This window comes from Capricornis sumatraensis, chromosome 3 (genome assembly GCF_032405125.1).
Source record: "Capricornis sumatraensis isolate serow.1 chromosome 3, serow.2, whole genome shotgun sequence".
NCBI classification, from domain to species: Eukaryota; Metazoa; Chordata; class Mammalia; order Artiodactyla; family Bovidae; genus Capricornis; species Capricornis sumatraensis.
In genome coordinates, this window is record NC_091071.1 from 176,832,231 (window position 1) to 176,903,364 (window position 71,134).

At 47.6% G+C, this 71,134-nt stretch overlaps 3 protein-coding genes across 3 annotated transcripts in view; 2 read left to right on the top strand and 1 right to left on the bottom strand.

The window, feature by feature from the left end:
- Positions 1–2,602: 2,602 nt before the first annotated feature.
- PLA2G2F (phospholipase A2 group IIF) lies at positions 2,603–11,456 on the bottom strand. Its single transcript, XM_068969401.1, has 5 exons — positions 11,347–11,456; positions 10,637–10,689; positions 7,326–7,470; positions 5,806–5,915; positions 2,603–2,775 (listed from the first exon to the last, which is right to left on the bottom strand). Exons 1-5 carry the CDS (start codon positions 11,454–11,456, stop codon positions 2,603–2,605), a joined length of 591 nt encoding a protein of 196 aa, XP_068825502.1.
- Positions 11,457–39,525: 28,069 nt separating this feature from the next.
- On the top strand, positions 39,526–46,805 carry LOC138076385 (group IID secretory phospholipase A2-like). The gene is made up of 4 exons (XM_068968522.1): positions 39,526–39,570; positions 42,942–43,086; positions 44,836–44,942; positions 46,657–46,805. Exons 1-4 carry the CDS (start codon positions 39,531–39,533, stop codon positions 46,803–46,805), a joined length of 441 nt encoding a protein of 146 aa, XP_068824623.1. The 5' UTR covers positions 39,526–39,530.
- Positions 46,806–68,541: 21,736 nt separating this feature from the next.
- Positions 68,542–71,134, top strand: part of LOC138076423 (group IID secretory phospholipase A2-like) — a 10,590-nt gene continuing 7,997 nt past the window's right edge. Inside the window, exon 1 of the mRNA XM_068968578.1 lies at positions 68,542–68,581. Within this exon, the coding sequence (XP_068824679.1) occupies positions 68,542–68,581 (40 nt within the window). The remainder of the gene's footprint in view (positions 68,582–71,134) is intronic.

Below are 71,134 nucleotides of genomic sequence, written 5' to 3' on the forward strand. Positions count from 1 at the left end.
CCAGGACCTGGCACCCTGCTGGGCTCTTAGTCACTTGTCCCACTGGCCCCAGCAGCCCGAGTCCTCATTAAGAAGGTGCAAGGAGGTGACATGAAAAGTCAGAGGCTGAGATTCAGAGCCCAGCACCATCACTAATGGCCTGGGTGACTTTGGGCAAGTTCCCTGCCCTCTCTGGGCCTCGGTTCTCCAACAGAAAAAAAGATGGGATGGACGGGGAGCATCGTGTAGTGGACGCCGGGCAAGCTCTCAGCCCACTGGTTGCTTGCGTTGTCTGATTGCTGGACTGCAGCCCTACTTTCCAACCCTCCCAACACTTGCACCTCTGCTGGAGGGCAGCTGCTCCTGTCAGGCCAGGGGCAGGGAGGGGGCAGGCCATGCTCGCCGCTAGGCACCAGGGAACCCATTTTCCCCAGAGCTGGAGACCCGAGAGGGAACCACTGTGCTTTCCCCCGGTGCCTAGCCAGTGGGTGCCGTGCCAGGGAGGATCCAGCAGCGAGGAGTTGAGGAAGGAGGCCTTTAATAAGTTTGAGGAGGTGATGTTGAGTCCTGGGAACGTCTCTTGGGGTTGCAGCACCTGGGAGAGTCTGGGGTGAGGTGGGGGGCAGGCAGGACCCCTTAGCAGCAGAATTGCCTCCCAACACCCAGACTTTCAGGAGGGTGAGAGTGTGTTTGTGTGTCGGGGGCACAGCCAGGGCTTCCATGGGCAAGGGACACAGGCCTCTGTGGTCCCCACCTCTGGGGGGCGACCCATCCTGACTCCATCCCTGCCTGGGTTGGGGGGGCGGCAGGGGTGGAGATTCAGCTCAGAGAAGTCGGGGGTCAGACTGGGACGGCGAGGAAAAAGTGGGCTTCTGGGAGGATCTTGGCCAATGGGCAGGTGGGGTCAGGGCACACAGGGGACCACAGCCATCAACCCCTGTGGCCAGTAGGACAGCAGGGGGTGAGCGGTGGTCCCACACTGGGTGAGTGCTGACCCCAGCCCCCAGGGCAGGCGTCCTAGAAGCTGCAGCTTGGCGGGGCTCCGTCCAGTCCTGTCGTGGTCTTCTATAGACATTCTCGCCACTCCCACAGCCCTCCCCTGGGGACTGTAAGTCCCCAGGGGCCCCCGGAAGGGCTGAGATTCCTGGTGGATGTTCTGAGCATCCCTGGGGTCACACCGCTGCACCACTGGGCCCTTGGGGTTGATGCCAGACAAAGACAGAAGGCAGGATGCGGTGGGGTGCCCTGGGCACCCGGAGGCCACTGACGCCTGAGGTCAGCAGGGCAGGAAAGGAAGGCGATCCTGGGAAGACATCAGTGCTGGTGCCTGTCGGGGGTTGGCCTGGGCCCCCCCCCGCCGGCCGGCAGCCCCCTGGGCCTGAGGGGCCCCGTCCCCAAGACTCCTCCACCCCCTTCTCCTGCCAAGACCGCTCTGGTCTGGAGTCTGCCCACCCCGTGTCTCCCCGCTCCCCCTCCCTCCCCTGTCCTCATCCAGTCCCCTGTCTACGCCTTCTTGAATCTTCCCCATAGCCCCCTGCCTGGCCCTGGTCCCTCCTGCCTCTGTCTCCTCTTCCCCCTCTTCCCCAAGCTGGGTTCCAGCTCTCCGCGCCCTCCTCATGCAGCGGAATTCTGAGTTGAGGCTGCAGCCTTGTCCCTCCTTGTCCAGGAAGAGAGGCTTCTGGCCCATTCCACCCCCTGGCCTGGCTGCTGCATGGGGGGAGGCGTGGGGGAGGGCCTGGCTGTCTAGGCCGTGACCCTCTGGCCTGTGTGTTTGTCACAGACCAGGGACGCTGGGGTTGGGGCCCCCTCAGAGCTGCTCAGGGCTGCAGAGCCATGGCCAGGCTGTTCCTCTGACCTGAGTGGGTCAGTGGGAGAGGCAGGAAGGCCTGCCCGGGGGAGGGGGGGCACATTTGTGTGTGACCCCATCTTGGTCCCTGTGGACCTGGAGTGGGGGGGATGCACGTGGGTTCTGTCAGGGCCCAGGAGCCTGCTTGGAAGCTCTTTGGGTCACTGAGGCTGGACTTTGGGGCTGGGATGCAAGCCCTGTGACCATCTGATCTGGGCCGGGACTCGTGTGCCAATGATGAAGGCCAGGATGGGGCCACCTGCTCTTTAATGGGGCTCTGGAGGCCTCCAAAACGTGGATCACCCTGACTCTTCCTGGGGGAGCAGCCGAGGGGCCCCAGAACCCAGACCTGCGACCAGCACTCCGTCTGCCTGGGAGCCTGCTCCTAGGACATCCCAAGCTCTGGGCCTGTGCTGGCTGCTGCAGGCCTGGGTCTTGAAGACCCTGGGATCCACCCTTTCATGCCTGGCTCAGTCAGCGAGAGGCCCCTCTCAGAGGCCCCCGATCTCCTCCACACTTGGGGGAGACCCCAACAAGGCACACACCACCCCCTTGCTGCATCCAGGATGAAGCCACACCCAGGGCTGGGCTGGAGGAGCCTGGTGGCCAGGGCCAGGGCCCAGACCTTTCCGAGTCCTCTGGACTACCAGAGGGTTCCCAGGGGAGGCGGCCAGATGCACCGGGGGCTCCCAACCCACCCCCACCTCCGCCTGCTCCATCCGCCTGGCCCCCAGAGCCAGAGCCTCCTCCCAGCCCCTCCGCCAGCCCCCAGGTCACCTAGGGAGGCGCGGGGGGCGGCTCGTAGATGCTGCAGCGGGGCGTGGGGCCCTGGCAGTAGATGTTGAGATAGTTGCGGTGCTCCTCCCTGTACGTCTGCTGCTGGAAGCACAGAGCCACGCTCCTGTCACACTCGCACGTTTGCTTGTCACACTCGGTCTGGTTGAGCTCGCCTGTGGAGAGTGGAGCGCGTGGACCCTGAGGTCACAGGGGGCCTCCGAGAGTGGCCCTGGGCCGGCCGCACCATCATCCGGGGGGCCCACCCTGGGCCTGCAGGCGCAGGAGGTCAGGGCCGGGGCCCAGCCTCTTGCATTCCCAGCCCTCCAGGCGCCCCTGAAGTGTGGGAAGCACACAACCACCAAAGCCCAACAGGACAGTGTTGAGCCAGGGAAACTGAGGCTCAGGATGGGGTGCGGTTTGCCTAAGTCACCCAGCTAACCTGGGGCTGAGCTGGGGTAGAAACTCAGGTGTCGGGAACTAACCTCCTTCTCCACCCCGCCCCCTCCCCACTTTCTACCATCACAGGCTTCCTCTCTTCACGCCCAGAATCCCAGCACCCCCACTCTGGAGGGCGCTGTGGTGAGGATGGAGGGAGCAAAATGCTCGTGAAGAGCTTAGCTCAGTGCCTCCCACGGAACAAATGTTGTTGTTACTACTGGCCTTCAGAAATCATCTTCCCCTAAGTTCTCAGTCTCAGGTGAGCTTTAGGATCAGCTGCTTGTCTTTGGTCTGCCGCTAAGTTGTGTCTGACTCTGTGACCCCACGGACGGCAGCATGCCAGGCTTCCTTGCCTTTCACTATCTCCAGGAGTCTGCTCAAATTCACGTCTGTTGAGTCAGTGATGCCAGTCAGCCATCTCATCCTCTGTCACCCTCTTCTCTTGCCCTTAATCTTTCCCAGCATCAGGGTTTTTCTAATGAGTCAGCTCTTCACATCAGGTGGCCAAAGTATTGGAGCTTCAGGCATGGCATCAGTCCTTCCAATGTATATTCAAGGTTGATTTCCTCTGGGATTGACTGGTTTGATCTCCTTGCAGTACCAGGGACTCTCAAGAGTCTTTTCTAGCACCTCAGTTAGAGAGCATAAATTCTTTGGTGCTCGGCCTTCTTGATGGTCCAATTTTCACATCCATACTGGATGTGACTACTGGAAAAACCATAGCTTTGACTATATGGACCTTCTGTCAACAAAGTGATGTCTCTGCTTTTTAATATGCTGTCTAGGTTTATCATAGCTTTCCTTCCAAAGAGCAAGTGTCTTTTAATTTCATGGCTGCAGTCACCATCTGCAATGATTTTGGAGCCCAAGAAAAAGAAATCTGTTTGGAGGGCTCTTGAAAACAAAGGCTGCCCCACCCCACTCCTAGAGATTCAGATTCAGTGAGTCTGGGGTGGGGGCCTGATAACTGCATTTCTAACAAGCGATGCTGATGCTGAGGTTCAGGGAATCCCTTTCGAGAACCACCCACTAGCCCAATAGTTTGCAAACTTGCAAACTTTCCAACAGCAGAATCCTTTCTCTGACGTGAAACTCTTTACCAAAGATGAATATCTCAAGCAGCTGAAAGAGAAGCCACTTGAGCTACAAAATATATCACAGAGCCAGCTGGACCACTCAGGGATACCTCCCCATCACTGCTCACAGCAGCTGACCTGCTGGTCCCAGAAATCCCCAGAACCCAGTGTGAAAACCACAGCTCAGGTTGGTCCACAGTCTTAGGGGTTGAGGAGGGAGATTTGACCTGCTTACTGGGCTCCTGCTCAAGCAGCACCTCCACTCTACATCTGAACGGTGGCATCTGAGGACCACTCAGCCCTGGGCTGCCAAGGGGCGCCAGAAGTGCTCGGGCCCCCACCAGACTCTTTCCCAGAGAGCAGGAGTCTTGAGCTGGTTTTTTTTTGGGAAACTGACATTGCTCATGAGTTCTTAGTGAGGCATGACGCATAGCCTGGTTAATATAAGCGGACACCTGCCCAGGGGACACCTGCTGGCCCAGGCAGGACTGCTAAGGGGAGGCGCCACAGGCGGGACTCCTGGGCTGACAGCTTGGATGCTGTGCCCCTCAGGTGGGGAATGACTGTGGAGAGTCTATGGCAAAGTGAGGGAACCTTCCAGGCCTGGCTCTAGCATCTCAAATCCCTAGAAACACTGGGTGTCCTAGCATGGGGCCACCTCATCTACTGGGGTCCCAGTGAGAGAACTAGAAGGGGTCTGCTCAGATCCAAACCCCTCAGTGTACCCATGAAGCGAGGTGGGGAAGGACCCTGCCCAGGGCCACATGGGAAGGAGATGCTGGCCAAACCTGGGTGTCAACACAAGGCTCCCGACTCCCTGGCCAGCCTGCTACAAAGTCTCAGAATCACCTGAAGATCTGGTTAAAAACAGAGAGAACTGGGAGCCTCTAAACTTAACCCACTGAATCAAGATCGCTGTCTAAGTTCTCCAAAGCTGAAGTGGGGACTGAAGAATCAGGGTGCCCATTCAGGTGGGGGCCTCAGAGTGCTTCAAGGGGATATGCCAGAGCCTATTAGATTCAGCAAGCAAGCAAACAAAAGCAAGGTGCCCAGTGAAATCTGAATTTCAGACAAAAGTGTTTTAGTATAAGTATATCCCAAATATTATGTGGGATATACTTATATTACTTCTTTATTTTATACTAATACTAATTAATTTTCTGCTAAGGTTTAGTATAAGTATGTTCCATGCACTATTTGGGCTTCCCAGGAGAACCCGCCTGCAATGCAGGAGACATAAGAGATGCAGTTTCCGTCCCTGGCTCAAGAAGACCCCCTGGATGGAGGAGGGCATGGTAACCCACTCCAGTATTCTTGCCTGGAGAGTCCCATGGACAGAGGCTATAGTCCATCAAGCCAAATAGAGTTGGACACTAGTGAAGCAACTTAGCGTGCACACACACACACGCGCACACAATATTTAGGATATTTGTTGTTGTCTGACTCTTTGTGACCCCGTGGACTGCAGCACGCCAGGCTTCCTGTCCTCCACTATCTCCTGGCGTTTACTCAAACTCATATCCATTGAGTCAGTGTAAACTTATATGCAAACACTTTTCATTGTTTATCTGGAATTCAGAGTTATTGGGACATCCTGCATTTCACTGGCAGCCCTGCCCACTGGCACAGGCTCGGGGGTGGCTGGTGGTTCACGCTTTTCCTGGGGAAGGGGTGACTGGGGGCACTCACTGCAGATGATGCTAGTGCTGTTCTCAATGGTGTAGTCATAGTGGTCCACATAGGTGCGGCAGCCCAGGTCAAAGAGCTTCTGGTAGCAGCAGTCGTGGGCATGGCAGCACCTAGGGCCCGGGAGGGGAGAGTAGGACGACGTGGCCAGGCTTGGCCCCTCTCCCGCTGGCAGTGAGCCCTGCCATGATCATCTGTTCCCATCCCTCAGGAGTAAGACCTTCAGACGGTGGCCCAGAGAGGGCAGTTACTTGCCTGAAGTCACACAGCCAGAAGGAGTCAGGCCAGTGCCCCAGAATCTTGTCCATGACCCTCTCTCTCTGTCCTCTCCCCAGAGCTCCAGCTCTCCCTACCCTTGAGCCCTGGCTGCAGCTGTAGGAGAGGCAGGGTGGGAGGGAGGGAGGGGCAGGTGGGAGGGAGGGAGGGGCAGGGCGGGAGGGAGGGGCCTGGATGAGGTCCACAGGGGAGGAGACCAGCCAGATGCAGGGGCTACTCCTGGCTGTGCAGGATGGCCAGGGAGGGACCAAGGTCTGGAGGGGTAAGTGGGGCTCGAGGGTGGGGGACAGAGGGCCACTGCTGATGTGGCTGTCCCATGCCATCTGGTGAGAGGCAGGCAGTTAGTCAACATGCATTTACGAAGCTCTCAGGGATGCCAGACTCATGCCGGCTGCTTTGGGTGGGGGAAAGGAGCAGAGGGCAAGCCGCGGCTTCCAGGAACCCCCAGCTGATGGAGGCGGCGCAGTCCTGCTCTCCAGGGCCTCCTGTCTGAGCAGGCAGGGGTCTCAGCCCTTGCTTTGTCCAGCGCAACAGTGTGACTGTTGCGCTCATGTGTGTTTGAAAGAAAGTGAAAAGAAAAGTGAAAGTGAAGTCACTCAGTTGTATCCGACTCTTTGCAACCCCATGGTCTGTAGCCCACCCAGCTCCTCTGTCCATGGAACGTTCCAGGCAAGGGTACTGGAGTGGGTTGCCATTTCCTTCTCCAGGGGATCTTCCTGACCCAGGGATCAAACCCAGGTCTCCAGCATTGCAGGCAGACGCTTTTCCATCTGAGCCACCAGGGAAGCCCATGTGTGTTTGGGGACAGGTCAAAGGTTCCGCTGAGAATGGAAATTCTAGACCCTGATGCTGGGAAAGATTGAAGGCAGGAGGAGAAGGGGACGACAGAGGATGAGATGGTTGGATGGCATCACCGACTCAATGGACATGGGTTTGGGTGAACTCCGCGAGTTGGTCATGGACAGGGAGGCCTGGCGTGCTGTGGTTCAAGGGGTTGCAAAGAGTCGGACACGACTGAGCGACTGAACTGAACGCCTCCAAGCCCAAGACCTTGGAAGCAGACAATAGGAAGTGTCCCAGACGGTTGAGGAGCACATAGGTCAAATGTCAGGTTTCTGGTTACAAACTCAGCACACAAGCCTCCTCCTTGGGGTAAGGGCCTTCCCCCACCACTGGGAGATTGGGGACGGTCTGCCCTGGGCTGTGTCTGCCCAGTTCTGAGCATAGCCCAGCCTTCCGGGACCTACCAGTCCACCTCGTCCATGGGCAGGCCACGGCCCCCCAGCCCGCAGTAGCAGCCGTAGCCCACGAAGGACAAGATGGCATTCCTCCCAGTGACCGTTTCCACCATGGACTTGAGGTTGAGCAGGCTGCTGTGGGCCGCAGGCAGGACTGCAAGAGAGCCGAGGGGTGTGGTGAGCTCCCGGCCCCATTCATGGCTGCTCCTGCCCGCCTGGCTGGGATCAGGGGATGGGAGACAGGGGCAGGGGAGGAGGGCAGGGCCGAAGGAGGCAGTGCTCCACAGGGCGCCCCGTGTGGTGCGCTGCCCACAGCCTCACCCTGAGCCCCACAGCCCCCAGAATAAAGCGATATGGGCCCTGCCCGACACCCTTCCACTCCCGAATCCATCAAGTGCTCACTATAACCCTGTAAAAAACAACCCATTTTACAGATGAGGCGATCGAGGCCCAGAGCATTTAGCAACTGGCCCAAGAAGACATTGTTGAAAATCAGTGGAGCCAGAATTTGGACCCAGACAGGGAGAGCCGAGTGCCTGACACACCCTAAGGGGCTTCCCAGATGCCACGTGCTCTTCTGAACACGGTCCTGGGCCCTGCTGGTTTGGCCTGGCTCCTGGGCTCCCAGCAGGGCCTGGTGCCGGAGCATCTCAGGGTTAATCCAGAGACAAATGGGTGTTCTGGACACGTGAACACACGCACACGCACGCGCACACACACACACGTGCCCGTGTATACATTTTCCCCCCTTTGTCCTTGTCTCACAGGTAGTGCAACAACCCTTCCAATAGCAGCAGACTCCCGAGGTCAGCTTCCTGGCGCCCTTCAGGCTGCTCACCCCAGGGCCATCTGCGGCCCTCCTGTCTCCCTGCCTCCCGGGCTCCCGGGCGTGTTGGCTCCCGGCTGAGTCAACATCAAGCCTGGTGTTTGGGTTCTTACCTGGGTGAGGCTGCACACCGCACCCACCCCCCCCACACACACACAGGCAGTAGGGTTGCTTTTACCCCATTTTAAGGATGAGCAGCTGAGGTTCAGAGAGGTGGTTTGCCCCATGCAGCCTGAATGTGGCAGAGCGCAGACCTGGACCTGGGTCTGTGACCCCCCAGGAGCTGGGATGCCAGCTCACCACCCCTCGCCCCTGCTGCCTCCCCTGGGAGGCTCCTCCAGTTGTGCCCGGGGCGAGGCGCCCAGTTCGGCACCTTTCCCCCTGCTCTCAAGTCATGCTTCCCACCCCGCTCTGCGGCCTACAGGGAGAGGGAGGAAGCCAAGAATTTCAGAAACAGAGCCCAGATGGAATCCTAAAGGCTGAAACGACTTGCTTCTGGAGACTTGGCTGTCCAACATCCCTAGTGATGATGGGGGAACTCACCACCTCAACCTGCCTTGGTGGGAAGGGCACAGACTTTGGAGTCAGACAGATGCCGGCCCAGAACTAAGGCTCCCTAGGCCTCAGTTTTCCCATCTGTAAAGTGGGAATAACAACCCCAGCCTCCAGGGAAGTGCAAGCACCTAGATCGCACCAGACCGTTGCTCTTCCCACAGCATCCCCACTCAGGGCTTACTGGGACCCTCGGCCAGGCCTGCCTGCCCGTCAGAGAGCTGATTTAGGGAACCCCTCTCCACCTGCCTCTTCCAGTCTATCTGCGGGATTTTTGTCGTTACAGAGAATAAGTAGCAAATGAAAGAGGAAACAAAGGCGTGGGGAGAAACGGCCAACAACCTTAAGAGGGTGGTTTAGAGCCTGTAAATGGTTGTCTGGGTCTGGGGCAGGGAGGAAGCAGTCCCTGAGACCTGGGGGCCTATCTCTGATTTGGCCACGATGGAAGAGAGAGGGGGGCTGAGAGGGGTTCCCAGTAACATCAGCTCTCCCCCAGCCCTTTCTGTTCTGCAGGATTCTTGTCACTGGAATCAAATGTGTGTCCAGAAGCCTGGGGGTCAGATGGACCCCCCATTTGCAAACAGGCTTCTCCGTTAGTGCTGCAGGGCCAGGGGCAGTGTTCATAAGTAAGACAGACCCTCCCCTCCAGGGCCTGGGACCCACTGCCCTCTGTGAGGTCCTGGCCTCCTGCCCCTAATCCTGTAGGTGTTACCCCTGGTGGGGGGCAGCTTCCATCCCCGGGACCCCTCAACCATCGGTTTTCACCTAAAAGTCACCCATCCACATGCAGGACAGACACAAGTCATACTTTTACACGCAGGCAGATATAAACGTACACTCACCTGCCGCACACTCTCCTCCATATATCACAGTTACACACATACTCACTCACAAATACCTCCTGCACACACATGGTCTCACAAACAGACCCACACTCACCTCCCACACCTATACACACACATACACACTCCCACTCTCACACACGTGCAACACCCAGAGTGGCCACGTCCACACTCCGCTTGGAGCAGAAGAAACAAACCCTGTGTTCACTCAGCCTGCAGCCTCTGTGCCTGGCCCCTGGCCTGGGCTGGACACAAGGGGTTATTTTCTAAATAACAGGTCACTTTGCCTGAATTCAACCAACCAAGTCTCATGTCTGGCTGCATTAAACTTCATCCTGTCTCTGGTATTTTCTTTCTTTGTCTCAAACCTGGTTGGGTTCAGGGGGTGCTGAAGAGATGGACAGAGGCCAGTGGAATACCCAGCCTCTCTTCTGCCTACACAGGGCACCTGCTGCCAGGACGCCTGCCCGTGTGTCAGAAGCCTCAGTGATCCTGGGGGTGGTCCCTCCAGAAAGAAGGAAGAGGCCCCCGGACCACCTCCATCATCTTCCGCTACCTCTCACACCCAGACACTGCTCCATACATGCGTGTGCAGATGTGTGCACCGTACATTCACCTACATACTCCAGACACACACGCTGCCATGAACACATGCTTACCGATCTTCCAGACGTGTGTTACACACAGACATCACCATGTGCTCAGACACACCCCTACACATAGACCTGCGGATACCTGCATGCAAGCTCACTAGTTCCTGTCTGCGCATACACATGTATGCATACAAACACGTTTTCCTATGTACACAAGCGCCCCAGTGTCGCTGAGTGCCCTGACGCCCAGCCAGCAGCACCACTTTATGATGCTTGCTCAACTGTGCACCCTGGGCCCTGGAGGCTCGTAAATAGTTAATGCTGACCACCTTGGGCGTGTTTACAGGTGGCTGGAGGAGTAAACAGCTGCAGAGAGGAGAGGAAGCCAGGCAGAACCAGGGAGAAGAGACCCAGCGGTGGGTCTGAGAGCCTGTGGCCAACGTCTGAGTCACAGGAGAAAGGCTGGAGTCGAGGTCAGAGGGAGGGTTTCCCAGCACCTTCACTCACCGCTGCTGGCTAGGATGGTGATGGTGATGAAACTCTTCATCCTCAGGCGAGATCTGAGAGGGGAAGAGAGCCCGGTGCTCAGTCTGTCTGTCCTGCCCCGCCGCTTGCGGTTCCTGGCCTGCAGCTCCCTCCTGAGCCTCCTTACATCCGCGGTCAACACCACCCCTCGATGCCCGGGTTCCTGTTGCCCTTGCCCTGTGATTAGCTCCTGCAGGGAGATCTGAGCACCTCCTGCCTGCCTGCACCTCCGGGAGCAACAGCCCCCAGCAGTGCAGAGCCGGGAGGCACAGGGAGCCTCCTTCCCTTCCACCCCGAGCCAGACTTCCAAGAGACGGAGAGCCCCCTGTCTCACAGGGTTGGACCTGGTCACACACCAGAACCAGCCCCTTCCATTCGCATACCAGTCACGTGACCCCACCTGGTGGCTGGCTTTTGTATCTGGAGCCAAGAGACCTGAGTCCCTGGGTTCTAGCTGCAACTCTACTTCCAAAATGCTGTGTGACCATCAATAGATCCCTTACCCTCTCTAGGCCTCAAGTGCCTACGAGGACTGATGGATCCCAAGGGCCCTGGTAGTGCAGAAAATGCAATATCTCAGCCGTCATCAGAGGCTCAGACTTTCTGAAGAAATGGGTTCTAGGAGCCAGCTCCCTGCCCACCTCCCTGCTCATCTCCACCGAGGGCTCCATCCCAGGGAGGCAGGCACGTACCTAGAAGTTCTTGAAGAGGTCCTGAGGCTTGGGCCCCTCCTCCCAGGGGGGTGTCTAACCAGCCCCTTCTTCTTGCACCCTTTGGGGTTGGCCGGAGCCCCATCTGGCATCTTCTGGGTTCTGGGGGGCCAGCGACATAGGGCTCGCAAGGTCCGCAATCCACTCCGAAGGCTGCGGGGAACAGGCCCCAGCGTCTCGCTGCTGCGCACTGGCAGGGGAGTGCCGGGGCAGTGCCCCTGGGCAGAAAGCAGGTGGCACAAGGCCTAGAAAAAGGAGGCCCCGCCTCCTCCCTCCGCCCCCACCCCGCCCACAGCTGCCCGGTCAAATCCCACCCCAGGGTGCTCGGGCCTGCGGGGGCGGGGGCTTGATGCACCGGAAGAGGACTTGGCCTTTCCCCAAGCATCTGAAGGGAAATGAGCCCACATTCTCTCCTTTCCCACCTGAAAGGGATGAGGATAAGTTAAAGAAAAACATTCAGTAATACTTGTTAAAGCACAGCCAGGCAGACCATTGACTTGGCCTTTTCCCAAGCATCTGAAGGGAAATGAGCCCACATTCTCTCCTTTCCCACCTGAAAGGGATGAGGATAAGTTAAAGAAAAACATTCAGTAATACTTGTTAAAGCACAGCCAGGCAGACCATTTATTCAAGGGGGGTCGCTGGACCAGGTCTGGAGGGACTGCTAACTCCTAAGAGCCCTCGTAGAGAGAAGTTGAAGGTTGTGAGCCTGGCTGGGAAGAAGTTGCCATCGAACTTCTTTCCAACAAAGGAACTTGTGAGAGTCTTGCATCCTGGGGACTGATGAGCAGGCTTCTGGGTCAACGTGCTGAGGCTTCCCCGTCAACACCCTGAGTCCACGATAACCAAGAGACAGAAGGCTAGAAACCGCTCTGATGAAGTCTTGCCATGGAGGAGACAGACTGGATTCAACTCCAAATAGAAGAACCTAGAAAGTGGGAATTTGTAGCCAAGGTGCAAGGTGGAGGTCAGTGGATGGGAAATTACTATGAAGAAACATCTGGAGTAGCGGAGATTCTAGCTTAACCCACCACCAGAAGGATCTGGCTGAAGGCAGGCATGGTGGCGTCACCTAGCAACGGGAGTGAGGAGCCCCATCGGACAACAAGATGAATCCTGGCCAAACTGACTCAGCAGTGCATGCGTCCTCAGTCTCTTCAGTCGTGTCCAACTCTGTGACCCCATGGACTGCAGCCCGCCAGGCTCCTCTGTCCATGGGATTCTCCAGACAAGAATACTGCAGTGGGTTGCCATGCCCTTCTCCAGGGCATCTTCCCAACCCAGGGACCGAACCTGCGTCTCTTGCGACTCCTGCATTGGCAGGCCGATTCTTGACCACTAGAGCCGCCTGGGCTTTCCTGACTGAACAATGCCGAAATGAATACGGAAGCCCAGAAGTTGAGGCCTAAGAGAAGAAAAAGAGTTCAAGGAGCCAGAGCAGGGTTGGGTCAAGGAGCAGCTCTGTCAGGGAGGCCCTCCACGTGGATACGCGTGGGCCTACAGGGCATCCCTTCACATCTGGAAGCGCTTTAGTCTAGAATCTGCAGAGAACTCTCCACCTACATCTGCAAGCTGTGGGTGCCCACCTCTGGCTGAGACTGGAGGGGGCCACAGGTGCCGGCAGACAACAGGAAGCCTACAGCACAGACATGGAAGGGCAAGCCTGCGTGTCTGGGGCGGGGCTACTGTGCGCCCCTCCCCACTGTCATGTGGCCCAACACCGTCTGGGGGGCCATCCTAGGCATCCCGTGGGCTTGGGCACCACCGCTTGCCTCCATCACTAGAGGAGGAGGTGTGCTCCACCCTAGACTCCCAGGTGGCGCTCCGGTCCATAGGGCTGCAGAGTCAGAGGAACGGAAGGGACTTAGCACGCACACTCGCTCCTCCCTGCTCCCACCGCCACCCCCTGCTGACTTTTGAGGAGCAGAAATGGCTCCACACGTTGCCAAATGTGCCCTGGAGAACCCAGTCACCTCTGGCTGAGATCCTGGTGGCCTGGGAGTTGATGCCATTCACCTCTGGTGGGGGATGGCGGCACGAGTTGGAGAAAGATGGAGTGGGGAGCAGCAGAGGGGGCCGGAGCCCTGAGAGACCCCCCCAGTGTGGATGGTTACACGGACAAGGGGCTCTGACCCCAGCGCCCCGACTTCTTGACTCTGCCATCCTGACAAGCTAGCTCCGGTCCTTGGGCCTCTGTGTCCTCAGCTGCAGGGTGGGTATAACCAGGTGTCGCTGAGTAAGGATCCTGCTCACAGATAATAACAGACAACAGGTGTTGTGTGCTGTGAGGCTTAAGGCAGGTGCTCAAGCTTGTAACCTGTGTGTTACTGAGCCGAGATCTGTTCTTCAGCCTTGAGATGGATTAAGGTGGTGGGAGTGGGAACAAGGAGGGAGGGGAGAAGAGTTCAACTGGAAATGAAACCTCCAAACTGTGGCCCACCTTCACATCATCTGTTCCTTCTGATGTCCCCAGATTTGCTGGCGAGGAACAGGAGTGAGCCCCTCCCCACCCAGGACTTCCCTACCCACCCCCGGCTTTTCCGGCTTGTACTTCTGGCTCTACCAAACCAGCGGCTGGCTGGTCCCATTTCCTGCTTCCCAAGCCCCTCCTCTTCCGCTGCCCAACTTCCTGTCTGTGGGTCCAGACCCTTCTCTTTCCCAGGAAGTTATCCTAGAAAAGCCCCACTGCATCTAACTGCCCATCCCTTCATGGATGTCGGCAAATGGTACCTGCTGATACAGTCTTTTGTGGACACCTGGACATGTTTTGGTCTGTGGGTCTTTGCACTGCACTCAGGCCAGGGATCCTGGGGAACAGAGGGCTGTCATTTCTCCAATAAAGACCAGGGGTTCCCCCGAGGACAGGGGTTGCGTCCGCCCTGTCAGACGGGAGCTCCCTGAGATCGAGTGTGACGATGGGAGGGTGAGGCTGGTCTCTGCCTTCACTTGCCTGTGCGGAGCTTGGCTTCAGCTCTCTATTTGATTTTTGCAGATTCCTCTTAAGCATATCACTCAACTCCAAAGGAGGAAGAGCCAAGAAGTAAGGCCCAGTCCATACTGATAATTCAGCTGCCAATATACAGGTAACCGGGAGCCACTTAGATTCATGCCGAGGAGGTCACGGCTGGGGCGGAGGCGGGTGGAGGTGTCCTGGGAGTCTTTGATTAGTCCTGGGCCATTTTCCATCCCACACTCCCACGGGCTGCCACCGGTTGGGCTGGTCTCTTGAGGGGAGGATGGGCACTTCCTCTCTCCTCACCCAGCCACGGGCGCTCAATCAGAAAAGTCAAGAATAAACTTGCCGACCCAGTAATTCCACTCCTGAGACTATAAACCAAGATACAAACCTGAGTAAGGTCCTAGAGGCAGAGGAAAAAGAATATTGACCATGGTATTCTTTACAATGTTACCCACCCCCCCAAATAAGAAGCACCTCAAATTAGGGACTTAGTTAAGCAAATTTTTAACCATCCATCCATAATTATGTTTTCAAAGACTTGATGATTACCCAAATCCTGGATATTATGGGTAATAGCAATTTTGTTTAAAAAAAAAAGGGGGGGGGGTATTGAGGAGAGTTGGTGGGCACTTGTATAAAAATTATACGGAAAGATACAGCAAAACATTCGCAATGGTTACTTTTAGACAGTAGAATAACTGGTGGTTTTATTGTCTTTTAAAAAATGGATTTATTTTTAATTGAAGGATAATTGCTTTACAATATTGCCTTGGTTCCTGCCGCACATCACTGTGAATCACCACAGATGCTCATATGTCCTCTGCCTCCTGAACCTCCCTCCCGACTCCCACCCCATCTCACTCCTCTAGGTTGTCGCAAAACACCAGTTTGACCTCCCTGCGTCATACAGCAGATTCACAGTTATATGGCAGAGTATATGTTTATGTCATTTTTTCTGTGCTAAAATGAATGTAAGGCAGTACATTCCATGACTAAAATGGAAAGGTCCATTTCCCTGAAAGACACAAAGTCATTCAACTGGAAATAGCCCCTATATGTATGAAGCAAATGGAGTATGTAGTTTAAAACATTTTCATAAATAAACTTCAAGTTTAGATGACTTAACAGGTGAGTACAAAGCCAACCGTATTAGGCTACAAGGAGTGCCATAACAAAGTACCATAGACTGGGTTGCTTAAACAACAGAAATTCATTTTCTCACATTTCTGGAAGCTTGGAGTCCAAGATGAACATGCTGGCAGAGTTGATTTCATTCTGAGGCCTCTCTCCTTGGCTTGCTGTGTTCACACGTATTCTTTCCTCAGTACACGCACATCCCTCCTGTTTCTTTCTGTGGCTGAATTTCCTCATCTCATAAAGACCAGGCCCCTGGACTGGGGACGCCCTGATGGTCTCATTTAAACTCAGTTTTAAACCCTTTATCCAAATACGTTCATCTTCTGAGATACTGGGCTTCCCTTGTGGGTCAGCTGGTAAAGAATCTGCCTGCAATGTGGGAGACCTCGGTTCAATCCCTGGGTAGCTTTGACTAGACGGACCTTTGTTGGCAAAATAGTGTGCTTTTTAATATGCTGTCCAGGTTGATCATAGCTTTCTTCCAAGAAGCAAGAGCCTTTTAATTTCATGCCTGCAATTTCATGTTTTTAAATTTCTTTTAAGTTCATGTTTACTAGCAATAAACAACCAGAAAATGAATTGAAAAGTATACTTTAACAGTAACATCCAAAAATATGAAATACTTAGGGATAGTGGAAAAGAAGAAGGAAGAAAGTGAAAGTCACTCAGTTGTGTCCAACTCTTAGTAATTCTATGGACTGTAGCCCATCAGGCTCCTCTGTCCATGGGATTCTCCAGGCAAAAATACTGGAGTGGGTAGCCATTCTTTTCTCCAGGGGATCTTCCCAACCAAGATCGAACTGAGGTGCCCTGCATTGCAGGCAGATTCTTTACCATCTGAGCCACCAGGGAAGCTCATGGAGGACTTGTACATAGAAAACTATGAAACAATGCCCAGAGAAATCAAGAAAGACCATGTTTATAAATCAGAAGACTGCATTTTGTTAAGATGTCATTTGCTCTATAGAGTCAATGCCCTCTCAGTCAAAATCCTAGTACACTTTTCTTGTAGAAACTGACAAACTGATCCTAAAGTGCATATGGAAGTGCAAAGGACCTAGAATATCAAATTGACTTTGAAAACAGCAAAGCTGACAGATTTATACTACCTAATTCTAAGGCTTATAAGGTTACTTTAATCAACACAGTATAGACTAGTATAAGGACAATCAATGCAAGAGAACAGATGGTCCAGAATTAGGCCTATACATTTATGGAGGATTTGTTTTTGACAAAAGTATGAAAGCAATTCTGTGGAGGAAGAATAGATTTTCAGAAATGATACTGGAACAATTGACAATAGATCTGAAAAAGAGAGAAGAGGGCAAGAAGGAAAGGAGGAAGGAGAAAAAAGAAAAAATAATTTTTATCCATACTTCTCACCATATTCATAAATTAATCAGAATGGATCATAGTTCAACCAGGGTACCAAGACAGTTCAAGAAGGAACGAGGCCTTAGAAAAATGATGCTGAAACAACTAGATATCCACATGTAAAAGAATGAAGCTGGTTTCCTTTCCCATGCCATGCACAAAAATTAACTCAAAATGGATAATAGATTTAACTGTAAGGATGAAGACTATAAAGCTCTTGGAAGGAAACATAGTAGATCTCTGTGACCTTAATTTAGGCAGTGGCTTCTTAGATACTACAACAAAAGCATAAGTGACCGAAAAAAGAGACAGATTGAACTTCGTCAAAATTAAAGACTTCTGTGTTTCAAACCATACCCCTAAGAAAGTAAAAAGACAGCCCATAGGAGAGAACAATATATGTATAAATTATACATCTGATACGGGACTTGGGTCCAGAATATGTAAAGAACTCCTGTATGTCAGCAATAAAATAACAACCCAATTTAAAAATAGGTAAAGGGCTGTTCACCTTAAATTACCACCCCATTGTTAATTGGCTATACCCCAATACAAAATAAAGTTTAAAGTTTGGAAAAAAAAAAACAAAAACAGGTGAAGGACTTGAATAAACATTTCTCTAAAGAAGATTAACAATGACCAATAAGCCCAAGAAAATTTGCTCAACATCATTAGTCATTAGGGAAACACAGTCAAAACCATAATGAGAGATGACTTCACTGCCGGGGTCCAGCCCCGGTGGATCCAGGGTGATTTGAAGGTGGGGACGGAGTCAGCGTCCTTGGAAAAATACATATTTAATCACAGATATATAGAGAGATTAGAAACGGATAGTGTAGTAGGAAGATTAGTGGAAAAAATAGGCTGAAAAACTTGGATTACGTGGAATAGCATCCATGCTCCAGATGGGAATTCAGCCAGAAAAACGAGGAGCAAGAAAGAACAACATGGGGAAATCAGTCTTTCCAGAAACTGATCCGATTTCTTTATTTTTGGGTTTGCTTATATACCTTTGTTACACATAGGGATGAATACAGAGTCACGTGAGGGTCAGCAGTCCTGACCTTAATCAAAATCAGGTGCTTCACATAAAAAGGTCTTAGGGATTTTATGATCCTTTCTTTCTGATAACCAAAATACTTATTTCTTCCAAGGGTGTTTTTTCTTAAACCAGGCACCACCCTCCAAATAAAGTTACATTCCTATAGGGTGAGGGTGTAGTGAGTTACAATCAAGAAAGGAATCTACTTAACCCAAGGTTAACATGATTAATCTTAAAGGTTAATACTTATTTCTCCTATAGGCTTAAAGGTTAATACTTATTTCTCCTATATGTTAGTTATATTCATTATAAGGGCAGGGAACATGGAGATTTAGCAGCAAACATCAGCCCAACAAATGAAAATCCTTTCACCAATGTTCCCCTTAAGATCTATTTAGTCTTAAGATAGTGATAAAGTTACATTTTTACATAGCGAGGACACAGTGATTTATAACAAAGCACAGTGATCTATTACAAAAGAGAAAATCCATTAACTCAAAAAGTCTAGTATTGCTAACCTTAAAAACTACTCTATTTCCTTTTCTATATTTCAAATACATTGATTAATATATTCCCAGGTGCCTAAGGATATGGAGGCCTGGCGGCAGGCAATCATTGACTCAACAAGAAGAAAAAGCCCTATGCTAATTAAGACTCTCAAAATACTCCAAAGCTCTCTATGCTGTTTATGGTTGAGGGGTAGTAAACAATCATGTGCCCTAGTGGCAGGAGTATGGATAATCCTGTCACACAAGCTAGTCTGTCAGCAGAGAGGTTTGACCTAAGACACTCTTGTCACACCCAGGGCAGGGAATTAGCAGCAATTATTGGCACAACAAATGAAAAACCCTTCACCAATATAATTCCTAACCAGCCAAATATACTAATTTCCAACTCCCCCAAAGAATTTGCCTTTAGTAAGTCTAAAACATCTCGTGCCTCTCAGATTGGGAGGCTGTAAACAATCACATGTGGCCAGACGAACCTATACAGGCGGGCTAGATAACCTTCAGAGGAGTCTGTAAGCTGAAACACTCATGTCACGCCCAGGAATTTTTATTGCCTTGGAGCTGCATGTTTACTCCTTCTCCGAGAGAAACGGTTATGGGGGAGAGCCCCCCGTAAAGTCAGAGGTGTAGGTGAGAGCATAAAACAGACTCTGGTTTTGGGGTAGATGCTCAGGAACAGGAGGTTTCCTGAGGCTTGATCACGCCTTTGCATATGCTGAGCCTCCTTCCTCATGACCTTTGCCATGGGCGGAGTTCCTCACGCTGGCACCCTGCACTTCACACCCACTAGGATGACAATATTGGCCATATATATATATATATGACAAATGATAACAAGTGATAACAAGTGTTCGCGAGGTTGTGGAGAGTTTATATTTTGCTGATGGAAATGTAAAATGGTGCAGCCGCTTTGGAAAACATTTGACAGTTCTCAAAGTGTTAAACATGGACCTAACATACATGACTCAGCAACTCCACTCCTAGATATGTACCTAAGAGAAATGAAAACATACATGCACACAAAAATTTGCACACAGATGTTCACAGCAGCATTATTCATAATAACCAAAAAGTAGAAAAAAGAAAACAAAAAACAAACGTCCATCAGTTGATGAATGCATACATGAAAGATGGAACATCTACTCAATGGAACATTAGCCATGTTTTATTCAACTATTGTTTGAATTTATGTCTTATTTGACAACTGTTTTATTCAACAATTAAAAGAATAAAATATTGATACATAAGACGAATGAACCTCAAGAACATTGTCAAATGAAAGAAGCCAGTCACAAAAGGCCAAATATTATATAATTTCATTTACATGAAATTGCAGAGGAGGCAACTCTATTGAGACAGAAAGTACATTAGTGGCTGCCTATGGCTTAGACATGGCTTCCCTGTTGGCTCAGTGGTAAAGAAGCCTCCTGCAATTCAGGAAACTGCCTGCAATGCAAAAGATATGCTGTGATCCCTGGATCAGGAGGACCCCTGGAAAAGGAAATGGCAACCCACTCCAGTATCGCTGCTGGAAAAATCCCATGGACAGAGGAGCCTGAGACATGACTTAATATTGGACTTGACTTAGTGACTAAACCACCACCACTAGGGCTTAGGGAAGGGAGTGTGGGGTGGAGGAGGTTGGGGAGTAACTGTTGGGGTGATTTCTTTGGAGCATGTTGAAAATGTTCTAAAATTAGATTGTGGTAATGGCTACACAACTGTGAATATACAAAACAATCATGCTCTTGAAAGGAATGAATGGTATGGTATCCAAATTATACTTTGGTAAAGTTGTTTTTTAATGGATTATGTTATTCAGTTTTAAAAAGAAAGGATTTTTTGACATATGCCATATGAACAAAGTTGTCAAGAAATGAGAACTTTCAGATGTTCAAGCTGGATTTAGAAAAGGCAGAGGAATCAGAGATAAAATTGCCAACATCTGTTGGATCATTGAAAAAGCGAGAGAGTTCCAGAAAAACATCTACTTCTGTTTTCTTGGCTACACAAAAGCCTTTGACTATGTGGATCACAACAAACTGTGGAAAATTCTGAAAGAGATGGGAATACCAGGCCACCTTACCTGCCTCCTAAAAAATCTGTATGCAGGTCAAGAAGCAACAGTTAGAACTGGACATGGAACAACAGACTGGTTCCAAATTGGGAAAGGAGTACATCAAGGCTGTATATTGTCACTCTGCTTATTTAACTTCTATGCCAAATACAGCATGCGAAATGCTGGGTTTGATGAAGCACAAGCTGGAATCAAGATTGCCGGGAGAAATATCAATAACCTCAGATATGCAGATGACACCACCCTTATGGCAGAAGTGAAGAGGAACTAAAGAGACTCTTGATGAAAGTGAAAGAAGAGAGTGAAAAAGTTGGCTTAAAGCTCAACATTCAGAAAACTAAGATCATAGCATCTGGTCCCATCACTTTATGGCAAATAGATGGGGAAACAATGGAAGCTGTGACAAACTTTACTTTCTTGGGCTCCAAACTCACTGCAGATGGTGACTGCAGCCATGAAATTAAAAGATGCTTGCTCCTTGGAAGAAAAGTTATGGCCAACCTAGACAGCATATTGAAAAGCAGAGACATTACTTTGCCAACAAAGGTCTGTGTAGTCAAAGCTATGGTTTTTCCAGTAGTCATGTATGGATGTGAGTGTTGGACCATAAAGAAAGATAAGCACCAAAGAATTCATGCTTTTGAAATGTGGTGTTGGAGAAGACTCTTGAGAGTCCCTTGGACTGCAAGGAGATCCAACCAGTCCATCCTAAAGGAAATCAGTCCTGAATATTCATTGGAATGACTGATGCTGAAGGAGAAACTTCAATACTTTGGCTTCTTGATGCGAAGAACTGACTCATTGGGAAAGACCCTGATGCTGAGAAAGATTGAGGGCAGGAGGAGAAGGGGATGACGGAGGATGAGATGGTTGGATGGCATCACCGACTCCATGGACATGAGTTTGAGTAAACCCCTGGAGTTGGCGATGGACAGGGAGGCCTGGTGTGCTGCAGTCCATGGGGTTGCAAAAAGTCGGGCACGACTGAGTGAGTAAACTGAACTAAACTTATATGGATAAAACTTGAGGGCATTGTGTTAAGTAAATGGATAACAGATTAAACAGTAAGGATTCAAACTATGAAACTCTTAGAAGAAAACATAGAAGTAGACCTTGGTGACCTTAGGTTAGGCAGTGGTTTCTTAGACAACAAAATAACAAGTGACCAAAAGAGAGAGAGAGAGATAAATGGAAGTTTATCAAAATTAAAAACTTCTCTCCTTAGAAAAGGACATATCCTATATAATTTCACTCGTATGAGGTATTCAGTTCAGTTCAGTCGCTCAGTCGTGTCCGACTCTTTGGGACCCCATGAATCGCAGCACGCCAGGCCTCCCTGTCCATCACCATTTCCCGGAGTTCACTCAGACTCACGTCCATCGAGTCAGTGATGCCATCCAGCCATCTCATCCTCGGTCGTCCCCTTCTCCTCCTGCCCCCAATCCCTCCCAGCATCAGAGTCTTTTCCAATGAGTCAACTCTTCGCATGAGGTGGCCAAAGTACTGGAGTTTCAGCTTTAGCATCATTCCTTCCAAAGAAATCCCAGGGCTGATCTCCTTCAGAATGGACGGGTTGGATCTCCTTGCAGTCCAAGGGACTCTCAAGAGTCTTCTCCAACACCACAGTTTAAAAGCATCAATTCTTCGGTGCTCAGCCTTCTTCACAGTCCAACTCTCACGTCTATACATGACCACAGGAAAAACCATAGCCTTGACTAGACGGACCTTAGTTGGAAAAGTAATGTCTCTGCTTTTAAATATGCTATCTAGGTTGGTCATAACTTTTCTTCCAAGGAGTAAGCGTCTTTTAATTTGCTGCAGTCACCATCTGCAGTGATTTTGGAGCCCCCCAAAATAAAGTCTGACACTGTTTCTACTGTTTCCCCATCTATTTGCCATGAAGTGATGGGACTGGATGCCATGATCTTTGTTTTCTGAATGTTGAGCTTTAAGCCAACTTTTTCACTCTCCTCTTTCACTTTCATCAAGAGGCTTTTTAGTTGCTCTTCACTTTCTGCCATAAGGGTGGTGTCATCTGCATATCTGAGGTTATTGATATTTCTCCCGGCAATCTTGATTCCAGCTTGTGCTTCTTCCGGTCCAGCGCTTCTCATGGTGTACTCTGCATATAAGTTAAATAAGCAGGGTGACAATATACAGCCTTGACATACTCCTTTTCCTATTTGGAACCAGTCTGTTGTTCCATGTCCAGTTCTAACTGTTGCTTCCTGACCTGCATACAGATTTCTCAAGAGGCAGGTTAGGTGGTCTGGTATTCCCATCTCTTTCAGAATTTTTCACAGTTTATTGTGATTCACACAGTCAAAGGCTTTGGCATAGTCAATAAAGCAGAAATAGATGTTTTTCTGGAACTCTCTTGCTTTTTCCATGATCCAGAAGATGTTAGCAATTTTATCTCTGGTTCCTCTGCCTCTTCTAAAACCAGCTTGAACATATATGAGGTATAGTCAAATTCATAGAGACAGAAGAATGGTGGTTGCCAGGTACTGGGGGGAGGCGGAAACTGGGAGTTTTTGTTTAGTGGGTACAGAGTTTCAGTTTTGCAGAAGAAAGGAATTCTGCAGCTAGATGACAGTAATGGTTGCACAACACTGTGAATGTACTTGATGCCAGTAAACTGTATATTCAAAAATAATTAAGATGGCAGATGTTGAGATGGCCAGATAGCATGGCCAACTCAATGGACAGGAATCTGAGCAAACTCCAGGAGATGGTGTAGGACAGGGCAACATGGGGTGCTGCAGTCCATGGGGTCACAAAGAGTCAGACACAACTCATCACGTTGAACTGAACAACAAGTGTTACCTTCTGTATATTTTACCAAAAATTTAAAAGAATATTTTTTTAAAAAATGGATCATAGGCCTACATGTAAAGCCTAAGCTTGTAACATTTTTATAAGGAATCACAGCAGAAAGTCTTTGTGATGTTGGACTAGGCAGATTTCTTGGTATGACACTAAAAGCACAATATAGAAGAGAAAAAAATATAATAAATTGGACTTCATGAAAATTAAACTTCTGCTTTTAAAGACTATACTAAGATAATAGAAACATACATCACAGAGCAAAAGAAAATATTTGCAAATCACACATCTGACAACGGATTTTTATCCAGAATTTGTTAAGAATTCTCAAAACTTAAAATGAGAAAGTAGAAAAAGAAATTAAGGAAACAATTCCATTCACCATTGCAACGAAAAGAATAAAATACTTAGGAATATATCTACCTAAAGAAAACTAAAGACCTATATATAGAAAACTATAAAACACTGGTGAAAGAAATTAAAGAGGACACTAATAGATGGAGAAATATACCATGTTCATGGATTGGAAGAATCAATATAGTGAAAATGAGTATACTACCCCAAGCAATCTACAGATTCAATGCACTCCCTATCAAGCTACCAGTGGTATTTTTCACAGAACGAGAACAAATAATTTCACAATTTGTATGGAAATACAAAAAACCTAGAATAGCCAAAGCAATCTTGAGAAAGAAGAATGGAACTGGAAGAATCAACCTTCCTGACTTCAGGCTCTACTACAAAGCCACAGTCATCAAGACAGTATGGTACTGGCTCAAAGACAGAAATATAGATCAATGGAACAAAATAGAAAGCCCAGAGATAAACCCACACACCTATGGACACCTTATCTTCGACAAAGGAGGCAAGATTATACAATGGATTAAAGGCAATCTCTTTAACAAGTGGTGCTGGGAAAAACTGGTCAACCACTTGTAAAAGAATGAAACTAGAACACTTTCTAACACTATACACAAAAATAAACTCAAAATGGATTAAAGATCTAAATGTAAGACCAGAAACTATAAAACTCCTAGAGGACAACATAGGCCAAACACTCTCCGACATAAATCACAGCAGGATCCTCTATGACCTACCTCCCAGAATGTTGGAAATAAAAGCAAAAATAAACAAATGGGATCTAATTAAAATTTAAAGCTTCTGCACAACAAAGGAAACTATAAGCAAGGTGAAAAGACAGCCTTCAGAATGGGAGAAAATAATAGCAAATGAAGCAATTGACAAACAACTAATCTCAAAAATATACAAGTAACTCCTGCAGCTCAATTCCAGAAAAATAAACAACCCAATCAAAAAATGGGCCAAAGAACTAAATAGACATTTCTCCAAAGAAGACATACAGATGGCTAACAAACACATGAAAAGATGCTCAACATCATTCATTATCAGAGAAATGCAAATCAAATCCACTATGAGGTACCATTTCACACCAGTCAGAATGGCTGTGATCCAAAAATCTACAAGCAATAAATGCTGCAGAGGGTGTGGAGAAAAGGGAACCCTCTTACACGGTTGGTGGGAATGCAAACTAGTACAGCCACTATGGAGAACAGTGTGGAGATTCCTTAAAAAAACTGGAAATAGAACTGCCTTATGACCCAGCAATCCCACTGCTGGGCATACACACCAAGGAAACCAGAAGTGAAAGAGATACGTGTACCCCAATGTTCATCACAGCATTGTTTATAATAGCCAGGATACGGAAGTAACCTAGATGTCCATCAGCAGATGAATGGATAAGAAAGCTGTGGTACATATACACAATGGAGTATTAGCCACTAAAAAGAATACATTTGAATCAGTTCTAATGAGGTGGATGAAACTGGAGCCGTTTATACAGAGTGAAGTAAGCCAGAAAGGAAAATACCAATACAGCATACTAACACATATATATGGAATTTAGGAAGATGGTTAACGATAACCCTGTATGCGAGACAGCAAAAGAGACACAGATATACAGAACAGACTTTTGGACTCTGTGGGAGAGGGAGAGGGTGTGATGATTTGGGAGAATGGCATTGAAACATGTATAATATGTAAGAAACGAACCGCCAGTCTGGGTTTGATGCAGGATACAGGATGCTTGGGGCTGGTGCACTGGGATGACCCAGAGAGATGGTATGGGGAGGGAGGTGGGAGGGGGGTTCAGGATTGGGAACTCATGTACACCTGTGGCAGATTCATGTTGATGTATGGCAAAACCAATACAGTATTGTAAAGTAAAATAAGAATAAAAAAGAAAACAAACCACTCAAGTTTTAAAAATGAGCAAAGCATTTGAACAGACTCTTCACCAAAGAAGATGTAGATTGATAAACTAGCATAGAGAAAAGATGCTCCACATCATTATACATTCAGTTCAGTTCAGTTCAGTCACTCAGTCATGTCTGACTCTTTGAGACCCCATGAATCACAGCACGCCAGGCCTCCCTGTCCATCACCAACTCCTGGAGTTCACTCAGACTCAGGTCCATCGAGTCAGGTAAGTGAAAATTGACATCACATGAAACTCTGTTACAAACCTGTTAGAGTGCCCCAAATTAAAAAGACTGACCATACCACATTTCATGTAAATTGTACTTTAGAAAGTTGAATTTGAGGCTTTCCCAGTGGCTCCACAGTAAAGAATCCACCTGCAATGCAGGACACGTGGGTTCAGTATCTGGGTTGGGAAGATCCCCTGGAGAAGGCATGGAAACCCACTCCAGTATTCTAGCCAGGAAAATCCCATGGACAGGAGACTGGTGGGCTACAGTCTACAGGGTTGCAAAGAGTCAGACACAACTAAAGCAAAGACCATGAGCAAACTTGCCTTTAAAAGAAACAAAAAATTAAGAAACACATGTTCCCTCTATATTTGAAACAAAAATGTTTTATTAATATATAGATACACACATATATAATTACTATTTCAATTCAGTTCAGTTCAGTTCAGTCAGTCATGTCTGACTCTGTGATCCCATGCACTGCAGGATGCCAGGATTCCCTGTCCATCACTGACTCCCAGTGCTTGTTCAAATGCGTTTCCATCATGTTGGTGATGCCATCCAACTATCTCATCCTCTGTCATCCCCTTCTCCTCCTGACCAGTCTTTCCCAGCATCAGAGTCTATTCAAATGAGTCAGTTCCTTGAATCAGGTGGCCAAAGTATTGGAGTTTCAGTTTCAGCATCCATCATTCCAATGAATATTCAGGATTGACTTCCTTTAGGATTGACTGGTTGGATCTCCTTGCTGTCCAAGGGACTCTCAAGAGTCTTCTCCAACATCACAGTTCAAAGGCATCAATTTTTCGGCGCTCAGCTTTCCTTATAGTCCAACACTCACATTGCATACATGACTACTGAAAGACTACAGCTTTGACTAGATAGTCAAAAAACATAGCTTTGCCAACCATACTTGTTGGTAAAGTAACATCTCTGCTTTTTAGTATGTTGTCTAAGTTGGTCATAACGGTTCTTCCAAGGAGTAAGCGTCTTTTAATTTCATGGCTGCAGTCACCATCTGCAGTGATTTTGGAACCCCCCAAAATAGTCTGTCACAGTCTCCATTGTTTCCACATCTATTTGCCATGAAGTGATGGGACCAGACACCATGGTCTTAGTTTTCTGAATGTTGAGCTTTAAGCCAACTTTTTCACTCTCCTCTTTCACTTTCGGCAAGAGGCTCTTTCAGTTCAGTTTAGTTCAGTTGCTCAGTCGTGTCCACCTCTTTGCAACCCCATGAATCGCAGCACTCCAGGCCTCCCTGTCCATCACCAACTTCTGGAATTCACTCAGATTCATGTCCATCAAGTCAGTGATGCCATCCAGCCATCTCATCCTCTGTCGTCCCCTTCTCCTCCTGCCCCCAATCCCTCCCAGCATCAGAGTCTTTTCCAATGAGTCAACTCTTCACATGAGGTGGCCAAAGTACTGGAGTTTCAGCTTTAGCATCATTCCTTCCAAAGAAATCCCAGGGCTGATCTTCAGAATGGACTGGTTGGATCTCCTTGCAATCCAAGGGACTCTCAAGAGTCTTCTCCAACACCACAGTTCAAAAGCATCAATTCTTTGGCACTCAGCCTTCTTCACAGTCCAACTCTCATATCCATACATGACCACAGGAAAAACCATAGCCTTGACTAAACGGACCTTAGTCGGCAAAGTAATGTCTCTGCTTTTAAATATGCTATCTAGGTTGGTCATAACTTTTTTTCCAAGGAGTAACTGTCTTTTAATTTCATGGCTGCAGTCACCATCTGCAGTGATTTTGGAGCTCCAAAAAATAAAGTCTGACACTTTCTACTGTTTCCCCATCTATTTCCCATGAAGTGATGGGACCGGATGCCATGATCTTTGTTTTCTGAATGTTGAGCTTTAAGCCAACTTTTTCACTCTCCTCTTTCACTTTCATCAAGAGGCTTTTTAGCTCCTCTTCGCTTTCTGCCATAAGGGTGTTGTCATCTGCATATCTGAGGTTATTGATATTTCTCCCAGCAATCTTGATTCCAGCTTGTGCTTCATCCAGCCTGGCATTTCTCATGATGTACTCTGCATAGAAGTTAAATAAGCAGGGTGACAATATACAGCCTTGACAAACTCTTTTCCTGATATGAAACCAGTCTGTTGTTCCATGTCCAGTTCTAACTGTTGCTTCTTGACCTGCATACAGATCTCAGGATTCAGGTAAGGTGGTCTGGTATTCCCATCTCTTGAAGAATTTCCACAGTTTGTTGTGATCCACACAGTCAAAGGCTTTGGCAAAGTCAATAAAGCAGAAGTAGATGTTTTTCTGGAACTTGCTTGCTTTTTCAATGATCCACTGAATTGTACCATTTGATGTCTGGTTCCTCTGCCTTTTCTAAATCCAGCTTGACCATCTGGAAGTTCATGGTTCATGTACTGTTGAAGCCTGGCTTGCAGAATTTTGAGCATTACTTTGCTAGCGTGTGTAATGATAGCAATTGTATGGTAGTTCGAACATTCTTTGGCATTGCCTTTCTTTGGGGTTGGAATGAAAACAGAACTTTTCTAGTCCTGTGGCCACTGCTGAGTTTTCCAAATTTGCTGGCATATTGAGTGCAGCACTTTCACAGCATCATCTTTTAGGATCTGAAATAGCTCAACTGGAATTTCATCACTTCCACTAGCTTTGTTCAAAGTGATGCTTCCTAAGGCCCGCTTGACTTCACATTCCAGGATGTCTGGCTCTAGGTGAGTGATCACACTATTGTGATTATCTGGGCCATGAAGATCTTTTTTGTACAGTTCTTCTGTGTATTGTTGCCACCTCCTCTTAATATCTTCTGCTTCTGTTAGGTCTATAGAATTTCTGTCCTTTAATGTGCCCATTTTACATGAAAAGCCCCCTGGTATCCTTAATTTTCTTGAAGAGATCTCTAGTCTTTCCCATTCTATTATCTATTAACTTCCTCTATTGCTATGAATTGATCGCTGAGGAAGGCTTTCTTATCTCTCCTTGCTATTCTTTGCACAATGTCACAAACCTCTGTCCATAGTTCTTCAGGCGCTCTGTCTATCAGATATAATCCCTTGAATCTATTTCTCACTTCCACTATATAATTGTAAGGCATTTGCTTTAGTTCATATCTGAATGGTCTAGTGGTTTTCCCTACTTTCTTCAATATAAGTCTGAATCTAGCAATAAGGAGTTCATGATATGAGCCACAGTCAACTCCCAGTCTTGTTTTTGCTGACTGTATAGAACTTCTCCTATAGAACTTCTCCTTCTTCTTCTTCTCTTCAACTACAAAGAATATAATCAATCTGATTTCAGTATTGAGCATCTGGTGATGTCCATGTGTAGAGTCTTTTCTTGTATTGTTGGAAGAGGGTGTTTGCTATGAACAGTGCATTCTCTTGGCAAAATACTCTTAGCCTTTGACCAGCTTCATTTTGTACTCCAAGGCCAAATTTGCCTGTTACTCCAGGTATCTTTTGACTTCCTACTTTTGCATTCCAGTCTCCTATAATGAAAAGGACATCTTTTTTTGGTGTTAATTCTAGAAGGTTCTGTAGGTCTTCATAGAACCATTCAGTTTCAGCTTCTTCAGCATTACCGGTTGGGTCATAGACTTGGATTACCATGATATTGAATGGTTTGCCTTGGAAATGAACAGAGATCATTCTGTCATTTTTGAGATTGCACCCAAGTACTGCATTTCAGACTCTCTTATTGACTATGATGGCTACTCCATTTCTTCTAATGGATTCTTGCCCACAGTAGTAGATATAATGGTCATCTGAGTTAAATTCACCCATTCCAGTCCATTTTAGTTCACTGATTCCTAACATGTTGGTGTTCACTCTTGCCATCTCCCGTTTGACCACTTCCAATTTACTTTGATTTATGGACCTAACATTCCAGGTTCCTATGCAATATTGTTCTTTACATCAATCGGACGTTACTTCCATCACCAATCACATCCACAGCTGGGTGTTGTTTTTGCTTTAGCTCTGTCTCTTCTTGATCAAGATGGTGGAGTAGAAGGATGTGTGCTCATCTTCTCTTGTGAGAACTACAAAACTACAACTTGCTGTGGAACAGTCATCAACAAGAGACTGCTGGATCCCACCAAAAAAGACACCCCATGTCCAAAGGAAAGGAGAAGCCCCAGCAAGATGGTGGATGGGTGAAAGCACATTTAAGATCAAACCCCATACCTTCCAGAAACACTCAGAGGGCTCAAGCAATACCTTGCACACACTAGGGGACCCCACAGAGACTGAACCAGACCTGATTTTGAGAGTTTGGGTGTCTCCAGTGGAGATATGGGTCAGCAGTGGCCTGCCGCAGGGGTAGGGGCTCTTGGTGCAGCAGACCTGGGTTAGACATAAACCCTCTTGGAGGAGGTTATCCTTAACCCCGCCATAGAGCTGCCAGAACTTACACAGGACTGGGAAACAGACTCTTGGAGGGCACAAACAAACCCTTATGCCCGCTGAATCAATTGTTTGCTGGGTTCCTCTGGGATTTCTTGGACATGTGGTCTTTGCCTCCCACAATATAGTAATAATAACAGCAACATCAACTATCATTACTGAACACTTACTGTGTTCAGTTCAGTTCAGTTCAGTCACTCAGTCATGTCCGACTGTTTGTGAACCCATGAACCACAGCACGCCAGGCCTCCCTGTCCATCACCAAATCCCGGAGTCCACCCAAACCCATGTCCATTGAGTCGGTGATGCCATCCAGTCATCTCATCCTCTGTCGTCCTCTTCTCCTCCTGCCCTCAATCTTTCCCAGCATCAGGGTCTTTTCAAATGACTCAGTTCTTCATATCAGGTAGCCAAAATATTGGAGTTTCAGCTTCAACATCAGTCCTTCCAATGAACACCCAGGATGGATCTCCTTTAGGATGGTCTGGTTGGATCTCCTTGCAGTCCAAGGGACTCTCAAGAGTCTTCTCCAACACCACAGTTCAAAAGCATCAATTCTTTGGTGCTCAGCTTTCTTTATAGCCCAGCTCTCACATGCATACACGACTACTAGGAAAATCATAGCCTTGACTAGACAGACCTCTGTTGACAAAGTAATGTCTCTGCTTTTTAATATGCTGTCTAGGTACAAGCCCCATATCTCAGAAATCTCACAAGAACTCCAATAGCTGGGTGGTCTCATGTTCCTTCACCCCATATAACAGATGAGAAAACACAAATGGAGGTCAGGATCCACATCTGGGCTATTTAACCCCCAAGCCTCCTTCTGAACACCCAGGCTCTGCTGCTTCCCAGGGTAATGTGACCTTGAGGAAGGTCACAGGGACTCAGGCCAAGTCTGAAAACAAGAAGAACCTTCAAGCAATGACAATGTTGAAGTTGCTGGGGATGCGGGTTCTGAGTGATTCTTAAATTACATTCTGTGGCCACTTGTCTGAGAGGTCAAAGTGGAAATTCCCTGGTCTATGACCAACTCTGTCATTTAGAAGCAAGCGCCTCTGGGCCTGAGGTGTAAGTGGAGCTCAGAACTTTAAACTCCTTTCTCCCAGGGAGTTTTGAGTGATTCTAAAATCACATTCTGTGGCCATTTGTCTGAGAGGACAAAGTGGAAATTCCCTGGTCTATGACCAACTCTGTCATTTAGAAGCAAGCGTCTCTGGGCCTGAGGTGTAAGTGGAGCTCAGAACTTTAAATTCCTTTCTCCTGGGGAGTTTTGAGTGATTCTGAAATCACATTCTGTGGCCATTTGTCTGAGAGGTCAAAGTGGAAATTCCCTGGTCTATGACCAACTCTATCATTTAGAAGCAAGAGTCTCTGGGCTTGAGGTGTAAGGGGAGCTCAGAACTTTAAACTCTTTTCTCCTGGGGAGAGGGGTCACCAGGTGCCATGCATGTACTATCAACTGTGTGCCAACCATTCTACTTGTAATCATGACAACAAGCCTCAAAGAGTGCATGTTGGTCCCAGTTTCAGATGGGAAACTTAAGGTTCAGAGAGACGAAGTAATGCAATTAATGCCATAAGCAAGCTAGAATTTGAAGCCGGATTTGCCTGGTGTCAGTGTAGAAGTTTGTTTTCACTGCACAGCTTCAGTTGTTGTTCATAATTTAGTAGGATATCTTACCATCTACAAACACATTGGATGACGTAGGAGAAACAGGGGTCGTGGGCTCTATCCTTGGTTCAGGGTTGGATCCCCTGCTGAAGGACATGGTAACCCACTCTGGTAGTTTTGTCTAGAAAATCCCATGAACAGAGGAGCCTGGCAGGCTACAGTCCATGGGGTCGCAAAGACTCAGACATGACTGAAGTGATCTAGCGCGTGCGCACACACACACACGCACACACACACACAGAAGGACACTGGACCATTTAGAAGGATATTGGATGACCTGGAAGCATGCTGGGTCACCTATAAAGATATCTGATCATCTAGAAGGATATCTCAAGTGCTTCCTACCAAAGTTTGAGTCCATTTGCTTTTACTCTCATGATCTTTATTATCATTGTTACTACTCAAATTCCTGGATTTATAAAAGATACACGAGAATATACAAATTGAAACTGAACAGCTGGAAGAATTTTCAGAATATGAACACACCAACGTCACCAATACCAGAAGAGAAGGACCATCGGTAGCATCACTGAAGCCCTCTTAGTAACCCCACCAGTCACCATGCCCTTCAATGGGTAGCCACTGTCCTGACTTCTAAAAGCACAGATTAAATCTTGAGAAAGAAGAATGGAACTGGAGGAATCAACCTGCCTGTCTTCAGGCTCTACTACAAAGCCACAGTCATCAAGACAGTATGGTACTGGCACAAAGACAGAAATATAGATCAATGGAACAAAATAGAAAGCCCAGAGATTAACCCACGCACCTATGGACACCTTATCTTCGACAAAGGAGGCAAGATTATACAATGGAGAAAAGACAATCTCTTTAACAAGTGGTTCTGGGAAAACTAGTCAACCACTTGTGAAAGAATGAAACTAGAACACCTTCTAACACCACACACAAAAATAAACTCAAATGGATTAAAGATCTAAACGTAAGACCAGAAACTATAAAACTCCTAAAGGAGAACATAGGCAAAACATTCTCCGACATAAATCACAGCAGGATCCTCTATGACCCACCTCCCAGAATATTGGAAATAAAAGCAAAAATAAACAAATGGGACCTACTTCTGCACAACAAAGGAAACTAAAAGCAAGATGAAAAGAAAGCCTTCAGAATGGGAGAAAAAAAATAGCAAATGAAGCAACTGACAAAGAATAAATCTCAAAAATATACAAGCAACTTATGCAGCTCAATTCCAGAAAAATAAACGACCTAATCAAAAAATGGGCCAAAGAACCAAACAGACATTTCTCCAAAGAAGACATACAGATGGCTAACAAACACATGAAAAGATGCCCAACATCACTCATTATCAGAGAAATGCTAATCAAAACCACAAGAAGTACCGTTTTACACCAGTCAGAATGGCTGCTCTGCCAAAGTCTACAAGCAACAAATGCTGGAGAGGGTGTGGAGAAAAGGGAACCCTCTTACACTGTTGGTGGGAATGCAAACTAGTACAGCCATTATGGAGAACAGTGTGGAGATTCCTTAAAAAACTGGAAAGAGAACTGCCATATGACCCAGAAATCCCACTGCTGGGCATACACACCAAGGAAACCAGAATTGAAAGAGACACGTGTACCCCAATGTTCATTGCAGCTGTTTATAATAGACAGGACATGGAAGCAACCTAGGTGTCCATCAGCAGACGAATGGATAAGAAAGCTGTGGTACATATACACAATGGAGTATTACTCAGCCATTAAAAAGAGTACATTTGAATCAGTTCTAATGAGCCTATTATACAGAGTGAAGTAAGCCAGAAAGAAAAACACCAATACAGTATACTAACGCATATATATGGAATTTAGGAAGATGGTAACAATAACCCTGTATGTGAGACAGCAGAAGAGACACAGATGTATAGAACTGTCTTTTGGACTCTGTGGGAGAGGGTGAGGGTGGGATGATTTGGGAGAATGGGGTTGAAACGTGTATATTGTCATATGTGAAATGAATTGCCAGTCCAGGTTCGATGCAGGATACAGGATGCTCGGGGCTGGTGCACTGGGACGCCCCAGAGGGATGGTATGGGGAGGGGGATAGGAAGGTGGTTCAGGATGGGGAACATGTGTACACCTGTGGCAGATTCATGTTGATGTATGACAAAACTAATACAATATTGTAAAGTAATTAGCCTTCAATTAAAATAAATAAATTTATATTAAAAAAATAAAAGCGCAGATTAGCTTGTCTGTTTGGAAGCTCATATAAATCTCTCTTACAATCCGTGCTCTTTTGTGTTCAGCATAATGTTTGTGAGGTTTTTCTGTGTCACTATGTATAGCTGTGGTTTGTTGGTGTGGTATAACCACACAGTTTACCATTCTGCAGCAGACAGACATTTGAGTGGTTTCTGGTCATTTAATCCATTTGCTTTACTTCTGCTTTGGTGCAGCTGCAGAAAAGTGGGTCACTCTCCCACAAAGGGATTTCAAATCTCTCCGTCCTCTTCACTTGGCAGAGCGTATCAGAGATGAAGCACAGAAGACCCCAAGAAAGCCCAGCTTCTTTCTCTATTTTTTTAATTTATATTTTTAATGAAGGATAATTGCTTACAGAATTTCATTGTTTTCTGTCAAATTTCAACAGGAATCAGCCATAGGTATACATATTTTTTAACCCATTTTTCTCTTTATATTTTTTATTTAATTTTTACATTGTATGGAGTGTAGTTGATTTATCATGTTGTGTTAGTTTCAGAGATGCAGCAAAGAGACTCAGTTCTACACATGCATATATCTGTTATCTATCAGATTCTTTTCTCACATAGGTTATCAGACAATATTGAGTAGAATTCCCTGTGCTGTACAGTAAGTCCTTGTTGATTATTTTATATACAGTAGTGTGTTTGTTAATCCTGAACTCCTAATTTATCCCTCCCCCATCTTTCCCCTTAGTCTATGAATCTGTTTTGATTTTGTAAATGAATTCATTCATATCATTTTTTTAAAGATTCCACATATAAGTGATGTCATATAGCACTGACTTTCTCTGCTTTTCTTTGCTCAGTGTGAGCATCTCTTGGTAAGCCCAGCTTCTTTCAATTTGCTCTTCCCCTACAGGCCTTCCACATTAATAATAGTAATTCTGAGCTGCATCTAGCCGCCTCTGGCAGGTTTCATCTCAGATGGAATCCAGGCAGTGGGGCCATTTCAGTAAATGCGACTTTATGGGAAGGGATGACAGAGGAGCCTGGCAGGCTACAGTCCATAGGGGTGCAAGGAGTTGGACACAACTGAAGCGACTTAGCACATGAGTCAAGAGAAGGACTCTGGTCACTGGCTGAAAGGGGGTGTCTCTTAGGAGACGGGGGTTCACCTTCTCTGCAGTGAGGTTGGGGGCAGCAGGCTCCAAGCTTGGCCAGCTCTTCTCATTTCCACCTCCATCTGTGCTGGCTAAGAAAGTAGCCCCTGGGTACAATGACTCCTCTGTATCATGGGGATTCGGGCAGTGCCTCTTTGCACTTACTCTGTGTGAACCACTTAGAACAGTGCCCAGCATGTAGCAGGGGCAGCTCTGGCTGACCTGTATTCTGACCCAAATTCTGCCACTCACCTGCTGCTGTGTGACTCTGGGCAGGTTCCTAACCTTGCTGGGCCCCAGCCGATGGTAACTATTCTCCATAGAATTTGCACTTCAGGGTCTAAGCCCTCTCCAGCTTCCTCCCATCCTCCACCTGGAGATCTCGATGAATCATGGGCAAACAGTATCACCAAGTGTATCCCCACTGTTTCCAAGGAAGTGAAAACTCAGATTTGCTGGAAAGGCTCAGGAAATGATCAGTTCCATCTATTATATGCTGCTGATGGAGCCAAAAGCTAGGGAGTTTCTAAATTTCAACCAATTTCAGAAAAAGGAAGAACTCTAAGAAACTTTCTATCCTGATTCAGCAATTTCACTTCTGGAAATTTATTTTAAAGAAAATTCCCTTTTAAAATGGACAAAGATTTATTATTATCATAGTCTTTTCTCTTCTTTTCTTTGGCCACATAGCATGGGGGACCTTAGTTCCCCAAACAGGGATCAAACCAGCACCCCCTGCAGTGGAAGCTCAGAGTCCTGACCACTGGACCGTCAGGGAAGTCCCCAGAGTGTTTCCTATAATGATGAGCAATGGTGACCGAAAAGTCATAATGAAAAAAAAATCCATAGAAACAGACTCAGGAACCAAAATGATAGGATTAGTAGATAAACATATTATGATAGTCTTACACCTATATTCTAGATATTTAAGAAAATACAGGAGACTTGAGCCTGTTAATTAGAAACATAGAAAAAGAAAGGGAAGTAGCTCAATCATGTCTGACTCTTTGCGACCCCTTGGACTGTAGCCTGCCAGGCTCCTCTGTCCATGGGATTTTCCAGGTAAGAATACCAGAGTGGGTTGCCATTTCCTTCTCCACGGGATCTTCCTGATCCAGGGATTTAACTGGGTCTCCTGCACTGCAGGCAGGCTCTTTACTGTCTGAGCCACCAAGGAAGCCAATTAGAAACATAGAAGATATTAAAAAAAAAAAAAAAAACTAGATCAAATTTCTAGAGAGAACAAGTACACTGAGATGACAGAGTGGAGAGGATTAATGCAGATTAGACAATGTAAAACAAAAGGATAGCTATTTATTCTGTTCATTTTAAGCAGTGAAGGTGCAGATGAAGATGACGGTGGTGGGAGTAGCTCACATTGGTTGGTTTCTGGCTACTGACTGAGCTCTGTCCCCATATCGCCTCATTTAATTCCCACAAGTCTATGAAGCAGGTGCTATGGTAACCAAGCTGGACCCTATGGTGCTTTCCCAGGACAGACCTGCCCCCACTTGAGCCTTCCACCTGCCTCTCACTATAAAAAACTTTAACCTCCTAGATCTTCCCCAAGTGCCAAAGAGTACATTTAATCAGAAAAGTGAGAAAAATGCAAAGCCAAAAGGAAACAGTCAAGCAAGACAAAAATGATAATAGTTTAGCCATTGAACAAACTCGAGGACATTTAGTTCCTCTTTTAAGGCTGTTCTGAGCCAGTCATATGAACTGCTTCACAGACTCCACCATGTGGAAGGAGTTAACCGTATGTAAGCTGTCACAAGCACATAGACTCCAGACGATTCGAACCAGAAGGTTGACGATATTGATCCCTTAATTCTCTTACCACCAACCAATCAGAAGAATGCCCACAGGCTGACCACACACCCCCAAACCCCTCCCCCTCATCCTGTCTTTAAAGCCTTTCCCTGAAAGCCACCATGGGACTTCAGGCCTTTTGAGAAACAGTCGGACACGACTGAGCGACTGAACTGAACTGAACTGAGCATTAGGTGTCTGGACTGCTTGCTTGGTGCCCTGCAGTCAACGATGCTCTTTACTTCACTGTGACCGGAAGTCAGCAGACTGGCTTTTCTGGGCAAGCGGACTCAAGTTTGGTTCCGTAACACTCTCACCACCCTGTTTCACGCGTGAGAAAATGGAAGAGGTGGAGCTGAGCAGCTTTCTCTGGGTGCAGCAGCTGGAACACCAGGGAGGCAGCCTGGGTTTGGGTCCCACCTCCCAGCCTCTTCGTCTCCCTGTGATGCTACATAACTGGTGTGGTGGTCACCATAATGGCATTCTACTGCGGGTGTGTTGCGTGCAGAGTGTTGTGTGTATGTGGCCTCTAAACCCCACGGCCATCAGAGGAGAGAGGGCCGGTTGCCTACACATTGTCCACGTTCTGCAAATGAGGAAAGCAAGGCTCTTGAGGTCAAGTGATTTGCCCAGGGTCCCAAGCTGGTAGCAGAAGAAGCTAGAGTGTGAATGCGTTCCCTTTGAACTGTGCCCTGGGACCTCTGGGGATGTCTGGGACAGCAGATTTTGAAGACTTTTGGCAGCATCTATCAAGTCTTCTCTCCCACTAGGGCAAAGACCTCTGGAATCAGCAGAAGTCCTGGCTACTTTTGCTTTTGCCCAATTGAGATGAATCAGGGGGAAGCTGGGGCTCAGAAGGGTAACCACAGACCTAGAAGAGTGCACAGGAAGGTCCCACATTGGTAACAGCAAAGAGGTAAGGAGCATGTGCCTACAGAGCACGCCTAGGGGAGGCACCCAGGAGTTGCCGGAGAGATTTCACGTGTGTGCTGCTCAGTATTCTGCGTGCAGATGGCTTTCCATTATGAGATGATCAGTTAATGATTGAGTCTAGGAATAAAGGAAAATTAGATTTTAAAGAGACAGAGAAGAGGGAGAGGGAGATCGCCCAGCAGTGACTTGGCTTCTTTTGTGTAGACCCGTCAGCTGGCAGCAAAGAGGTCAGCCTGTGCTCTATGCTCTTGAACAGCCGTCTGACAGGCACCGAAGAAGCCCAGGTTCTGCTCTCGTGGGCTCTCCAGCAAACCTCAGAAGGTTACTGGTAGAGCGTTGTAGCAGACTATCCATTTGTAATGCCAAGCACGTCTTGCCATCAGCACCTCCACCCTAGCTGGGCTGGGTCCAGGCCATTCGCCTCATTAGGAGTCCTGCCTTAAACTGGGGAGGACCTTCTGCAGGGCAAGTTGGCAACACATGTCAGTTGCCTTCAAGTTGTATGCGTGCTTTGACTCGGCAAGCCCGCTTCAGGAGCACACCCTGTAGAAACAATCCTGGGCAGGGACGAGGTTTCATCTCAGAGACTTCTTTCACTGTCTGGCTGTGTGGTCTAGAATAGTATGATATTGGAAATAACCCATATGCCCAACTATAGGGGATTCTTTACATGAATGGCATACAAGGCTACCTTTCAAAATTTTCTGCAGGAGATGGTTTAACAACATACAAATATGTTCAAGTTATTTTAGTAAATGAAAAGACAGACTACAAAGTACTACCTGTAGTGTTTACCTAATTTGGTCAGGGAGAAGTGTGGAAAGATACATACAGAGAGTAATAGAACCGGGATAACACTGACTCCAAGATGGTAATGATGGAACAGCTTAACTGCCCATCAAAGGATGAATGCGTAAAGAAGACATCGTTCATACGTGTGTGAGTGTGTGTGTGTGTGTGCGTGTGTACAAACATCTTAAAATAGAGAGTAGAATGGTGGTTACGAGGAAGTGCGGGAGGGGGAGAGCTAAGACAAATATTGTATAAGTGTACGCACTTGCAACAAGTAGTAAATAAGTCCTAGATAGTATAGTGAATATCAACAACAATGTTGTGTTATAATCACCAAACTTGCCTAGAGACTGGATCTTCATTATTCCAACCACAAAGAGAAATTGTAATTACATGACGTGATAGAAATGCTAATTATTGCTGCACTACCACTCAGATCATGATATATAAATGTATCAAATCAATATATTGTCCCCTTAAATTTACACAGTTATATGTCATTTCATTGAAAAAATTAGTGGTGATGAATGGATTCACAAAGGATTTTAAATTGCTTCTAGTTGTTCAAGTTCTCCAAATCTTCTATGTCAATCATGCAATCAAAACCATTTTTAAAAGCTATTAAAAACAGGAATAATAAAAATCCGCATTGCCAGAAAAGAGGAAACACAAAGCGCCTGGGTGACCTCCGGCAGGGCTGAAGCTGGGAGGGGGGAGTGAGTCGGCAGGCAGGGCCATCTGATATAAGGGGCTGCTGGCTCGCAAGGGGCCTTCCAGTCGCTGCCTGCACTGCTCTGTGCTGGGGTCATGGGCCTCTCCCTGCTCTGCGTGCTGCTGGTCTTTGCTGGTGAGTGGGGACAGCACCCACAGCCGGGGAGGTGGGGACGGAGGTTGGGGTGCCCTGTACCTCTTTCCTAAACTGAGCTGCTGTGCTGATCGTCCCTGACCCGGTCCCCCAGTCCCCCACTATTCGGCCCCCTGCAGGAGTCGTCAGTGGCTCAATCCCCTGGAACAGTGGCTTCAGCCAGAGGGCTGTGGGCGGCCAAGCTGGGTGGCAGGCAGAGGCGGGAAACTAGACGTTCACAAACTGGGCTCCAGCTGAACTGACGTCTGTGGTACTTCGGACACAAACTACGGAAATGGATCTGCCCTCCTGTGTCCCTCTGACCAGATAATAGTGATCTCTCACATATGCACACCTCTCCACACTTTCAGGGGCCTTTCCTGGTGGTTCAGTCAGTAAAGAATCTGCCTGCAGTGCAAGAGACCCAGGTTCCATCCCTGGGTTGGCAAATTCCCCTGGAGAAGAAAATGGCAATCCACTCCAGTATCCTTGCCTGGGAAATCCCACGGACAGCGGAGCCTAGCAGGCTAGAGTCCATGGGGTCAAGAAGTTGAACATGGCTTAGCGATAAACCACCATCTTTTCAGAACCCTTTCAGCTCCATTGACCCTGGGGGTTCTGTTATCCATCGGGAAATGGTGAAGTTTCCACCTGATCTTTATCGGATCAAATGTTGCAAATCGGGGTGCTAGCAAACCGGAGTGTTTACTTGTTGATCCATCTCAGAATATGTCATCTGAGAAAGCTCTTGCGTTTCGTTTTTAACGTGCTTTATGTTATTTTGGGACTCCCAAATTCCCGAGAGGACCACACCACCAGGGTTACAGTGAAAACCATTAGGAAAGCTGCAATCAACTGCAGAAATTCATCTCTCAGATGCAAAGAGGCAATATGGTGTAGAGATGAAATACACAGATTAGCCTGCATTCAGATGCTGGCCCATCAGCTTCCGGTGCTATGACCGTGGCCAAGTCCCCCTACCGGTCTATACCTCATCTGTAAAGTGGGCACAATAACATCCTCTTCACTGGGTTGTTAGAAGGGCTCTAATGAGAAAATATGTACAAAACCCCTAGCAAGGGTGAGGAACAGTTAGCGAGCAGTAACTTAACACAAAGTGCATGCCTGAGTTAGTGGTGATGTTGTCCCTGCCACTTCGCTAACCCTTGGGAGAAGGGGCTCCATCCCCCTCAGCAACAGCTGAGGATTGAAAAAGAAACCGAGGCAGGAATGACTGTTAAGCTAAGTCAGTGTCCTGAAGCCCTCTTGACCACAAGTTGAGCTCCTCGATTCCCCAGGGCTGGGTTGACCTCACTGTAAAACTGGAAGAAATAAGACCACTGAAAGCACACCAAATCAAAGCTGAATTTGTTTGCTTGGCGAGGACCAGCTGCAGACTTCAGGTGTGAAGTTGTGTGTCTACTTCTAAGCTGAAATAGAAAGGTCTAAACTTGGGGTGCACAAGTAGATGGAGGTTCAGCAAAAAGGTGAGATTCCGAATTCAAATCCTTGGCTGGCCTATTGGGTGGACATTAACTCTCTTGGCCGTGGTCTGTTTCTAGGGCCTTATCACCAAATCTGGGGTTCCAGGGGGCTTGAGGTCATTCCTCAGCACAGTCACAATTAAGGTTTCTCTGTAACATCTGTACAGCTAGAGCCACCGTGGCAAACAAGAGTGGCAGCGTGGGCTTCCACACACTGGGGACACGACCTACCTGCAAGTCCCGGCCTCTACCAGCCGACATTTAGCTGCAGCCCTGGTGGCTCAGACAGTAACGAATCTGCCTGAAGTGGACCCAGATTCGATCCCTGGGTTGGGCAGATCCCCTGGAGAACAGAATGGCTATCCACTCCCGTATCCTTGCCTGGAGAATCCCATGGACAGAGGAGCCAGAGAGGCTACCGTCCGTGGGATCGCAAAGAGTCAGGCACCACTGAGTAACTATCCCTTTCTTCACAAGGCAAGCACCCTGCTTCTGATGGCACCCCCGCCCACTGCATGAGTTCATCCCAGACCCAGCTTTCCCTAGTGTAGGGCTCTCCCCTGGTTACTACTCACTTTATTTGAGTGTAGAGCTTCCATTATAACACCATTTACTTGAGGGTCGGGGGGGGAGCTTCCACAACTGGGGTCACCCGAAGGGGCCTCCCCAGCCCAGTCTCTCTGCGATTCTGGGCTCCATCTGTGTTCCTGAGTCATCCCTGAGGTTGCACACAGGTACATCCAGTCCCCTTCACATCTCGTCTCTTTCTCCCAAATTCTTCCGTGAATTCATTGGCTTAATATATTTTATTTCTCCTAACTGAATATAATGCATTCCTCTCTCCCAACAAAGTGAATTCCCCTTATGATCAATTCTCACCAGCAGATATTATGACTGAAGTGAAAATTATTCATGAAAAATACTGATTTCTACATCATGCTGCTTTCCAGAAGAGCCATTCATATTTTTTAAAGAGGGTTTTTTAATGATTTTATTTATTTTATTTTATTGCCGGCTGTGCTGGGTCTCCGTTGCTGGGTGAGGTTTCTCTCTGTTAGCGGTGTATGGGCTTCTCAGCACAGGGGCTTCTCTTGTCGTGGAGGGAAGGTTCTAGGGGGTGTGGGTTTCAGTAGTTGCTGCACGTGGGCTCTGTAGTTGTGCCTCCTGGGCATGGTAGCTGTGGTGCATGGGCTTAGCTGCTCCTCGGCACGCAGGAACTTCCTGGACCAGGGATTGAACCTGTGTCTCCTGCACTGGTGGGCGGATTCTTTGCCACTGAGCCACCAGGAAAGCCCCCACGCATACTGTTTAATGTGTGGATTCTCTATGGACTGGTGTGGGAGTCTGGGGTGGTGGGGGGAGTGTCTTCCTACTATAGCATGTGAACCAAGAGACAGACAGCAGAGCCAGGCTGCCCTGGGTTAGCATCCTGCTCCTCTGGTTACCAGCTACTATGACCTGGAGCAAGTTACTGAAGCTCAGTGGGCTCATCCCTAAAATGGAGATTAAAAACAGCCTTTATGGTTCCGATACTGGTTTCTTAGTTTTCATACATACACCATGATGAGAGGATACTGAATGGGGAGGTGGATGAGACCTCTTTGTATGATCTTGGCACCTTTTCTCTACATCGAGAATAAACCAAAATAAGAAGATTGTTTTAAAACAGAGTATCTCATGGAAAGGGAGGAGTCAGTGGGTCTCTACATGAAAAGATCCTTGGTAATCAGTTACCAATTCTCATTATGCTTCCAATAGCCACAGTGGTTGTGGTTACTTTATTATCCAAGGTCACTGTTTTGGCCCAGGCAGAGCAGAGGTGCCAGGCCTGCAGCTCACTGGACTCCCCTGAGATTCACGTCCTCTCCCTGTGGCTGGGCTCCTTGGCAGGTGTGGCTCCAGCTGAGGGCGACATGCTGGACCTGAACAAGATGGTCAAACAAGTGACAGGGAAGACCCCCATCTTCTTCTATTCGTCCTACGGCTGCTACTGCGGATTTGGTGGCCAAGGCCAACCCAGAGATGCCACAGACTGGTAATTCCTCCCAACCGTGCTCTGCCTCTACCCAGGGACACTCCTCTCTCGTCTCCTGTTTCCTCTCCACCCATTTATTCATCTGGTACCATGTGCTGTTAAAGTCTAGCCTGGAGTTTGGGCATTACCTTGCCAGCATGTGAAATGAGCACAGTTGTACAGTAGTTTGAACATTCTTTGGCATTGCCTTTCTTTGGGATCAGAATGGAACCTGACTTTTTCAGTCCCATGGCCACTGCTGTTTTCCAAATTTCCCTGGCTTATTGAGTGTAGCACTTTTACAGCACCATCTTTTAGGATTTGAAAGAGCTCAACTGGAATTCCATCACTTCCAATAGCTTTCTTCCTAGTAATGCTTCCTAAGGCCTACTTGACTTCACACAACAGGATGTCTGACTGTTGGTGAGTGACCACACTATGGTGGTTATCCAGGTTATTAAGTCCTTTTTTGTGTAGTTCTTCTGTGTATTCTTGCCATGTCTTCTTAATCTCTTCCACTGCTGTTAGGTCTATACCATTTCTGTCCTTTATTGTGCATGAAATATCCCCCTGGTAGCTCCAGTTTTGCTGACGAGATCTCTAGTCCTTCCCATTCTATTGTGTTCCTCTATTTCTTTGCATTGATCAGTGAGGAAGGCTTTCTTATCTCTCCTTGCTCTTCTCTGGAACTCTGCATTGATTTGGATATCTCTTTCCCTTTCTCTTCTGTCTTTTGCTTCTCTTCTTTTCTCAGCTATTTGTAAGGTATTCTCAGACAACTATTTTACTTTCTTAGGTATCTTTTTCTTTGGGATGATTTTGGTTACCACCTCCTGGACAATGTTCCAAACCTCAGTCCATAAGTTGTTCTTCAAGGCACTCTGTCTATCAGATCTAATCCCTTGAATCTATTAGTCACCTCCACTGTATAATCATAAGGGATTTGATTTAGTTCTTACCTGAATGGTCTCTTGTTCTTCCCTGCTAGGGACTCTGCTGAGCTCTGATCCACCCCCGGCCCTTCTGGAGGGTTCCCCAGAGTTTCTGAAGTCTGCCTTGCACTGTCCACCCCAAACTAGCTAGAAGAGCCACAAACACTTCCCATTGCCATTGAACATTGTTTTTTTTTTCAAAGTCCCACTTCTTTTTGCCATGGTCTCACTTGGTTTTCATAGCAACCCAGGGATCTGCCAGAGGAGGGATGAGAGCCAGCCTGGCCCGAGGTCAGCACCCTCACCCACCACATACAGGCTGTATGATCCTGGGCCAGTGGCCTGACTGCCCAGAGCCTCAGTTTCCTCATTTGTGAAATGAGGATAATGCTAGTACCTCTATCCTGGAGCGCCCAAAAGGATTAAGAGAGAATTCCTAGGTAGAGCAGGTTCCTGGTACACAGGAGGGAATCTTCCTTCATAGCTCAGACGGCAAAGAATCTGCCTGCAATGCAGGAGACCTGGGTTCGATCCCTGGGTCAGGAAGATCCCCTGGAGAAGGAAATGGCAAGCCACTCCAGTATTCTTGCCTGGAGAGTCACATGGACAGAGGAGCCTGGCAGGCTACAGTCCATGGGGTCGCAAGAATCAGACACGACTTAGAGACTAAACCACCACCTGGTACACAGGAAGCACTCGAGAACTTTTAGCTAGAAAGAAGACTAGACCCTGCAGGCCTTGACTTCCAAGGCGGACACACAGTTTCTGCTCTGGGGCAGGGGCAATCTGAGACTCAAGCCAGCCAAGGACTCACCCTCCTCCTGTCCTCTCCTGCCAGGTGCTGCCACGAACACGACTGCTGCTACCGTCACCTCAGATCTGACAAATGTGACATCATCTTCAACCACTACCACTACACCTTTTTCCGGGGGAAAGTCCAGTGTTGTGAGTGCCTGGGCCTCAGGGTTGGATTAGGAGGCTGAGCAAAGGAGTTATCGCATGCATTGCTTTTGTATGCTGTGTGACAAAGCACTGGCTGCTCAGCCTCTCTGTTTTCCTCATATGTCCAGTGGCAATATCTGGGCTGTGAAGGAGAGGCAGCAATAGGGGCAGGAGGACGGAGAGGTCCCATAGAGAATTTGACCCCTTTAGTATCTGGAAGGATGCCAGACCTCAGCTTAGATCCCAGACCCACCACTGACCAGCTGTGTGACCTTGAACACTTTGCTTAACTTCTCTGAACCTCAGGATCCTCGTCTGGAAACTCAGGATGATAACAGCATTCTCCTGCATAAAGTTAATTCAGAAACTTAAATAAGAGGAGACATAAGGTGCCCTGCAGATGCATGCTTGATAAATAGTCCAGCTACCGAGGTTAGTGTTTATTATTTCATTGTCATGAGTTTTAGAGCAGCCCAGACACGAGGCAGGTCCACCCTGGTGATCATTTTCTTCTTGTTCCTGGTCACTAAGTCACATCCTACTCTTTGCAACCCCATGATGTGTGACCTGCCCATCTCCTCTGTCCATGGGATTTCCCAGGCAAAAATCTGGAGCGCGTTACCATTTCCTTGCTTGGAGATCTTCCTGACCCAGGACTTGAGCCCATGTCTCCTGCTTGGCAGGCAAATTCTGAGCCACCTGGGAAGCCCTGATCTCCATTTTACTGACAAGAAAACTGAAACTAGAGTGAACTGTTTGCTCAGAGTTACACAGCTACAAATGAGTAGCCTGGGCTGTAACCCAGGTCACCAAGCCCCAGGGTCCACACATGGAAAAAGGTGGCAAGTTCCAGGACTGGAAGGTGAATGGGCTCACCAGCTGTCCCTGTTAACTGAGAATAGCGGCAACAACTGTAATGGCCAACATTTATTGACCACTTACTATGTGCTAAAAGTTTTGCCTTCTTATTTTAATCTGAATATATATGTATACATATTCTTTTCCCTTGTAGATTATTACAAAATCCTGAGCAGAGTTCCCCATGCTATACAGTAGGTCCGGCTTTCTTATCCCCATTTGACAGATGGTGAAACTGAAGCACCATTGTCCATCTTTCATCAGAGTCTTTGCACATGCTGTTCCTTCGGCCAGGAACGGCCCCTCTCCTCCACCCTGGCTTTCCAGAGTAGGAGCAACAGCTCACTCTTCTGATCTCAGCTCAAATGGCTTTTGACACTCAGTCAGTCCCATTGGTTACCAGCTCAGAACCCCTGCCTCGTGCCTGACTCCTGGGTAAGCACGGTTGCACTCACTTCTGTGAAGGGCAGGGAGGCCTGGCACACTGCCATCCATGGGTCACAGAGAGTCAGACACGACTGAGCGACCGAACACCAACGACCACACACTTCTCTGACACTGGCCCCCATCCCGGGGAGTGTGAACTCGGGCATCCGTTCTGTTCTCCTCTCCCCCTGGGACTGTCGAAGGACAGGTGCTCAGCTGTTTACTGAACAGATGAATGAATGCAGGAGCAATGGCACACGGGGAGGTCACACCCCCTGCCCAAGGTCACAGAGCCAGAGTCCAGGGAGCTGGGAAGGGCACCATAGGCTGGACAAGGGCTGAGCTGCCTTCAGCGGCTCCCCTCCAGGGGGGCGACCCACCCTACCACGGGAAGGGGCAGACCACTTAAGTGCCCTCCTCCACCCCCTCGCAGCCACCAAGGGGAGCTGGTGTGAGCAACAGCTGTGCGCCTGTGACAAGACGTTGGCCTTCTGTCTGCAGCGGAACCTGAACACCTACAAGAATCACCTGCGTTATCTGTCCAGATGCGAGGGCGAGACCCCCAAGTGCCATACCCTCTAGCCTGTCCTTCTGCATCTTGAGCTCTGAGGAAGACGCCCAGGACCCCTGGCTACAGCCCCGACCCAGCCTGGTGCCTTTAAAACACTCCTGGGAAGAGGAAGGGGCTTGGCCTCGCCCCTAGCTCCCACTTGCCTCCTGGACCTTCTGAATCTCCCTGGCTGTCTCCTCTGAGGGTGGATTGAGATCTTACGAAAAACCAAGGCCAGGGAGCTGCCAGGGGGAGTGTGTGTTTGGGGCAAAGCAGTGGGCATGGGTGGCAGGGTCTGGGGGCAGGGTGGGGCAGATCTTCCTTCATGACCACTCACCAGGCCCCTCCAGGCTCTCCCCGCCCCTGAAACACCATCCAAGCAGCTGCCAGAGTGGCCTCTGTAAAAGGCAATACGGATCTTTCTGTCAACGGGACTCTGCTTGTTCAAACCCCAAGGCCCTAAGTCCTGCCTCCCACTCCATCCCACCCCTCCAGTCATCACAGGACACACGTGTACCTATGGCTCATTCATGCTGATGTGTGGCAGAAACCAACGCAAAATCATGAAGCAATTATCCTCCAATTAAAAATAAATAATGAAAATAAAACCCACAACCCCAAGGCCCCGCACCATCCAGGATGGGTCGGGGGGTGGCAGGCGGGGTGTCTGGGACCTGTTACTGCCTGGCACTGTGTCCCTCTCCCTTGGAGCCTTGGGGACCCTCGCAGACTTGGCTAATGCCTGTCTTGGACTCATTGCAGCTCTGGTGTCCAAAGCAGACCCGGATCTCAGAAGGGGTTCAGTAAATACTTTTCGAGGCAAGAACTAGACCAAGCTCCCTGGGCTCCAGGCACCTGGTCTGCAGGCCATGGGACTTCCGGGCACTCTTTCCTCTCTGACTGCCAGGCCTGTGCTCAACCTGGACTTCTGCAGCGATGCTCCACTGGCCTGCTGTCTCCCAGGTAGCTAAGCCCACCCTAGGCTCCTCGGGGTCCAAGGGCCGCTTCCTACAGAAGTCTTCCCCGGCCAATTCCTCTCCAGTTCCAAGGGCTCACTCCCAGCCTCAAGCTCCCACAGCATTTTACAGGTCTTCACCTTGCCGAGCTCCCACTTGTGTGGTATGTGATTGTCTGGACCACTCTGAGCAGACTGGAGCTTCAGGAGGGTGGAGTCCACGTCACTCTCATCTCTGTTTCCTCTGCTCCCCCAGGTGATAGGTGCGCAGTCAATGCTTTGGAATCAAAGGAGCCCCCAGAGGAGAGATGGAGGTGGGGGCAGGTGGTGTTCAGGCCCCACCCAGATCCCCTCTTGGCCCAGGTCCCCAACCCAGGAGTCAGCTGCCAAGTGCACACTTCGGCCTCCTTCTCTTGAGGATTGCCCCCAGGCTGCTGGGCACTGCCATGCCCACCACCCACCCCTCCTCGCCCACCTCGAACGAGTGAGTTGGGAGAATGATACCGTGGAGGACATAATCGCCCTCTCCCCGCCTTATGCAGGCACACGTGGTGTGCCCCAGAACTCCTCCTGGGTTCCGGCTAGATGTCTTGATCTGTGCCCTGGCCTACCCTGTTCCCCTCTTTCTCCTACTGGTTTCCCCCTAAGGGCACTTCCTCAATACATCATTCCCTTGCCCAAGAATTCTCATCTCAGGCTTGACAGTCAGGGAGTCTGCCTTCATTGGATGAATGGATAGATGGTGACTATATTCTTACAAGAAGTCCCAACTGGTCATTCATACGTGATTAGCTACATGGCCAGGTCACCTGGAGCCACCCACACCTGCTGGTCTGTGACACACATTGTGAAAGAGCTGACCGAGTGGTTTTCCTTCCGTGTGAAGCTCAGTGGCTCATGCCAGAGAACATAGTAGAGGCAAAGAACTATGGGTGCTGGGTTCAGATTCCAAGGACTTTATTGGCAGTCCAGTGGCTAGAACTCTGCACCTTCACTGCCAAGGGCCCAGGTTCGATCCCTGTTTGGGGAACTAAGATCCCAAAAGCTGTGCAATTCAGTCCAGTCACCCAGTAGTGTCCAGCTCTTTGCAACCCCATGGACTGGGGCACACAGGCCTCCCTGTCCATCACCAACTCCAAGAGCTTACTCAAACCCATGTCCATCGAGTCGGTGATGCCATCCAACCATCTCAGCCTCTGTCGTCCCCTTCTCCTCCCATCTTCAATCTTTCCCAGCATCAGGGTCTTTTCCAATGAGTCAGTTCTTCACACCAGGTGGCAAAGTATTGGAGTTTCAACTTCAGCAGCAGTCCTTCTAATGAATATTTAGGACTTATTTTCTTTAGGATGGACTGGTAGAATTTCCTTGCAGTCCAAGGGACTCTCAAGAGTCTTCTCTAACACCACTTCAAAAGCATCAGTTCTTTGGCCCTCAGCTTGCTGTATAGTTCAACTCTCTCATCCGTACATGACTACTGGAAAAACCATACCATTGACTAGCTAGTCAAAAGACATAGCTTTGCAAACCATACTTTGTTGGCAAAGTAACATCTCTGCTTTTGAATATACCCTCTAGGTTGGTCATAACTTTTCTTCCAAGGAGTAAGCGTCTCTTAATTTCATGGCTGTAGTCACCATCTGCAGTGATTTTTGCCAAAAAAAGTAGTCTGTCAGGGTTTTCATTGTTTCTCCATCTATTTGCCATGAAGTCATGGGACCAGATGCTATGATCTTAGTTTTCTGAATGTTGAGCTTTAAGCCAGCTTTTTCACTCCCTTCTTTGACTTTGATCATGAGGATCTTTAGTTCTTTGCTTTTTGCCATAAGGGTGGTGTCATCTGCATATCTAAGGTTGTTGATATTTCTCCCAGCAATCTTGATTCCAGCTTGTGCTTCATCCAGCCCAGCATTTCTCGTGATGTACTCTGCATAGAAGTTAAAATAGCAGGGCAACAATAAACAGCCTTGACTTACTCCTTTCCTGATGTGGAACTAGTCTGTTGTTTCATGTCCAGTTCTAACTGTTGCTCCTTGACCTGCATACAGATTTCTCAGGAGTCAGGTCAGGTGGTCTGGTATTCCCATCTCTTGAAGAATTTCCACAGTTTGTTGTGATCCACAGAGTCAAAGACTTTGGCATAGTTGATAAAGCAGAAATAGATGTTTTTTTCTGGAACTCTCTTGCTTTTTCAATGATTCACTGAATGTTGGCAATTTGATCGCTGGTTCCTCTGCCTTTTCTGAATCCAGCTTGACCATCTGGAAGTTCACAGTTCACATATTGCTGAAGCCTGGCTTGCAGAATTTTGAGCATTACTTTGCTAGTGTGTGAAATGAGTGCTATTGTGTGATAGTCTGAACATTCTTTGACATTGCCTTTCTATGGGGTTGTAATGAAAACAGACCTTTCCATTTCTGTGGACACTGCCAAGGTTTCCAAATTTGCTGGCATACTGAGTGCAGCACTTTCATCTTTGAGGATTTGAAATACCTCACCTGGCATTCCATCATGTCCACTAGCTTTGTTCATAGTGATGCTTCCTAAGGCCCACTTGACTTCACATTCCAGGATGTCTGGCTCTAGGTGACTGATCACACCATGGTGATTATCTGGGTCATGAAGATCTTTTCTGTGTAGTTCTTCTGTGTATTGTTGCCACCTCCTCTTAATATCTTCTGCTTCTGTTCAGTTCAGTTCAGTTCAGTTGCTCAGTCATGTCTGACTCTTTGCGACCCCATGAATTGCAGCACGCCAGGTATCCCTGTCCATCACCAACTACCGGAGTTCACCCAAACTCATGTCCATCGAGTCGGTGATGCCATCCAGCCATCTCATCCTCTGTCGTCCCCTTCTCCTCCTTCCTCCAATCCCTCCCAGCATCAGAGTCTTTTCCAATGAGTCAACTCTTTGCATGAGGTGCCCAAAGTATTGGAGTTTCAACTTTAGCATCAGTCCTTCCAAAGGACACCCACGACCGATCTCCTTTAGGATGGACTGGTTGGATCTCCTTGCTGTCCAAGGGACTCTCAAGAGTCTTCTCCAACACCACAGCTCAAAAGCATCAATTCTTTGGCGCTCAGCCTTCTTCACTTTAGGTCTATACAATTTCTGTCCTTTATTGAGCCCATCTTTACGTGAAAAGCTCCCTTGGTATCTTTAATTTTCTTGAGGAGATCTCTAGTCTTTCCCATTCTGTTCTTTTCCTCTATTTCTTTGCCTTGATCTCTGAGGAAGGCTTTCTTATCTCTCCTTGCTATTCTTTGGAACTCTGCATTCAGATGCTTATATCTTTCCTTTTCTCCTTTGCTTTCCACTTCTCTTTTTTTCACAGCTATTTGTACAGCCTCCCCAGGCAGTCATTTTGCTTTTTTTTGCATTTCCTTTCCATGGGGATGGTCTTGATCCCTGTCTCTTGTACAATGTACTAACCTCCGTCCATAGTTCCTCAGGCACTCTGTCTATCAGATTTAGTCCCTTAAATCTATTTCTCACTTCCACTGTATCATCATAAGGGATTTGATTGAGGTCATACCTGAATGGTCTAGAGTGACAGGAGCTATTCCACGTTCAAGTTCAGGAGGGGTGGCCACGAGGAAATACCCTTCATCCAAGGTAAGGAGCAGCTGCTGTGCTTTGCTGGAGCAGCTGTGAAGAGATAACCCACGTCCAAGGTAAGAGAAACCCAAGTGAGATGGTAGGTGTTATGACAGGGCATCAGAGGGCAGACACACTGAAACCATATCACAGAAAACTAGCTATCTGATCACACGGACCACAGCTTTGTCTAACTCAATGAAACTAAGCCATGCCGTGTGGGGCCACCCAAGATGGATGGGTCATGGTGGAGAGGTCTGACAGAATGTGGTCCACTGGAGAAGGAAGTGGGAAACCACTTCAGTATTCTTGCCTTGAGAACCCCATGAACAGTATGAAAAGGCATAAAGATAGGACACTGAAAGAGGAACTCCCCAGGTCAGGAGGTGCCCAATATGCTACTGGAGATCAGTGGAGAAATAACTCCAGAAAGAATGAAGGGATGAGGCAAAGCAAAAACAACACCCATTTGTGGATGGGGCTGGTGATAGAAGCAAGGTCCGATGCTGTAAAGAGCAATATTGCATAGGAACCTGGAATGTCAGGTCCATGAATCAAGGCAAACTGGAAGTGGTCAAACAGGAGATGGCAAGAGTGAATGTCGACATTCTAGGAATCAGTGAACTAAAATGGACTGGAATGGGTGAATTCAACTCAGATGACCATTATATCTACTACTGTGGGCAGGAATCCCTTAGAAGAAATTGAGTAGCCATCGTGGTCAACAAAAGAGTCCGAAATGCAGTACTTGGAGGCAACCTCAAAAATGACAGAATGATCTCTGTTCATTTCCAAGGCACACCATTCAATATCATAGTAATCCAAGCCTATGCCCCAACCAGTAACTCTGAAGAAGCTGAAGGTGAACGGTTCTATGAAGACCTACAAGACCTTTTAGAACTAACACTGAAAAAAGATGTCCTTTTCATTATAGGGGACTGGAATACAAAAGTAGGAAGTCAAGAAACACCTGGAGTAACAGGCAAATTTGGGCTTGGAGTATGGAATGAAGCAGGGCAAAGGCTAATAGAGTTTTGCCAAAAGAACGCACTGTTCATAGCAAACACCCTCTTCCAACAGCACAAGAGAAGACTTTACACATGGACATCCCCAGATGGTCAACACTGAAATCAGATTGATTATATTCTTTGCAGCCAGAGATGGAGAAACTCTATACAGTCAGCAAAAGCAAGACCGGGAGCTGACTGGGGCTCAGATCATGAACTCCTTATTGCCCTTGGAGGGTAGACAGACTGAAAACCACAACCACAGAAAACTAATCAAACTGGTCACATGGACTAGAGCCTTGTCTAACTCAATGAAATTATGAGCCATGCCACGTAGGGCCACCCAAGATGGACCGGTCATGATGGAGAGTTCTGACAAATTGTGCTCCACTGGAGAAGGGAATGGCAAACCACTTCAGCATTCTTTCTTTGACAACCCCATGAACAGTGTATAATGACTATTTAGCCAAATAATTCCTAATTGTAAGCAGTTGACTCTGGAGGAGGGAGGCATCAAAGGACATTATTCCCATTTTATGGAGGTGGAAACTGAGACAGCAAGATGGGAAGCCATGTGGCTCAGGGAGTCAGGGAAGGTCTGGCTACAGGCAGCAGCCTGGGGCCCAGGACAGCCCCTCAGAACAGTCTCTCGTGCTGATTGGGCGAGTGTGGACATTGTGGGGAGAGGATGGGGGCCCAGCAGAAGAAAGAAGGTCATGACTAGAGGCCGCTCACCTCCTCCAGGGAGCCTGCCTGTGCATCCGTTATTACGTCTGGGCTCTCCTAATACCTGTGTCAGTTTGCTCAGGCTGCCACAGGGTGGGTGGCTGAAATGAGAGAATTTCGTTTTCTCACAGTTCTAGAAGCTGGAGGTCAGAGATCAAGGTAGTGTAAGTAACCAGCTGCGGGGTCCGGCTGCTCGCTGCTCCAAAAAAGCCAATAAAGAGGCAAGGTTGGTGGAAAGGAAAGTTTATTTTGGATGCTAGCAACTAGGAGGGGTTGCAGGGAGGGCAGATGCCTGTCTAAAGTCATACCCTGCCCCCTGACAATTAGCTTTTACAGACAGAGGAGGGGCTACATTAGAGAAACAGCACAGTCGGCCCTGACAGTCATTTTGAAATTGGCCGTCGGTGGTCTGACCATCATCTTGATTGTTTCAAGTATAGTTGGTCTTCAGTTCTAGGGTCCGTTTGTTCCCACTTCCCTGAGGCCAATTCTTGGAACTGGGGCAGCTTATGTCCTGGCTACAGTCTGCTCATCAGGCAGTTAACTTATCCACCAGGTAGAAGGAAATTGCATGGAGAAGGCAATGGCAACCAGTGTTCTTGCCTGGAGAACCCCATGGACCGAGGAGCCTGGCAGCCTACAGCCCATGGGGTCACAAGAGTCGGACAGGCTTAGTGAGTAAAGCCCCAGCTTCTAACCAGCGCCTGGTCGGGGTTTCAGTATCTGGAAGGCAGCTCACAGGATGCGGCTCAGGACATTATCTGCAGTCCTGGAGGAGCCACTAAAGGGCCTTGGCTGTGCTTAATGGCTCCACGATCATTCTTTGGTCTTCCTTGACAGTTTCCCTTGGTTTCTCCACGTTCTCACTTCTCTGATTCAATTTATTCATTGGCTAAGGTTTACCCACGGACAAAAGTCAGGCAGAGGACATGGGGGACAAAGAGCAGAGGGTCCTGGTCCATTTCAGGCGGGGTTGGGGCCTTCTGATGCCTTTGTCGTTGGCTTGCGGATGACAATCTCCTACCTGCCTGTGTCCCAGTCTCCTCTTCTTAAAGGACACAAGTCATGTTAGAATAGGACCTGCCCTAATGATCTCATTTTAACTTAACTACCCCTTTAAAGACCGTATCTCCAAACATGGTACTGGGGTATATACATTTGTGGGAGTGGGGGGACACATTTCAACCCATAACACCACCCACTGTCCAGATGGCCCATGTCGAAGGCCCACTGGAGAAGAATCAGGTTTGAGAGAGAGGAGACCGGGTCTAGTCAGTGCTCTGCCTGGAAGGTGACTTGGCCCTATGGAGCTCCACAAACCCCTTCTGCAAATGGAACAAATAATACCCATCGTACAAATGGTGATATCAAAGACCTCGTGTAAATGGTATGTGTAGTACTGGTACTATTCTGGTATTTCAGTGGGAAAGAATTTGTCTGCCAATGCAGGGGATGTGGGTTGGGTTCAATCCCCAGGTTGGGAAGATCCCCTGGAGAAGGAAATGGCACCCCACTCCAGTATTCTTGCCTGGGAAATGCTATGGACAGAAGAGCCTGGCGGGCCACAGTCTGTGAGGTCACAGAGAGTCAGACATGACCTAGCAACTGGACAACAATGGCGTAAACTAGACATACTGCATGGCGCAGTGAACTCCAGTTAAGGCTCTGGGGTAACCTGAATGGGAAGGAAGCCCACAAGGGTAGGGATATACCCAGGGGTGTGGCTCCTTCACTTTGCTGTGCAGTAGAAGCTCACACAACATTGTAAAGCAACTATACTGCAATAAATTACAATTAAAAATGAAAAAGGCAAAGCCTTGATAATGGTGTATCTCTCGGGAGTACCCTTCCACCCGGGCTCAAGAGGTTGTGGGCCCCTGGGAGAATCATACCAACAGCCAGAAATGCCTCTGGTCTCTTGTCTGGTCCACATAAGTCAGCTCCTTCCTAAATCCTCACAACATAAAGTCTTGCTGTTATGTCTGGGGGTCTCCAGAGCAGACTTGGGACTCCCAGGCCTCTCACAGTCTTCTGCGCTGCTCCCCGACCCCACCTCCGCTGCTGCGCCTGGAGGTCTCAGCACCCCGAAGCTGTGGGACTGCAGATGCCCAGTGCGGTCTCCCGCCCTTCCAGTGTCAGAGCCACTCCGTGCTGTGCACAGAGGCAGGGCGTGCCCCCAGCCCTGTCCTGCACCGAGTTGGCACCATTTTGTGCCCTGTGCGCTGCAGGGTCCCTCTCAGTGACCAGAGCCTGGATCCGGAGCTTCCTGGAGCCTGTGCCTGAGTGCTCTGCCCACAGTGCTCCAGGACAAAGCCGCGAGGCAAGTATCTTGGGGTCCACAGTCATCCCTCCATTCTTGACTCCTCAGGCAGATCAGCCCACTTCCACGCAAATCAGCTTGTGCAAATTAACGGAAGGATCCAGCCCACACCCACCAGACAGGCCACCGTGGGGTGACAGCTCAGGGTCCAACCAGCCAAAGGCGTCTGGTCACCCCAGGGGTCTGTAGCCCCCTGGCAGCTGGGGACGTGTCTCACTGCTTCCTGTCTGCACCCCACACAGTGCACCAGGTCTGCCTCGGGGCTGGGGCATATAGTAGGTGCTTACAAAATGCCCGCTGAATCAATCACTTGCTGGGTTCCTCTGAGATTTCTTGGACATGTGGTCTTTGCCTCCCACAAGATAGTACTAAAAACAGCAACATCAGCTACCATTACTGAACACTTACTGTGTTCAGTTCAGTTCAGTTCAGGCAGTCAGTCATGTCCGACTTTTTGCGACCTCATGACCGCAGTGCACCAGGCCTCCCTGTCCATCACCAACTCCCAGAGTTCACTCAAACTCATGTCCATTGAGTCGGTGATGCCATCCAGCCATCTCATCCTCTGTCGTCCCCTTCTCTTCCTGCCCTCAATCTTTCCCGGCATCAGGGTCTTTTCCAATGAGTCAGCTCTTTGTATCAGGTGGCCAAAGTATTGGAGGTTCAGCTTCAACATCAGTCCTTCCAGTGAACACCCAGGATTGATCTCCTTTAGGATGGACTTGTTGGATCTCCTTGCAGTCCAAGAGACTCTCAAGAATCTTCTCCTTCACCACAGTTCAAAAGCATCAATTGTTCGGTGCTCAGCTTTCTTTATAGCCCAACTCTCACATCCATACTTGACTACTAGAAAAACCATTGCTTTGACTAGACGGACCTCTGTTGACAAAGTAATGTCTCTGCTTTTTAATATGCTGTCTAGGTACAAGCCCCATATCTCAGAAATCTCACAAGAACTCCAGTAGCTGGGTGGTCTCATGTTCCTTCACCCCATATAACAGATGAGAAAACACAAATGGAGGTCAGGATCCACATCTGGGCTATTTAACCCCCAAGCCTCCTTCTGAACACCCAGGCTCTGCTGCTTCCCAGGGTAATGTGACCTTGAGGAAGGTCACAGGGACTCAGGCCAAGTCTGAAAACAAGAAGAACCTTCAAGCAATGGCAATGTTGAAGTTGCTGGGAAGGCGGGTTCTGAGTCATTCTGAAATCACATTCTGTGGCCACTTGTCTGAGAGGACAAAGTGGAAATTCCCTGGTCTATGACCAACTCTGTCATTTAGAAGCAAGCGTCTCTGGGCCTGAGGTGTAAGTGGAGCTCAGAATTTTAAACTCCTTTCTCCTGGGGAGTTTTGAGTGATTCTGAAATCACATTCTGTGGCCATTTGTCTGAGAGGACAAAGTGGAAATTCTCTGGTCTATGACCAACTCTATCATTTAGAAGCAAGAGCCTCTGGGCCTGAGGTGTAAGGGGAGCTCAGAACTCTAAACTCTTTTCTCCTGGGGAGAGGGGTCACCAGGTGCCATGCATGTACTATCAACTGTGTGCCAACCATTCTACTTGTACTCATGACAACAAGCCTCAAAGACTGCATGTTGGTCCCAGTTTCAGATGGGAAACTCAAGGTTCAGAGAGACGAAGTAATGTAATTAATGCCATAAGCAAGCTAGAATTTGAAGCCGGATTTGCCTGATGTCAGAGTAGAAGTTTGTCTTCACTGCACAGCTTCAGTTGCTGTTCATAATTGAGTAGGATGTCTTACCATCTACAAACACATTGGATGACGCAGGGGACACAGAAGACGCTGGCTCTATCCTTGGTTCAGGGTTGGATCCCCTGTTGAAGGACATGGCAACCCACTCTAGTATTTTTGTCTGGAAAATCCCATGAACAGAGGAGCCTGGCAGGCTACAGTCCATGGGGTCGCAAAGACTCAGACATGACTGAAGTGATCTAGCGCGTGCGCACACACACACACAGAAGGACACTGGACCATTTAGAAGGATATTGGATGACCTGGAAGGATACTGGGTACCCTATAAAGACATCTGATCAGCTGGAAGGATATTGGATTATCTAGAAGGATGATCTCATCATCCAGAAGGATATCTCAGGTGCTTCCTACCAAAATCTGAGTCCACTTGCTTTCACTCTCACGATCTTCATTATCATTGTTATTACTCACATTCATGGATTTATAAAAGATACACCAGAATATACAAATCAAAACTGAACAGCTGGAAGAATTTTCAGAATATGAACACACCAATGTCACCAATACCAGAAGAGAAGGACCATCGGTAGCATCCCTGAAGCCCTCTTAGTAACCCCACCCGTCACCATGCCCTTCAATGGGTAGCCACTGTCCTGACTTCTAAAAGCACAGATTAGCTTGACTGTCTGGAAGTTCACATAAATCTCTCTTACAACCTGTGCTCTTTTGTATTCAGCATAATGTTTGTGAGGTTTTTCCGTGTTGCTATGTATAGCTGTGGTTTGTTGGTGTGGTATAATCACACAGTTTACCATTCTGCAGCAGACAGACATTTGAGTGGTTTCTGGTCATTTAACTCACTTGCTTTACTTCTGCTTTGGTGCAGCTGCAGAAAAGTGGGTCAGTCTCCCACAAAGGGACTTCAAATCTCTCCCTCCTCCTCACTTGGCAGAGCGTATCAGAGATGAAGCACAGAAGACCCCAAGAAAGCCCAGCTTCTTTATTTTTTTAATTTATATTTTTAATGAAGGATAATTGCTTACAGAATTTAGTTGTTTTCCATCAAATTTCAACAGGAATCAGCCATAGGTATATCTATTTTTTACCCTATTTTTCTCTTTATATTTTTTAATTTAATTTTTACATTGTATGGAGTGTAGTTGACTTATCATGTTGTGTTAGTTTCAGAGATGCAGCAAAGAGACTCAGTTCTACATATGCATATATCTGTTCTCTATCAGATTCTTTTCTCACATAGGTTATCAGACAATATTGAGTAGAATTCCCTGTGCTGTACAGTAAGTCCTTGTTGATTATTTTATATACAGTAGTGTGTTTGTTAATCCTGAACTCCTAATTTATCCCTCCCCTGCCGGGAGCCAGCGTGAGGAATCCCACCCGTGACAAGATCTTGTGGCAGAGATCTGATGGGCAAGACGAGTCAAATCTCAGGGCTTCCCCCTGGTATTTCCTGAGCATGTACCCCAAAAAACCCAAGTCTGCCAGCCTTTGTACTCTACTTTTCCACTCTTCTGACATTCTCTGGAAAAAATCAACTCAAGGCTTTAGTCTTCTGCATTTGAAAGGGTGTTTCAATCCAAAAACCCCTCTGATGGCTTTCTAGCCTGCCTGCAGAACTCGTGTACAGCTGTGCATGTCATTGTTTGAGGCCTCCCCACCGCGGGAGGCACAGGAAGCTTAAAACATCCTAGAAATGTAGGGGCTTCCAAGGAGTCAAAATCATTAGAATAGGACTGATTAAAGGTTTCATTTGTTGAGCCAATACTTGCTGCCAAGTTTTCATATCCTCTATTTGTAGATATAGTTGGTATATAGCAAAACAGGTAGTAGACCTGGTATTAGCAACATTAGCTCTTTGAGTTCAGTGCTTTCTGTGTTATAACCCACTGCACCTTTGTTCTACAGGAATGTAACTTTATTTAGTACTTTGAGGGTGATGCAGAGTAAAGAAAAATACTTCCAGGGAAAAGGAGTTTTCTGGTTGATAGACAATTATCCAGGAAGAGAGCCATAAAAATGTTAACAGGCCTCTTGGCCAGAAGATAATGTAAACCACCTGAGACCTTTTGTATACGGGAGGGTATACAAAAAGAAAGCCTGGTCTCAATGAGGCTCAGGACTGCTGCCCCTGCATAACTCTGCACATTCCATTATTTCTTTATGTACAACTTGGGATATATAAGCTGACTTTGAAAGATAAAGTTTTTGGAGTCTTGCATCGATGCTAGGCTTCCCCATGTCGTTCTTTTCTCCCCTTTTTCGGCTGAATTCCCATCTGGAGCGGGGAGGCTCACCACGTCTACTCACTTGCCCTGGCTGCTAAGATCCACATGAAAGAGAGCCTAAGGCGGGGCACCCTTCGATACTCAAGTGGGCACCGGTGGCCTAACATAGATGGTGCAAACCTCTTGTCTCGAGGTTTTATTGGTTTTCCCCATAAACCAAGTTATTCAGCCTCTTTTTCTCCACCTAAGTTTCCTACTATACTATTTCTTCCTAATCTAATCTTATATTTCTAAATACATAACTTTTCCTCGCCTATCCATCTCCCCTTCGAATCACCCTGGATCCACCGGGGCTGGACCCCGGCACTCCCCCATCTTTCCCCTTAGTCTGTGAGTCTGTTTTGATTTTGTAAAAGAATTCATTCGTATCATTTTTTTTAAGATTCCACATAGAAGTGATGTCATATAGTATCGACTTTCTCTGCTTTTCTTCGATTAGTGTGAGCATCTCTTGGTAAGCCCAGCCTCTTTCAATTTCCTCTTCCCCTGCAGACCTTCTGCATTAATAATAATAATTCTGAGCTGCATCTACCCACCTCTGGCAGGTTTCATCTCAGATGGAATCCAGGCAGTGGGGCCATTTCAGTAAATGAGACTTTATGGGAAGGGATGACAGAGGAGCCTGGCAGGTTACAGTCCATAGGGGTGCAAGGAGTTGGACACAACTGAAGCGACTTAGCACATGAGTCAAGAGAAGGACTCTGGTCACTGGCTGAAAGGGGGTGTCTCTTAGGAGACGGGGGTTCACCTTCTCTGCAGTGAGGTTGGGGGCAGCAGGCTCCAGGCTTGGCCAGCTCTTCTCATTTCCACCTCCATCTGTGCTGGCTAAGAAAGTAGCCCCTGGGTACAATGACTCCTCTGTATCACGGGGATTTGGGCAGTGCCTCTTTGCACTTACTCTGTGTGAACCACTTAGAACAGTGCCCAGCATGTAGCAGGGGCAGCTCTGGCTGACCTGCATTCTGACCCAAATTCTGCCACTCACCTGCTGCCGTGTGACTCTGGGCAGGTTCCTAACCTTGCTGGGCCCCAGCCGATGGTAACTATTCATAGAATTTGCACTTCAGGGTCTAAGCCCTCTCTGGATTCCTCCCATCCTCCACCTGGAGATCTCAATGGATCATGGACAAATAGTATCACCAAGTGTATCCCCACTGTTTCCAAGGAAGTGAAAACTCAGATTTGCTGGAAAGGTTCAGAAAATGATCAGTTCTATCTATTATATGCTGCTGATGGAGCCAAATAGGAAAAGGAGTACGTCAAGGCTGTATATCGTCACCCTGCTTATTTAACTTATATGCAGAGTACATCATGAGAAACGTTGGACTGGAAGAAACACAAGCTGAAATCAAGAGTGCTGGGAGAAATATCAATAACCTCAGATATGCAGATGACACCACCCTTATGGCAGAAAGTGAAGAGGAACTAAAAAGCCTCTTGATGAAAGTGAAAGAGGAGAGTGAAAAAGTTGGCTTAAAGCTCAACCTTCAGAAAACAAAGATCATGGCATCCTGTCCCATCACTTCATGGCAAATAGATGGGGAAACAGTGGAAACAGTGTCAGACTTTATTTTTTGGGGCTCCAAAATCACTGCAGATGGTGATTGCAGCCATGAAATTAAAAGATACTTACTCCTTGGAAGAAAAGTTATGATCAACCTAGATAGTATATTCAAAAGCAGAGACATTACTTTGCCAACAAAGCTCCGTCTAGTCAAGGCCAAGGTTTTTCCAGTAGTCATGTATGGATGTGAGAGTTGGACTGTGAAGAAGGTTGAGCACCGAAGAATTGATGCTTTTGAACTGTGGTGTTGGAGAAGACTCTTGAGAGTCCCTTGGACTGCAAGGAGATCCAACCAGTCCATTCTAAAGGAGATCAGCCCTGGGATTTCTTTGGAAGGAATGATGCTAAAGCTGAAACTCCAGTACTTTGGCCACCTCATGCGAAGAGTTGACTCATTGGAAAAGACTCTGATGCTGGGAGGGATTGGGGGCAGGAGGAGAAGGGGACGACTGAGGATGAGATGGCTGGATGGCATCACTGACTCGATGGGTGTGAGTCTAAGTGAACTCCCGGAGTTGGTGATGGACAGGGAGGCCTGGCGTGCTGTGATTCATGGGGTCGCAAAAAGTCGGACACGACTGAGTGACTGAACTGAATTGAACTGAACTGATGGAACCAAAAGCTAGGGAGTTTCTAAATTTCAACCAATTTCAGAGAAAGGAAGAACTCTAAGAACCTTTCTATCCTGATTCAGCAATTTCAGTTCTGGAAATTTATTTTAAAGAAACTTCCCTTTTAAAATAGACAAAGATTTATTATTATCATAGTCTTTTCTCTTCTTTTCTTTGGTCACATAGCATGGGGGACCTTAGTTCCCCAAACAGGGATTGAACCAGCACCCCATGCAATGGAAGCTCAGAGTCCTGACCACTGGACCATCAGGGAAGTCCCCAGAGTGTTTCTACAACGATGAGCAATGGTGACCTAAAAGTCATAATGAAAAAAAATCCATAGAAACAGACCTAGGAACCAAAATGATAGGATTAGTAGATAAACATTATGACAGTCTTACACCTATGTTCTGTATATTTAAGAAAATAGAGGAAAGCTTGAGCCTGTTAATTAGAAACAGAAAAAGAAAGGGAAGTTGCTGAGTCGTGTCTGACTCTTTGTGACCCCATGGACTGCAGCCCGCCAGGCTCCTCTGTCCATGGGATTTTCCAGGTAAGAATACTGGAGTGGGTGGCCATTTCCTTCTCCACTGGATCTTCCTGACCCAAGGAGTGAACCTGGGTCTCCTGTACTGCCGGCAGACTCTACTGTCTGAGCCACCAGGGAAGCCAATTAGAAACATAGAAGATATTAAAAAAAAAAAAAAACTAGATCAAATTTCTAGAGAGAATTAAATACACTGAGATAACGGAGCGGATAGGATTAATGCAGATTTCAGTTCAGTTCAGTCGCTCAGTCATGTCCGCCTCTTTGTGACCCCATGAATCGCAGCACGCCAGGCCTCCCTGTCCATCACCAACTCCTGGAGTTTGCTCAAACTCATGTCCATCGAGTCGGCGATACCATCCAGCCATCTCATCCTCTGTCGTCCCCTTCTCCTCCTGCCCCTAATCCCACCCATCATCAGGGTCTTTTCCAATGAGTCAACTCTTCGCATGACGTGGCCAAAGTATTGGAGTTTCAGCAGTAGCATCAGTCCTTCCAATGAACACCCAGGACTGATCTCCTTCAGAATGGACTGGTTGGACCTCCTTGCAGTCCAAGGGACTCTCAAGAGTCTTCTCCAACACCACAGTTCAAAAGCATCAATTCTTTGGCGCTCAGCTTTCTTCACAATCCAACTCTCACATCCATATATGACCATTGGAAAAACCATAGCATTGACTAGATGGACTTTTGTTGGCAAAGTAATGTCTCTGCTTTTCAATATACTATCTAGGTTGATCATAACTTTCCTTCCAAGGAGTCGGCGTCTTTTAAGGAGTAGGTGATTGCAGTCTTCATGGCTGCAATCACCATCTGCAGTGATTTTGGAGCCCCAAAAAATAAAGTCTGACACTGTTTCCCCATCTATTTCCCATGAAATGATGGGACCGGATGCCATGATCTTCATTTTCTGAATGTTGAGCTTTAAGCCAACTTTTTCACTCTCCTCTTTCACTTTCATCAAGAGGCTTTTTAGTTCCTCTTCATTTTCTGCCATAAAGGTGGTGTCATCTGCATATCTGAGGTTATTGATATTTCTCCCAGCAATCTTGATTCCAGCTTGTGCTCCTTCCAGCCCAGCGTTTCTCATGATGTACTCTGCATATAAGTTGAATAAACAGGGTTACGATATGCAGCCTTGATGTACTCCTTTTCCTATTTGGAACCAGTCTGTTGTTCCATGTCCGGTTCTAACTGTTGCTTCCTGACCTGCATATAGGTTTCTCAAGAGTCAGGTCAGGTGGTTTGGTATTCCCATCTCTTTCAGAATTTTCCACGTTTATTGTGATCCACACAGTCAAAGACTTTGGCATAGTCAATAAAGCAGAAATAGATGTTTTTCTGGAACTCTCTTGCTTTTTCCATGATCCAGTGGATGTTGGCAATTTGATCTCTGGCTCATCTGCCTTTTCTAAAACCAGCTTGAACATCTGGAATTTCATGGTTCATGTATTGCTGAAGCCTGGCTTGGAGAATTTTGAGCATTACTTTACTAGCATGTGAGATAAGTGCAATTGTGCGGTAGCTTTGAGCATTCTTTGGCATTGCCTTTCTTTGGGATTGGAATGAAAACTGACCTTTTCCAGTCCCGTGGCCACTGCTGAGTTTTCCAGATTTGCTGGCATCTTGAGGGAAGCACTTTCACAGCATCGTCTTTCAGGATTTGAAACAGCTCCACTGGAATTCCATCACCTCCACTAGCTATGTTCATAGTGATGCTTTCTAAAGCCCACTTGACTTCACATTCCAGGGTGTCTGGCTCTAGGTGAGTGATCACACCGTCGTGATTATCTACATCGTGAAGCTCTTTTTTTATAGTTCTTCTGAATATTCTTGCCACCTCTTAATATCTTCTGCTTGTGTTAGGCCCATAACATTTCTGTCCTTTATCGAGCCTATCTTTGCATGAAATGTTCCCTTGGTATCTCTAATTTTCTTGAAGAGATCTCTAGTCTTTCCCATTCTGTTCTTTTCCTCTATTTCTTTGTCTTGATTGCTGAGGAAGGCTTTCTTATCTCTCCTTGCTATTCTTTGGAACTCTGCATTCAGATGCTTATATCTTTCCTTTTCTCCTTTGCTTTCTGCTTCTCTTCTTTTCACAGCTATTTGTAAGTCTTTCCCAGACAGCCATTTTGCTTTTTTGCAATTCTTTTCCATGGGGATGGTCTTGATCACTGTCTCCTGTACAATGTCACGAACCTCATTCCATAGTTCATCAGGCACTCTGTCTATCAGATCTAGACCCTTAAATCTATTTCTCACTTCCACTGTATAGTCATGAGGGATTTGATTGAGGTCATACCTGAATGGTTAAGTGGTTTTCCCTACTTTCTTCAATTTGAGTCTGAATTTGGCAATAAGGAGTTCCTGATCTGAGCCACAGTCAGCTCCTGGTTTTGTTTTTGCTGACTGTATACAGCTTCTCCATCTTTGGCTGCAAAGAACGTAATCAATCTGATATCAGTATTGACAATCTGGGGATGTCCATGTGTAGAGTCTTCTCTTGTGTTGTTGGAAGAGAGTGTTGGCTATGACCAGTGCGTTCTCTTGCCAAGACTCTATTAGCCTTTGCCCTGCTTCATTCCGTACTCCAAGGCCAAATTTGCCTGTTTCTCCAGGTGTTTCTTGACTTCCTACTTTTGCATTCTCAGTTCAGTTCAGTTCAGTTCAGTCGCTCAGTCGTGTCCGACTCTTCTATAAAAAAAAAGGACATCTTTTGGGGTGTTAGTTCTAAAAGGTCTTGTAGGTCTCCATAGAACTGTTCAACTTCAGCTTTTTCAGCATTACTGGTTGGGCCATAGGCTTGGATTACTGTGATATTGAATGGTTTCCCTTGGAAATGAACGGAGATCATTCTGTCGTTTTTGAGGTTGCATCCAAGTACTGCATTTCGGACTCTTTTGTTGACCACGATGGCTACTCAATTTCTTCTAAGGGATTCCTGCCCACAGTAGTAGATATAATGGTCATCTGAGTTAAATTCACCCATTCCAGTCCGTGCAGTTCGCTGATTCCTAGAATGTTGACGTCACTCTTGCCATCTCCTGTTTGTCCGCTTCCAATTTGCCTTGATCCATGGACCTGACATTCCAGGTTCCTATGCAATATTGCTCTTTACAGCATCGGACCTTGCTTCTATCAACAGTCACATCCATAGCTGGGTATTGTTTTTGCTTTGCCTCCATTCCTTCATTCTTTCTGGAGTTATTTCTCTATTGAGCTCCAGTAGCATATTGGGCACTTACCGACCTGGGGAGTTCCTCTTTCAGTATCCTATCATTTTGACTTTTCATACTGTTCATGAGCTTGTCAAGGCAAGAATACTGAAGTGGTTTGCCATTCCCTTCTTCAGTGGACCACTTAGACAATGTAAAACAAAAGGATAGCTATTTATTCTGTTCATTTTAAGCAGTGAAGGTGCAGATGAAGATGACAGTGGTGGGAGTAGCTCACATTTGTTGGTTTCTGGCTACTGACTGAGCTCTGTCCCCATATCGCCTCATTTAATTCCCACAAGTCTATGAAGCAGGTGCTATGGTAACCAAGCTGGACCCTATGGTGCTTTCCCAGGACAGACCTGCCCCCACTTGAGCCTTCCACCTGGCTCTCACTATAAAAAACTTTAACCTCCTAGATCTTCCCCAAGTGCCAAAGAGTACATTTAATCAGAAAAGTGAGAAAAATGCAAAGCCAAAAGGAAACAGTCAAGCAAGATAAAAATAATAATAGTTTAGCCATTAAACAAACTCGAGGACATTTAGTTCCTCTTTTAAGGCTGTTCTGAGCCAGTCATATGAACTGCTTCACAGACTCCACCATGTGGAAGGAGTTAACCGTATGTAAGCTGTCACAAGCACATAGACTCCAGACGATTCGAACCAGAAGGTTGACGATATTGATCCCTTAATTCTCTTACCACCAACCAATCAGAAGAATGCCCACAGGCTGACCACACACCCCCAAACCCCTCCCCCTCATCCTGTCTTTAAAGCCTTTCCCTGAAAGCCACCATGGGACTTCAGGCCTTTTGAGAAACAGTCGGACACGACTGAGCAACTGAACTGAACTGAACTGAGCATTAGGTGTCTGGACTGCTTGCTTGGTGCCCTGCAATCAACGATGCTCCTTACTTCACTGTGACCGGAAGTCAGCAGACTGGCTTTTCTGGGCAAGCGGACTCAAGTTTGGTTCCGTAACACTCTCACCACCCTGTTTCACGCGTGAGAAAATGGAAGAGGTGGAGCTGAGCAGCTTTCTCTGGGTGCAGCAGCTGGAACACCAGGGAGGCAGCCTGGGTTTGGGTCCCACCTCCCAGCCTCTTCGTCTCCCTGTGATGCTACATAACTGGTGTGGTGGTCACCATAATGGCATTCTACTGCGGGTGTGTTGCGTGCAGAGTGTTGTGTGTATGTGGCCTCTAAACCCCACGGCCATCAGAGGAGAGAGGGCCCGAGGCCTACACATTGTCCATGTTCTGCAAATGAGGAAAGCAAGGCTCTTGAGGTCAAGTGATTTGCCCAGGGTCCCACGCTGGTAGGAGAAGCTAGAGTGTGAATGCGTTCCCTTTGAACTGTGCCCTGGGACCTCTGGGGATGTCTGGGACAGCAGATTTTGAAGACTTTTGGCAGCATCTATCAAGTCTTCTCTCCCACTAGGGCAAAGACCTCTGGAATCAGCAGAAGTCCTGGCTACTTTTGCTTCTGCCCGATTGAGATGAACTCAGGGGGAAGCTGGGGCTCAGAAGGGTAACCACAGACCTAGAAGAGTGCACAGGAAAGTCCCACATTGGTAACAGCAAAGAGGTAAGGAGCATGTGCCTACAGAGCACGCCTAGGGAGGCACCCAGGAGTTGCCGGAGAGATTTCATGTGTGTGCTGCTCAGTATTCTGCGTGCAGATTGCTTTTTCATTATGAGATGATCAGTTAATGATTGAGTCTAGGAATAAAGGAAAATTAGATTTTAAAGAGACAGAGAAGAGGGAGAGGGAGATCGCCCAGCAGTGACTTGGCTTCTTTTGTGTAGACCCGTCAGCTGGCAGCAAAGAGGTCAGCCTGTGCTCTGTGCTTTCAAACAGCCGTCTGACAGGCACCGAAGAAGCCCAGTTTCTGCTCTCGTGGGCTCTCCAGCAAACCTCAGAAGGTTACTGGTAGAGCGTTTGTAGCAGACTATCCATTTGTAATGCCAAGCATGTCTTGCCATCAGCACCTCCACCCTAGCTGGGCTGGGTCCAGGCCATTCGCCTCATTAGGAGTCCTGCCTTAAACTGGGGAGGACCTTCTGCAGGGCAAGTTGGCAACACATGTCAGTTGCCTTCAAGTTGTATGTGTGGTTTGACTCGGCAAGCCCACTTCAGGAGTACACCCTGTAGAAACAATCCTGGGCAGGGATGAGATTTCATCTCAGAGACTTCTTTCACTGTCCAGCTGTGTGGTCTAGAATAGTATGATATTGGAAATAACTCATATGCCCAACTATAGGGGATTCTTTACATGAATGGCATACAAGGCTACCTTTCAATATTTTCTGCAGGAGATGGTTTAACAACATACAAATATGTTCAAGTTATTTTAGTAAATGAAAAGACAGACTACAAAATGCTACCTGTAGTGTTTACCTAATTTGGTCAGGGAGAAGTGTGGAAAGATACATACAGAGAGTAATAGAACCGGGATAACACTGACACCAAGATGATAATGATGGAACAGCTTAAGTGCCCATCAAAGGATGAGTGCGTAAAGAAGACATCGTTCATATGTGTGTGAGTGTGTGTGTGTGTGTGTGCATGTGTACAAACATCTTAAAATAGAGAGTAGAATGGTGGTTGTGAGGAAGTGCGGGAGGGGGAGGGCTAAGACAAATATTGTATAAGTGTACGCACTTGCAAAGACTAGTAAATAGGTCCTAGATAGTATAGTGAATATCGACAACAATGTTGTGTTATAATCACCAAACTTGCCTAGAGACTGGATCTTCATTATTCCAACCACAAAGAGAAATTGTAATTACATGACGTGATAGAAATGCTAATTATTGCTGCACTACCACTCAGATCATGATATATAAATGTATCAAATCAATATATTGTCCCCTTAAATTTACACAGTTATATGTCATTTCATTGAAAAAATTAGTGGTGATGAAAGGATTCACAAAGGATTTTAAATTGCTTCTAGTTGTTCAAGCTCTCCAAATCTTCTATGTCAACCATGCAATCAAAACCATTTTTAAAAGCTATTAAAAACAGGAATAATAAAAATCCGCATTGCCAGAAAAGAGGAAACACAAAGCGCCTGGGTGACCTCCGGCAGGGCTGAAGCTGGGAGGGGGGAGTGAGCTCGGCAGGCAGGGCCATCTGATATAAAGGGGCTGCTGGCTCGCAAGGGGCCTTCCAGTCGCTGCCTGCACTGCTCTGTGCTGGGGTCATGGGCCTCTCCCTGCTCTGCGTGCTGCTGGTCTTTGCTGGTGAGTGGGGACAGCACCCACAGCCGGGGAGGTGGGGACGGAGGCTGGGGTGCCCTGTACCTCTTTCCTAAACTGAGCTGCTGTGCTGATCGTCCCTGACCCGGTCCCCCAGTCCCCCACTATTCGGCCCCCTGCAGGAGTCGTCAGTGGCTCGATCCCCTGGAACAGTGGCTTCAGCCAGAGGGCTGTGGGTGGCCAAGCTGGGTGGCAGGCAGAGGCGGCAAACTAGACGTTCACAAACTGGGCTCCAGCTGAACTGACGTCTGTGGTACTTCGGACACAAACTACGGAAATGGATCTGCCCTCCTGTGTCCCTCTGACCAGATAATAGTGATCTCTCACATATGCACACCTCTCCACACTTTCAGGGGCCTTTCCTGGTGGCTCAGTCAGTAAAGAATCCGCCTGCAGTGCAAGAGACCCAGGTTCCATCCCTGGCTTGGCAAATTCCCCTGGAGAAGAAAATGGCAATCCACTCCAGTATCCTTGCCTGGGAAATCCCGTGGACAGCGGAGCCTAGCAGGCTAGAGTCCATGGGGTCGAGAAGTTGAACATGGCTTAGCGATAAACCACCATCTTTTCAGAACCCTTCAGCTCCCTTGACCCTGGGGGTTCTGTTGTCCATTGGAAAATGATGAAGTTTCCACCTGATCTTTAACAGATCAAATGTTGCAAATCGGGGTGCTAGCAAACCGGAGTGTTTACTTGTTGATCCATCTCAGAATATGTCATCTGAGAAAGCTCTTGCGTTTCGTTTTTAACGTGCTTTATGTTATTTTGGGACTCCCAAATTCCCGAGAGGACCACACCACCAGGGTTACAGTGAAAACCATTAGGAAAGCTGCAATCAACTGCAGAAATTCATCTCTCAGATGCAAAGAGGCAATATGGTGTAGAGATGAAATACACAGATTAACCTGCATTCAGATGCTGGCCCATCAGCTTCCGGTGCTATGACCGTGGCCAAGTCCCCTACCGGTCTATACCTCATCTGTAAAGTGGGCACAATAACATCCTCTTCACTGGGTTGTTAGAAGGGCTCTAATGAGAAAATATGTACAAAACCCCTAGCAAGGGTGAGGAACAGTTAGCGAGCAGTAACTTAACACAAAGCACATGCCTGAGTTAGTGGTGATGTTGTCCCTGCCACTGTCGCTAACCCTTGGGAGAAGGGGCTCCATCCCTCTCAGCGACAGCTGAGGATGGAAAAAGCAACCGAGGCAGGAATGAATGTTAAGCTAAGTCAGTGTCCTGAAGCCCTCTTGACCACCACAAGTTGAGCTCCTCGATTCCCCAGGGCTGGGTTGACCTCACTGTAAAACTGGAAGAAATAAGACCACTGAAAGCACACCAAATCAAAGCTGAATTTGTTTGCTTGGCGAGGACCAGCTGCAGACTTCAGGTGTGAAGTTGTGTGTCTACTTCTAAGCTGAAACAGAAAGGTCTAAACTTGGGGTGCACAAGTAGATGGAGGTTCAGCAAAAAGGTGAGATTCCGAATTCAGATACTTGGCTGGCCTATTGGGTGGACATTAACTCTTGGCCGTGGTCTATTTCTAGGGCCTTATCACCAAATCTGGGGTTCCAGGGGGCTTGAGGTCATTCCTCAGCAGAGTCACAATTAAGGTTTCTCTGTAACATCTGTACAGCTAGAGCCACCGTGGCAAACAAGAGTGGCAGCGTGGGCTTCCACACACTGGGGACACGACCTACCTGCAAGTCCCGGCCTCTACCAGCCGACGTTTAGCTGCAGCCCTGGTGGCTCAGACAGTAAAGAATCTGCCTGAAGTGGACCCAGATTCGATCCCTGGGTTGGGCAGATCCCCTGGAGAACAGACTGGCTATCCACTCCCTTATACTTGCCTGGAGAATCCCATGGACAGAGGAGCCAGGCAGGCTACCATCCGTGGGGTCACAAAGAGTCAGGCACCACTGAGTAACTATCCCTTTCTTCACAAGGCAAGCACCCTGCTTCTGATGGCACCCCCGCCCACTGCATGAGTTCATCCCAGACACAGCTTTCCCTAGTGTAGGGCTCTCCCCTGGTTATTACTCACTTTATTTGAGTGTAGAGCTTCCATTATAACACCGTCTTCTTGAGGGTCGAGGGGGAGCTTCCACAACTGGGGTCACCTGAAGGGGCCTCCCCAGCCCAGTCTCTCTGCGATTCTGGGCTCCATCTGTGTTCCTGAGTCATCCCCGAGGTTGCACACAGGTACATCCAGTCCCCTTCGCATCTCGTCTCTTTCTCCCAAATCCTTCCGTGAATTCATTGGCTTAATATATTTTATTTCTCCTAACTGAATATAATGCATTCCTCTCTCCCAACAGAGAGAATTCCCCTTATGATCAATTCTCACCAGCAGATATTATGACTGAAGTGAAAATTATTCATGAAAAATATTGATTTCTAAATCATGCTGCTTTCCAGAAGAGCCATGCATAATTTTTAAAGAGGGTTTTTTAATGATTTTATTTACTTTATTTTATTGCTGGCTGTGCTGGGTCTCCGTTGCTGGGTGAGGTTTCTCTTTGTTAGCGGTGTATGGGCTTC

Bases quoted from the DNA above. Each gene is read 5' to 3' on its own strand.
- LOC138076385 (XM_068968522.1), top strand. From the start codon at position 39,531: ATGGGCCTCTCCCTGCTCTGCGTGCTGCTGGTCTTTGCTG. The intron at 39,571-42,941 runs GTGAGTGGGGAC...GCTCCTTGGCAG, and splicing joins CGTGCTGCTGGTCTTTGCTG to GTGTGGCTCCAGCTGAGGGC. The intron at 44,943-46,656 runs GTGAGTGCCTGG...ACCCCCTCGCAG, and splicing joins CCGGGGGAAAGTCCAGTGTT to CCACCAAGGGGAGCTGGTGT.
- PLA2G2F (XM_068969401.1), bottom strand. From the start codon at position 11,456: ATGCCAGATGGGGCTCCGGCCAACCCCAAAGGGTGCAAGAAGAAGGGG. The intron at 5,916-7,325 runs GTAGGTCCCGGA...CCCGGGCCCTAG, and splicing joins CCCATGGACGAGGTGGACTG to GTGCTGCCATGCCCACGACT. The intron at 2,776-5,805 runs GTGAGTGCCCCC...CACTCTCCACAG, and splicing joins CAGCACTAGCATCATCTGCA to GCGAGCTCAACCAGACCGAG.